This window comes from Bidens hawaiensis, unplaced genomic scaffold (genome assembly GCF_021521415.1).
Source record: "Bidens hawaiensis isolate Kalapana, Puna unplaced genomic scaffold, B.hawaiensis_p1.1 tig00011228_1, whole genome shotgun sequence".
Classification (NCBI taxonomy): domain Eukaryota; kingdom Viridiplantae; phylum Streptophyta; class Magnoliopsida; order Asterales; family Asteraceae; genus Bidens; species Bidens hawaiensis.
This window is the reverse complement of record NW_027491873.1, coordinates 307,192-379,280: the sequence shown is the minus strand read 5'-3', so window position 1 is coordinate 379,280 and position 72,089 is coordinate 307,192. Positions and strand designations below refer to the sequence as shown.

The 72,089-nt window shown below is 39.7% G+C and overlaps 2 protein-coding genes and 1 pseudogene across 3 annotated transcripts; 2 read left to right on the top strand and 1 right to left on the bottom strand.

The window, feature by feature from the left end:
- Positions 1-16,943: 16,943 nt before the first annotated feature.
- LOC143537556 (5'-3' exoribonuclease 4) lies at positions 16,944-23,869 on the top strand. Its single transcript, XM_077031304.1, has 22 exons — positions 16,944-17,371; positions 17,874-17,976; positions 18,054-18,130; positions 18,219-18,410; positions 18,486-18,605; positions 19,092-19,154; positions 19,244-19,375; positions 19,462-19,626; positions 19,721-19,798; positions 19,936-20,022; positions 20,202-20,264; positions 20,499-20,594; positions 20,674-20,744; positions 20,833-20,961; positions 21,051-21,127; positions 21,210-21,250; positions 21,334-21,408; positions 21,591-21,760; positions 21,848-21,952; positions 22,400-22,475; positions 22,620-22,720; positions 23,266-23,869. Exons 1-22 carry the CDS (start codon positions 17,186-17,188, stop codon positions 23,822-23,824), a joined length of 2,766 nt encoding a protein of 921 aa, XP_076887419.1. The 5' UTR covers positions 16,944-17,185; the 3' UTR covers positions 23,825-23,869.
- A 10,858-nt stretch (positions 23,870-34,727) lies between these two features.
- Positions 34,728-36,899, top strand: LOC143537555 (large ribosomal subunit protein uL4-like). The gene is made up of 2 exons (XM_077031303.1): positions 34,728-35,837; positions 36,635-36,899. The coding sequence occupies exons 1-2, from the start codon at positions 34,737-34,739 to the stop codon at positions 36,746-36,748; spliced, it is 1,215 nt and encodes a 404-aa protein (XP_076887418.1). The 5' UTR covers positions 34,728-34,736; the 3' UTR covers positions 36,749-36,899.
- A 7,017-nt stretch (positions 36,900-43,916) lies between these two features.
- On the bottom strand, positions 43,917-52,289 carry LOC143537554 (protein CELLULOSE SYNTHASE INTERACTIVE 1-like; annotated as a pseudogene). The gene is made up of 6 exons (XR_013136075.1): positions 51,397-52,289; positions 48,315-51,296; positions 45,686-48,230; positions 44,456-44,910; positions 44,190-44,306; positions 43,917-44,091 (listed from the first exon to the last, which is right to left on the bottom strand). The product of XR_013136075.1 is annotated as a protein CELLULOSE SYNTHASE INTERACTIVE 1-like (transcript).
- Between the last annotated feature and the right edge of the window lie 19,800 nt (positions 52,290-72,089).

Below are 72,089 nucleotides of genomic sequence, written 5' to 3'. Positions count from 1 at the left end.
CATCCAATCATGAATATTACAATTACATTACTTCGTATTTAAAACAAAATATTTTAAACTACCGACTCTTCCATCTTAAAAAAAAGAGTAAACATAGGTAAATATGATGGATACAAAAGCAAATATAATAATGAACTTGTAGTGTTCATGAATATTAGACATATACATGTTAAACGGAAATGTTATAATTTAAATCCTCACATTTTTTATTTACATATGTTAACCAAAGACAAAATGTTGGCCAATCAGTTAAACGACCAATTTGTATGGGTGGACATCTCACTCAATTCTGTATTATAACACCCTAACGTTTAAGTACGTTAGGTAACATAAAAAAATGTTACTACAATGAAATTTGTGTCAGATTTGATCATTGGGCGTTCTACCATCTTGAAGTTGAAACCTGAGGAACACTCTCGAAAGGTGATATGAACTACAACATGTAAATGAACCTTTAGAAGGTGACTTGAGGCCAAAGTCCAAGAACACCTCCGAACAATCATGTTAGTGATTAACAAGCAAGGCAAGTACGTAAATATGAATACATTGCATATACGTAGTTTCTTATATTTATGATTTGGAATAAATCTTGTATTGTTTCGATTACTTCGTGTTTGGATCCATTTTCATCAAACAACCTCCTATGCATTCCTCTTTTTTCAATTAGTATATTGTACTAAAGCTCAATTGATTTGAGGATTTGAGATTTAGTTTTTAGATAGCTAAACATTCCCGGCAGCTTCTCTATCTCTATATCTATAATTACACTAAAAAACACTATATTTTATCTCTCATATACAATTAAATAATAATTTTTTTACATATTTATCATTATCTTTTTTCTCTTCTTCACTCAGTCACTTACAAATATATTAAAAAATAAATAAATGATGAACAATGTTCCTCCATATTTAATCAAATTTACTAATCTTTTTAAAATTTCCACTCTCTTCTGCTCACAGTCACTTACAATTCTCTAACAGATTTTAAAAAATTTTCACACATTTTTAAAAGGAGCTGCTACAAATTCTCTAATTCATTAAATCTATGAGAAGATGATTTGCGAATTCAATTAGAATATTTCATGGGTTTCTTCTTAAATATGTTTAAAATATTGATATAATTTGATTTTTAACTTTTTTTAAAATTTTTGTATAATTGAAATTCGTTTAAAGATAATGCACGTTGATATGCGAATAAACCTGTGTACTCCATGTCCACGTGACTTTAAGTCGCATTGAATGGAACTAAATTTGACAACCCACTATATGCTGTGTACATAGTTCTTATGAATATAGATATGAATTTATTCTGGCTACATAAATATAATTCAATTAGTTTGATCTTCCCGTATTACGGGGGTTTATTCAAGTTTTTATTTTAATCGTTTGGCTATTTTACGATGATTAGTTTTATTTTTTAACATAGTTTAGTTTTAAATTAATACATATATATTAGTTTGTTATTATATTTTTTAGCGTTTGAGTTTTTTCAGTTGAGATGTGTAGGTTTTTTAGATTTTTAACGAACAAACATAAACGGACACGAGCATGTTGATTTTTTTAAATGAGAAAACACGAACACAAATATTTGTCTAATGAAAAAAAAGATGTTAATGTAGTTGATAATGGTGGGTAGTATCGGAAGTTAACCGACGATGAATATGATAAACCAACAACATAGAACATGTGAAGGAGATAAATTAAATTATGGTTTAATGATAGTGCTTACCAATAAATGAGATCTTATAACCCATATGAGGGCTATTAGGGTTTGGTAAGACCCATAACCCGTGTAAATTATTATTTGATGATTAAGGGGTTATTTCACAAATAAATGAGATGTTATAACTCGTTTAGGAGTTATCCGGGTTTGGTGAGACCCATGACCCGCAAAAATTATTGTTTGATATGAAAGAGATTCATAAATATATGAGATGCTAAACCCTTTTAAAGACTATCCGGGTTTGGTAAGACCCATACCCGTGAATTCGAGTCAAATGCATGAAAAGTCTCAATTTAGAAATTAAACAATCTGGTTGCTCTAGAGAATTAGGGAAACAACCTGAAAGCGACACATAAGATTTCATAGTAGGCAATTATATAAATAGTTAGATTAGATAATTCACACATAAAAATAATCACTTTTGTGATTTTTTAAATGACAAGACAAAACAAAATTATTGAATAAATTTACTCGTTTGCCATAAACTTTAAAGATAAAATTCCTCAAGTTGAAGATTTTCGAATAAAATGAATTTACTATCGTCCTCCTTCAAACATACATCGATAAATCATCGTTACTAAAATCCAACTAAACCCTTAAAAATATCAAAAAGCAAATTAAAAGTATCATGTTACAATGAATTTACCATTTTCTTTAAACATTCATTAATGATAATAATCATTCCTAAGGTCCAAATTAAATAGCTAAAAACCCTAAAAAATATCAAAAAGCAAATTAAAAATATATAATCACCTTATTCATAGGAGGAGTAAAACGGTGTAACATTTTATGAATAAAAGTAATAGATTACAATTACAACCTTATTTTAAAAAGCATCATCTAACTCAATGGATCCTAATTAAAGTAAAATACTTTGTGTGAAATTTAATCCATAACAGAATTTTGCTTAACAATCATTCATCAGAGTAGTGTTTAATTGAAATATTTATGTTTTTTTTTAAAAAGGAAAAAAAAAGTAAAACTCACACTTTCCAAACTTAAGGTGAAGAGGTAGGTCCCAGCAGAGCCCAGTTGGACCCGCAAGACTCACCTTGAAGAGGGACGTCTGCGCAAGGACCAACTGGTTCCGCAGGACCCACCATGCTCAGAGATGAAGACCTTACGCGCAGTACGCCAGCTGTTCCTGCAGGGAAAGCCTCCCAATGGTGAAGTACCCAGCCTGTCCCCGCAGCTGTGGATACAAGCCATCAGGGAAGGCTACCCGCACTAATAGCAAGGCTACACGCACAAGGCACTAACTCTCAATAATTCAGTGTCACCTGAAGGAATGAGCAAGGCGGGAATACTCCCGCCCAAATGAGCCAGTCCGTATGCTTCTGGAAGATCTTTTGTACTATACCTGCCAAGGTATGGACAAAATAGACAAAATCTGACCAAAGCAGCCCATGAACCAATCACAGGGTGACAGCTCACCGACAACAGTACGAGGAGCATGCTCTAGTACTGTTTGTCACTATTAGCCGCTGCCTACTCACCAACCCTTGTCGTGGCACGCACATAGCCTGCAGTTGGTGGAAAGGGAACAGTACACATCCGGCCTTGTCACTATCAGCCGCTGCCTACCCACCAACCAGCATGGCACGTGCGTAGCCCATAGTTGGTAGAACAGGAATATTATACAGCTGGCTGTACCTGCTTGGAAACCTACCTTCGGCTATAAATACTCCAACATCTTGGAACGGTAGGGGATCTGGTATTTTACCTTCACTAGCTATTTCTCTCAATATACACTTATATTCAGAGCAATCTAGTCTGATTCTCACGCCGGAGGGTGGTCACAAGGAGGAACCCCCCCCCCCCCCTTCTCAGTGACGAGCTCACGGTGTCTGTTTTGCAGGTCATCTGAAGAACATCCTTCTTTGCCGGACCTAACCCTCGTGGGAAACATTACTTAACCCCCAGATTATCCGTAATCTGCTAGGGGTCTCTTAGTGTTTCTTCATTGGCGCCATCCGTGCATAAAAGTTAGAACTAATTCAGTTCTTTCAAAACTTCTGAAAAAATGGTTAACGTTACTCCGGTCCCAAGGCCAGTAAGTGACCAAGAAACCCCGGTATCCACAACCCCAGCTACTGGGGGGAACACCGGCGGTTACACAAATTTTACGAACACTACCCCGGTTACCCAAGCCGGGGCAAGTGCAGTAAACAATATTTCACTGGGGTTCACTGATGCCCAGTTGGAGAAACAGACGAGGCTCCCTCGCCAAACACTCGATCAAGTTAAGGCGTGGGCCGAAGCACGTCAGAAGGAATTCCAAGCTGAGTTGGATGAACGCTTGCGTTCACTCCAACAGGCTGACGAATTCGGAAGCACTCAACAGTTCAACATGAACAGTGAGTGCGAGTACTCGGACGATGATCGGGAGGAATCCGACACTGACGCGAACCCTCGCCATAGGGCGAAAGGGAAGCGTAAAGAAACGGACTTCCAACCAAGAAGGAATTTCGGAGAAACCTTTAAACCAAGGAACGCGGGGGGAAACCCACGCGACTTCTCCAAAACCTTTAGACCAACTGCTGCAAATGCGGGAACATCCAAGTTTGCAAGGGACATTGCGGAAGCAATCGCCCCGAGAAGTGCCAAACAGATGTCCAACATCGGCACTTATGATGGTCTATCCGACCCAGACGATCACTTGAACAGATTCATAGTGGGGGCAACCGTCAGTAACTGGACGGAACCCACGTGGTGTTATATGTTCCAGATGACGCTGGTTGGAGCGGCCAGGGCATGGTTTGATCGTTTACCAGTCCACCACATCTATGATTGGGCGGACTTTCAACACAAGTTCAGCCAACACTTCAGTCAACAGAGGAAATATACTGAAGAGCAGTGGACGATCCTCAACTGCGTGAGAGAGGAAGATGAATCTTTACTAGACTTCATCACTCGCTTCAACTCCAAAAAGCTGAGTCTGGGCAACATAAGTGAAGATCTTGTTCGCGCCGCTTTCATCCAGGGCGCCGAATACCCAGAGCTTATCCGCACGTTGACGGGTAAGGACGGCATGCCATCCACATGGGATGCCATCATGACGGCGGCCAAGCGCTTTGCCGAGACGGAGAAGCAACTGGGTAGGGATCTTCCCCAGAGTACACACCTCTACACGCAGAGGACCAGAGAAAACAATGTTCGGATCGCCCGGCAGAACAAAAAGAGGAAGCTAGGTATTTGGCAGTCAAGGGTAAACTTTGACACCTCATCCAGCTCTCGCCCTCTTGTTGGCGGAAGGGATAACACGCACCCTTCAAGCCGAAAACACCGGTGGACGCCACTCACCAAAAGCGTCACGGAGATATTTGCCACCGAAAAACTCCCATGGCCAAAAGCTCCAATGATCCGACAACGACCTAATGCGGATCAGAGCAAATCCTGTGACTTCCACGGGACAAAGGGTCACAATACAGAGGAGTGTACATCCTTGAAGGATATTGTTGAAACATTCGTCAAGGATGGAAGACTTGCACACCTTGTGGCATCAATCAAGAATGGAGGAAGGAATGATAACCGGTATAAAGGCAACGGACGAAAGCCCGTTGACATCAGCATCCACATGGTTCATGGCAACATCAGAGGAAGAAAAAGACGAACGACAGAACCAAGCGAATGGAAGGAAGCTGAGGTGCGCTTCCCGCGAGTGCTAGGAGGACCCAGCAAGGAAGGCCCTATCGTCATCAAAAGCCAGCTGGGGCATTACATAACTTCCCGCACTCTTGCTGACAACGGCGCCTCGTCAACGGTTATGTACAGGCAGTTCTTCGACAAGCTAGACGACGAAGACAAAGAACGCCTGGAAACGGTTTACGCCTCAATGGAAGGGTTCGACGGCAGCACAAACACACCCCTGGGTATCCTATCCTTCCCCGTCATTCTCATGGACGGAAAATACTCCCGCACAGAAGACGTGGACTTCGTCGTAATGAGGAAGCCACATCACACATACGACATTTTCTTCGGGAGAGACGGGATGACAAGATTCAACGCCGTGGTATCTTCAGTCCACGGCATGATGGGATGGCCAACTGCTGAGGGTGTAGCGATGATCACCGGTATCCCCCAGGTATGCATCGCATCCGTCTCATCTAAACCCAAACCAAAGATGGCTAAACCAACCATCACCGAACCAGAAAAATAGGCCCTCAATGGAAAATACCCTGACCAGGCTGTTACAATTGGCCCAACAATCACTGATCCTACGCGCACCTTACTCAAACGCTTACTACAGAGAAACACTAACATCTTCGCGTGGACACCAGCTGACATGACTGGTGTACCTCGAAGTAAAGCAGAGCATAAGCTCAAGTGTGACCCGGCTTTTACGCCAGTCATACAAAAGCGCAGAGTAATGGGGGCGGAACAGGCTAACGCGTGTAGAACCCAAGTCAAGGAACTCCTTGACGCGGGCATCGTACGCGTTAGTAGATATCAAACATGGGTTGCAAATCCCGTTATGGTACCGAAGGCTAACAAACAATGGCGCGCGTGTATAGATTTCAAAGATTTAAACAAAGCATGCCCCAAAGATTGTTACCCGTTACCCGAAATTGACCTCAAAGTGGATTCATTAGCACCGTTTCGCCTTAAATGCTTCATTGACGCATATAAGGGGTACCATCAAATCCACATGGCTGTAGATGATCAGGACAAAACCGCATTTCGGACGCCCGATGGCACATTTTGTTATCAAATGATGCCATTCGGACTTAAGAATGCAGGGTCCACATACCAACGCCTGATGGACAAAGAGTTTCATGCCCAAATTGGGAGAAACTTGGAAGTCTACATGGATGATTTGGTCATCAAAAGCCCTGAGCCAGAAGCGATGTTGAAAGACATCGAAGAAACTTTCAACACGCTCAGAAAGATAAACATGAAGCTCAACCCGAGCAAGTGTTCCTTTGGGATGGAAGAAGGGAAGTTCTTGGGAGTCATTGTTACTAAAGATGGCTTCAGAGCGAACCCTGAAAAGGTTGAAGCCATTATCAAAATGGAATCACCTACTACCATCAAGCAAGCCCAGACACTGAATGGACGCCTAGTCGCACTTAACCGCTTTTTGTCAAACCATGCGGATAGGTCGTTCCCATTCGTGTCAACATTGAGAAACTGTTTAAAGAAAACGCACTTCCGCTGGACACCAGAAGCGGAAGCAGCTTTTCAGGAAATTCGGTCACGCTTGATCGAACTCCCAACGCTCACAGCACCAGAAGCGGGGGGAGGAATTAATCATATATCTTTCTGCCACAGATAGAGCAACCGGGGCAGTCCTGCTAGTAGAGCGAAAAGGTATCCAGATGCCTATTTACTATGTTAGCCGTGTCCTAACAGACTTAGAAACCCGGTACTCTACCCTGGAAAAACTAGTCTTAGTACTTGTACAGGCTTCACGCAGGCTAAGACGATATTTCCAAGGTCACCCAATCACCATTCTCACCAGCTTCAAACTTGCAAACGTTCTAGGCAAACCCGAGTTATCGGGACGTCTAGCCAAATGGGCAATTGAGTTGAGGGAATATGCGATAAAGTACAAGCCAAGACCAGCCATAAAAGGCCAGGTCCTGGCCGACTTTATAGCAGAAGTCCCCGCTTCGCGGGAGAAAGAGTGCCAGGAGGAGGCTCAACCCTCCCCAGCACAGGACACCAATGATGTCTGGCGACTCTACACCGATGGAGCAGCCAGCAACGAGGGTTCAGGCGCAGGGTTGAAACTAACCAACCCAGCAGGCCAAGAATACACTTACGCTATTCGACTGGATTTTCTAAGTACGAATAACTAAGCCGAGTATGAAGCATTCTTGGCCGGGCTGAGAATTGCGCGTAAAATGGGAGTGAAAAACTTGGAAGCCCACGTGGATTCCATGTTAGTAGCCAACCAAATAAACGGAACGTACACGGCCGTGAACGACACAATGGCCCTGTACCTCGCACAAGCAAAAACCCTTATGCGCGATTTTAATGATTGTAAAGTCATACACGTCAAGCGTAGCGAAAACAAATCTGTGGATGCGTTAAGCAAGCTTGCATCATTAGCCTTCACCCATTTGGGAAAGGACATCCGCATTGAACTCCTTGAAACACCATCAGTCCCGCACAAGGAAATTTGTGTCATCCAAACCGGCACAGAAACGTGGATGACACCGATAATAAATTACCTTGCAGCGGGTATACTACCAGAGTAAAAAACACAGGCAAGAAAAATACGTTGTAAAGCATTAAACTATCAACTCATCAATGACATCCTTTACAGACGTAACTTTCTTGGTCCACTCTTAAGATGCGTGGACAACCAAGATGCTGACTACCTCCTAAGGGAAGTACACGAAGGCATCTGTGGAGTACACGCAGGTCCACGCGCTGTTGTTGTAACACCCCGACCAAAGGCGGATTATACATCGGGGCGCCACATATTGTTTCATTACTCGTGACACTATTGGGTGTCAATATTTAATAAATATATTCATTCGCGCACGCGCAACGTAAACACAAGATAACATAAATCAACATTTATCAATATATTATAAGACAAAATATTCGAACAATAATAACTTGTCTTGATACATTTTAATCTAGGTCCAAAAGTAAAAACGTCCTACGTGTCCACAAGCTCCAAATGTAGCTACAGCAAACCTGAACATGTGTTAAAATAAAACGTCAAACACTTGCGTGTTGGTGAGAAATCAAGTTTAATAGATAATAAATAACAATAATCACTGCGCGCAACACGTGTATGTCTGGTGTTTAACAAGGGTGTAATCAGATTGTGATCAAGCCTAAATAGATCATAGTTCATAGTTCAATCCGTGCTCCCAAAAGAGCACAAAAACAAGAAAAACATCTGTGCAAGTGTAAACAAAGAAAACCGTAAACGATAGGTCTCCCGTGTTCATCTAATGGATCCATGAAAACTTCGGAATAGGCCGAACAAAGCGGTTAATGATACACACATACAAATAAACAGCCAAGTAAACGTCCTCAACACATGGGATACTGCGCGACTAAAGTTCATAAACAAGTTTAAGACTCGAGTTTGTACGAACACATGAACATCCCAAAACATTAAAAATAAAAAGGGATTAGATACGAGATTACTCACTTGATAAAGATGCGTTGAAAGATAATGCAAGAACCAACTTTAAACAAGCACAAGTTAACCTATAATTAAAGATTATTGTTTTAACGATTGGTTTTAAGTCTCGATTATAAGTTAGCATAATTAATAAGTAACTTAAACAAATTATTATATATTATAGATTACCGGAAAACAGGGCAGAACAGGAGAGAGGACGAAGGCAGAGGATCAACGGCAGAGAGCAAAGGAAGAGAAAGATAATAAGTATTTGTGTGTGTAGTGTTAAGAAAATAGCATTATTATTTATAGGGAAACCCTAGGGAACACAATCCCTAGAAAGGGGGAAAAGATCTCAACAAATCAAGCAAAAGATATCAAAAAGCATAAGAATCCAAAAGCAAAAGATATCAAAAGATATGGCAGCTGCAGGGGACAAGGAAAAGCTGACAGGTAACAGTAAACAGGCATGGGCGGGTCAGATAAAGGTACTGGTCAAGCATGGAAAAGCAGATCTCAAAAGATAATGTCAGTCACTTTTCCTGCCAACCAATGGGGTTGGTGCGCATGCTGCGCCGAAAGTAACTTTTCAGACATAAGATAGGTCAGGTCAAAAGCTCAGAAGATAAGACATCACAAAAGTAAACGGCTAGATTAAACAGAAGAAAAGACTCAAAGGGTTTAGCGTGAGAAGGCATCGAGCGCGTGAGCGCGAAGGCAGACAGAACAAACCTTAGCGCACTGCGGGAAGAACTACAATTCTAAGCGCGTCGCGGGAAGAACTATAATCCTTAGCGCGCTGCGGGGACAGTTCGCCTCGCGTATCGCAGCAACAGATGGTCTTCACGCAGGCTTCCTTGTAAGGAGTCTGGCGCGTGGAGCTGCGCAGACAACCTTAGGCGGGAAGAAACAAAGGACAAACAAAGAGAAGGGGGGGTTTCAAGGCTTAAGGGCGGAATGACGACAAGAGAGAGAAAGAGGCGGGACGGCAACAAGAGGGAAAAGAAGGCGGAGAGAAGAAGAGGGACGGGACGGCGGAAAGGAAGAGAGAGGAAGAGGCGGGAAGGAAAATATTATTAGTAATATATATATTTTAAATGTCAAGTTTTAAAAGAAAATAATTAAATTTTAAAATCATAAAAAGAATCGGATCAGAAAACGGGTACCTGGGTCGGGTCGGATGGGGCAGATGTCACAGTTGTAGCTAAGTTAAACAACGCGGGATACTTTTGGCCGGGGATGCATACGGATGCGCTGGCATACATCAGAAAGTGTAGGTCTTGCCAGCTCTACGCACCCAACACGCATCGCCCGAAGAATGAACTTGTTCCAGTCACCTCTTCATGGCCATTTCAGAAGTGGGCCATCGATGTGACATGCCCATTTCCTACAGCAGCAGGAAACGTTCAGTTCCTAGTGGTAGCCATCGACTACTTCACCAAGTGGATAGAAGCAAAACCCTTAGCCCAAACAACCGCAAAACATATTAAAAAATTTATTTGGGAATTTATTATTTGTCGTTTTGGACTTCCACAGACTTTGGTGAGTGATAACGGCACCAACTTTGCTGACAAGAAGCTACAAAAGTGGCTGGAAGAACTTCAAATCACCCACACCTTTACCTCAGTGGCACACCCGCAAGGTAACGGTGAGGTGGAAAGAGCAAATAAAAGCATCGTCGAAGGCATAAAGAAAAGACTCCTGGAACACAGATCCGGCTGGGTAGACGAAGTTCCACACGTCCTTTGGGCAAACAGAACGCTGAAAAAGGCCAGTACGGGAGAAACCCCGTTCAGCCTCACTTATGGCACTGAAGCCATGGTCCCAGTCGAAATTGGTTTGCCCTCACCAAGGGTCTTGATTCAGCCAGAAGACAATGATGCGGAAAGACGGTTAGACCTTATGCTAACCGAGGAACGCAGAGACTTAGCCGCAGCGCGTGAAGAAAACTACAAGCGACAAATGCAAAAGTACTACAACCCGCGGGTAAAACTCTGCAACTTCAATGTAGGAGACTACATATTGCGTAACAACGAGGCTTCAAACCAAGAGCGCCCAGGAAAACTGGCACCGGTCTGGGAAGGACCGTACATTATCAAAGAAGTTTTGGGAAAATGCGCATACCGGCTCGAAAGGCTCGATGGCACTCCTATCCCAAGAACATGGAACGGAGCTCAATTACGCAAATGTTACATGTAGATCAATTCCAAACTTGTAAAGAAAAGGCCTATAGCCACTTCTAATGGAAATGATTCTCCTTTATCACATTGTGTTGATAGCCTTACCTTTATACTTATGAACTTCCCACACTGATGCCGGTATTCACCGCATAAATATGGGAAGAAGTAAGTCGTTGCGTGTGGAAGGCGGCAAAACCCGCATAAACACATAAAACGGTAAAAATTTCTAAGGAAAACCTTCACGCAGGTCAGCTATAGGTGAAGTTTGGTCATCCCAATAAATGAAAGTGACGGTCTTACCCGCACAATCATGGTAGAGGAAACTGAACATTGACCTATTGGCAACCGCGCGTCGAAAGGTTAACTTATTCAAAACACTTAGAAAATTTCAAAGGAAAAGATGAGGAAAACTTCCACGCAGGTCAGATATTGGTAAAGTTTAGCCATCCTACTAAGTGAAAGTGACGGTCTTATCCGCACAATCACGAAAGAGGAAGCAAAACTTTAACTTATTATCTGCCACGTTGAAAAGTTAACTTATCTAAGCACTCAAGAAATTGCTAAGTTAAAACAAAATGTGCGTGAAATAAACAAGGCAATGCATTAACAAATAATCTTTATTCCATCAACATTCAAACATTAAAAGAATTGCTGGGTACATACCCGCATACAAGATTAGAAGTCTACAAACATAAAAATCTACTCTAATGGTGGAAAGGGATCTAAAGTATAAAGCTTCAGGACCACTCCCACTTGGACCCGCACCATCAGTAGAGTGTGGCGGTTCAAGGAAAGCTTTGAGGATAGTTAGCCCATCATCAGCAGCAACAATCTCGTTTACCTTCTCCACCACCGGATGCGGGAAGGCGGCATACTGATTCACTGCTTGGTCATACGCAGCTTCAGTATCCACATTGTAAAGAGGGAAGTTGGAAGGCGGAATGCCTTGTTCAACAAACCCTAGACCAAGCAAGAAGCCAGCCTTTTCCCCATCCTCATGAGAAGCGTTGAGGGCTGCGCTCATCGCATCGTCATATGATGTATTCGTGAACACCCGATGCACAACCTAAAAAACAGAAGTATATCAAAAACTCTTCTAAGTATAAGGAAAAGCGTAAAGAAATTGTGAAACTGCACATACCTGCGACAACGCTTCTCGAAGAAGCCATTCCTTGGTAACCAGAGCCTCCTGGAGGGCAGCTTGAGCTTCATTACGGGCGCGTTCGACTTCGTTCTTTGTAAGGTTGGCAAGCAACACATCTTTGGCTGCAGCCTCTTCGACGCCCTTTAGCTTACGCTCAGTTTGGTCAAGCACCCCCCTCTGGTCCAAGATCTCTTGGAGCTTCTTGGCATCTTCCATGGCCAAAGCATCATGAGCCTGCTGGAGCCTCTCTAATTTGGCTTTAAGTTCCTCATTCTCGATGCGTAGAGGCTCAGCAACAGCTTCAGCCTTGGTGGCCCTCTCGGTTGCATTCCGTGCAGTTTCCTTGGCCAACCGAAGCTGTTCGTTAACAGCTTGGGCAGCCTTGGAACGGGCCTCGAGCCGGGCCTGAACTTTAACCTCGAGGGCCTTGAAGGCCTTCTCCTTTTCCGCAGCAACGGCGGCAAGCTTCGCATTCTCCTCCCGGATAGCCCGCGCCTGAGCCACTTCAAGGCTACGCGCCGTCTTTAACTTGTCGTTTTCACGACAAAGTAGCTCGACGCGCGGCTGCATCCGGGCGAGGAGGATTCGGAGCTCGTTGGACAGCCTACCTTCCTGGTAGCTGGCCATGGCCTCCCCCAGCGCACCGCTTGGGGCGGCGTGACGCGCCCATTCGACGCACTCCTCAGCAGTCCGGAGGGTCGTTCCCCGGCGGATCTTCCACCGAGGAGCGTACACCTCGTTGGAATCACGAACTGCAATAAAACAAAAAACAGTTAAGAGAGAAATGATGAAAGGGATATAGACCAAAATAACCCTACGCACCTGTAGGGTCGACAACAGGCCGATAGCCACCAAACCCATCACCTGAACCTAAGGGATATCCATCCAAAAGGTCAAGGAGACGGGAAGGAGGCAAGGATTGGCTAGACGCCCCAACCCCAAACGTACCTGAAGGACTGGCCGTAGTCGCAGGCGCCGGAGGAGGCATGGTGGAGGCTGCCGCGGTGGAAACCAACGGAGGTGAACTCACCGGAGGTGAACTCACAACCGTGGTCGCGGCTGCGGAAGAACCCGCAAGAGAAATCACCGCCGGCTCAGTGATGGATTCTGTGAAAATGGCACTGACAGCCGGCGGGGATAATGTTACAGCTGGAACAGTTGGCTCAACGGGATTAGCAACTGAACCAGAACTGCAAGCAGGTGTAGCCGCCTGGGTCATCGCCTCGGGTAGGTTGACCAAACCTACCTTCATGGGTCCAGAGCTGCTCCCTCCCGCTCCACTCTGGAATGCCGTAGCATCCACGCCTGCACGAAGACAAGATATATAAGTATAATAGCGGAAAGATATGAAGTTAAAGTTATGTACACTTACGGGTCCTTTTGAGCTTGAAGGTGCGAACAGGCGGGGACGAACCCGATGGAGCCGGCCTCTTCGTACCGGTCACCGTCGTCGTCCTGGGTTGCTCGGAGGTGACAGCCGTTTCAACCTCCGGAGCAATGGTCTCAACACCACCTGGGTTCCCCGCCGCTTCTTCACTCTCGGTCTCCGACTCAGACCGGTTCCCCTGATCGGCAGTGGAGGCAACCTTCGCCTCGCCCTTCCCGCCGACAGCCTTCTTCTTCCGCGCAAGAAAAGGACCATCTGCGGATTCCTCATCAGAAGATGACAAGATTAGAGGAATTCCAGCAGAGGTTTCAGCATTCAGAGGGCGAGGGTTAAATAGTCTTTTACCTGGCCGCGTGGCGCTCAGTATTTCGTGGCCTGGCGGGTAGGCCTCCACAAACCGATCCGCAGTCTGCGCAAGGATGGGCAACTCGTTCTCGTCAAGAGCACGAGTACCCAACCGAGCGGGACCGTCAGCTTCCCGCGGATGCAGGAGGGACTGCAAGTCATTTCCCTCTGAAATAAAAAGAAAAACAGTTAGAAAAATCCTTAAATCAACAAAGAAGACGGAGCATACCGTAAGGGATAAAGTTCAAACCGTATTCAAGTACGATGGGAATCTGTGGCGCATCCGCCCCAGCATCCTTCCACACCCTGCTCATACCGAGCATCACCATCCCGGACTCCGGAAAGCGGTAAACCGGAGTCTGGATCCGGGAAATCTTGGAGAACCATTCCGCCTCCTAGTAGTTGGAGGCGTGAAGGCTGGGGAGAGCTCTCCCGTTCTTAAATGTCATCGCTATAGGGACGACACAGGCAGAGATGTAAAAGAACTCCCGCTTCCAAGACCGAAGACTTCGCTCGGTAGCGCAGATCTTCAGACCCTTGATCCGGGTGACCAGGGTATACCAGCCTTGGATACACCTCCAGGAGTAGAAGGTCATCAGGCGGTCGACGTGGGGATCCACGCCAAGAATGAGGCACACCCACTCAAAATGGCGGATCTTGGCGATCGCCATTGGGTGTACCTCGGTCAGGTGCACACCGTGTCTATCCAGAACACGGTATACAAACTTCGTCAACGGGAACCTAAGATTCCCATAGACGAAGAAAGCGGCATATACCCCTATTTTGCCCTTGGGGGCATCGTACACCGTCTGGTGTGGCTCCGGAAACTCAGGCTCGAACGGCTCGAGCATGAACTTCCGGACGATGTACCGGTAAAGCTCGATGGGAAGAGCACACTGGCATTCGCCAGCAGTGCTCTTATCGTCCTTATCGGACGTAGACGTCGGGTTCTCGACATACAAGTCAGACTCCTCGGCGGTAGCTTCTGGATCATGAGTACACAACATGTTTTGGAGGTAAAGAACGATTTCAGGAGAATGCTCGACAGAAAGTTAGAGTATTCGCCAGAAATCGCTTAGAAGAAGAAAGAAGTGAAAGTGTGGATTACCGTGAACCCTCTCCCCCTTTATATACTCATCGCAATGAATGCGATGAATTTAACGCGGAGGAGAGAGAAAAGAGCTGGTGCAATGAAACTATGACACGTGGAAAAAGCAAGCTGGCGACAGCTGTTGACGGGACGCGCGCCGTAAAATCCGCACCCACGCGCCCGAAAAATCGCGCCCACGCGCCTGAAAAAGCGTCTGGAATGACTATATACTGTCACGTCGCCATAACTTCCTGCACGTCCTGACACTGTCAGAAGAAACCGTCGGACGACGTTTCAACAGTTTGGACTGTTCTTATCCTTTCACCAACTCTTCGAATTTCAAAAAGATTCAAAAAGATTCAAAAGTAAGCGGGACTATACCCCTTACCTTGGCAACCAAGTAACTATAAGACATGTGCGAGTACAGTGTCAAGGCAAAACCCTTCACATACTTAGCACCCGCAGGGAATGGACGCCAAGAATACCTTGGAAGTAAGATAACTATAAGACGAGTGCGGGTACAGTGTCAAGGCGAAACCCTTCACATACTTAGCACTCGCAGGGAATTGAAACCAAGAAGGATCTTCTAGGCCATGCTTGCGGAAAGGGAAATAACATCCACGCATAGCGGGAACGTTGAGAACTAGATTGTTTGAAGCTCCAGGATGGAATTGGTTCTTTAACATAATTGATCACTATGTTTAAAACTACCGAAACCTCATGGAGAATCTACACACGTGAAACTCAACGCTCCTGACTTGTGAGGAGGTTACACACCTACCCGCATCATACCCAAAGATAAAGCAGAAAAGTCGGGAATTTCTGCACGTGACATTAGGGAAACCGCGGGAAGAATCCCCACGGACAACCTAAAAACTAAATCCTTTTCAAAACCCCTTGCTTAAGTCCAAAGTTCACCTCACTTATTAACAATTCATGAGAAGAACATTGGACTGGGGGGACTTGAAGAGGTAGGTCCCAGCAGAGCCCAGTTGGACCCGCAAGACTCACCTTGAAGAGGGACGTCTGCGCAAGGACCAACTGGTTCCGCAGGACCCACCATGCTCAGAGATGAAGACCTTACGCGCAGTACGCCAGCTGTTCCCGCAGGGAAAGCCTCCCAATGGTGAAGTACCCCGCCTGTCCCCGCAGCTGCGGATACAAGCCATCAGGGAAGGCTACCCGCACTAATAGCAAGGCTACACGCACAAGGCACTAACTCTCAATAATTCAGTGTCACCTGAAGAAATGAGCAAGGCGGGAATACTCCCGCCCAAATGAGCCAGTCCGTATGCTTCTGGAAGATCTTTTGTACTATACCTGCCAAGGTATGGACAAAATAGACAAAATCTGACCAAAGCAGCCCATGAACCAATCACAGGGTGACAGCTCACCGACAACAGTACGAGGAGCATGCTCTAGTACTGTTTGTCACTATTAGCCGCTGCCTACTCACCAACCCTTGTCGTGGCACGCACATAGCCTGCAGTTGGTGGAAAGGGAACAGTACACAGCCGGCCTTGTCACTATCAGCCGCTGCCTACCCACCAACCAGCATGGCACGTGCGTAGCCCATAGTTGGTAGAACAGGAATATTATACAGCTGGCTGTACCTGCTTGGAAACCTACATTCGGCTATAAATACTCCAACATCTTGGAACGGTAGGGGATCTGGTATTTTACCTTCACTAGCTATTTCTCTCAATATACACTTATATTCAGAGCAATCTAGTCTGATTCTCACGCCGGAGGTTGGTCACAAGGAGGAACCCCCCCCCCCCCTTCTCAGTGACGAGCTCACGGTGTCTGTTTTGCAGGTCATCTGAAGAACATCCTTCTTTGCCGGACCTAACCCTCGTGGGAAACATTACTTAACCCCCAGATTATCCGTAATCTGCCCGGGGTTTCTTAGTGTTTCTTCATAAGGATTTACAAGAGACAAAACAACCTTGAAGGGGTTAATACTTTAATACATAACATATTTGCACCTCATAGCGTAATTTGCCGTCGAGTGTTACATTAATCCTCCATCACGAAAACCCACAAATCAAACAACCCTCTTTTATTCACATAATAATAATATTATTATTATTATTAGGTCAATCAATTCAATTCAAATCAACTTCTCTATACGTTCACTCAACTCTTCGTCAATTACCCATCTGTTTCTTCCTGCATACAATTCCAGCTGCAACAACTAATTAATAAGCAAGATCAATAATCAATGGGTGTTCCGGCGTTTTACCGGTGGCTAGCTGACCGATACCCTCGATCGATATCAGACGTCGTGGAGGAAGAACTAATTAATGGGTCTCAGTTGTTGAAATCCAACCCTAATAACATCGAATTTGATAATCTCTACTTGGATATGAATGGAATTATTCACCCCTGCTTTCACCCTGAAGGAAAGGTATTTAGTTATTGATTTCGTGTAGAAAATTAGGGTTTTTTAAGCTTAAAGTTTTGAATTTTGTGTTTCAAAGTATTTTAGGTTTTCGGGTTTGTTTGAGCTGTATGGGATAAGATTTGATGTGGGTTAGTGTTATTTAGTTATATAATTCAAATTTTATTGTGTAAAATAAAAATAAAAATTAATGTGATATTTTTTTATAAAGTTTGATGCTTTTGGTGCAAGGATATTAATGGAATAGTGATTTTTAATGCTAACTAATTTGCAGAAACTTGGGTTGTAGGAAAAGTTAAAAATAGAATGCATTAATTGGTAGGATGGTTCTTTGAACTTTGCATCTTCTGTTTTATGCATTTTGCATATCGACGCAAAATCTTTATATTCATAATTGTGTTCTACGCCGTTAAAGTTTTAAATATTAGGCTCTTTTTAAATTATGGTGTTTTATTCGACTTAATTTAACTTTGAATTATTGATGAAATTGCACTCCTTTGTAATGCAGCCGCCTCCTGCTACATATGATGAAGTATTTAAGTTAATATTTGACTACATTGACCATCTTTTTTCACTGGTCCGCCCAAGAAAAATTCTTTATATGGCAATAGGTAAAGCCGTCAAGTTTCCCTTTTTAAATCAGTTTCTAAAGTCGAACCAATAATCAGCTGTATGCACATCTATGCAGACGGTGTGGCTCCTAGAGCCAAAATGAATCAACAACGCTCTCGACGGTTCAGGGCTGCTAAAGACGCTGCAGAAGCCGTGAGTTTCTTTTTCTTTCTTTTCATTATTTTTTGTGAAGGCTAAGATATTAATTAAAAGGTTAACTTGATTAATTTTTCTCATTTAGGAAGCGGAAGAAGAGAGATTGAGAATTGAATTTGAAGCTCAGGGAGCCGCGCTCGCGCCAAAAGAGAAACTTGAAACATGTGATTCGAATGTTATCACACCTGGCACTGAGTTTATGTCTGTGTTATCTGTAGCTCTTCAGTATTATATACAATGTAGATTGAATCACAATCCCGGTTGGCAGTATACCAAGGTTTATTGAGAATCCTACATCTTATTGTTCTTAGAATTATAATTTTTTCTTTTTTAATTTTTATTTTATTTGAAGGTGATTCTTTCTGACTCGAATGTTCCTGGCGAGGGAGAGCACAAAGTCATGTCGTTCATTCGGTTACAACGTAACCTTCCCGGTTTTGATCCAAACACTCGGCACTGCCTCTACGGATTGGTGAGTGTTAAGACAAATATAGTAGTATAATAATATCGGGCTTTCATATGTAATAGTATTGCTAATATTTGGTTCCTTGGTCATTTATTACTATAGTTAAATCGATAAGGTGACATGCCATAATGGGTTCAGATAAAAACAGAATAACACAGGCCATAATAGTACCACACACATTTCTTTATACAGTTTTTTGTTTTTATGTTTTAACTGACGTGTAACATATAATTTCACAAACTGTATTATATTACAGTAATAATCTAGCTTTATTAAATATCTCGACATAAAAAGTTTGTATGCGTCTTTTTGCTGTTCAAACACAAGAAATAAAGGAGGTTGTATACATTTAATACACTTCAAATGAGTTTACGACAATTCAACCCATTTGACATGCTCGACAAAAAGTGTAACTCATATCCACCTAGCTGTAGTTAAACGTGTCAAAATGTCCATCTGCCAGCTCATCACTAACATGGCTTATTTTGATAGGATGCAGATCTTATTATGTTGGCTCTAGCAACCCATGAGGTTCACTTCTCAATATTGAGGGAGGTTAGTAAACAATGTATTATTGTGTGCTATCACTTAGATAACCGTCTTTCAGACCAATGGAAGTGAATTTAACCTTTCTTGTTTCACAGGTGATCACACTGCCAGGTCAGCAGGAGAAGTGTTTCCAATGCGGTCAAGTAGGTCACCTGGCTGCTGAGTGTCGCGGTCTCGTAAATGGAAAGCCAGCAAATGATATCCCAATTCACAAAAAGAAATATCAGGTTAAGTAACTGTCACCTTAATTTAATTTCATTTTGGAATTATTGGATTTATTGCCTCATTATATATTCCAATTTTTTGTTAGCAGTTTCTCAACATCTGGGTTTTACGAGAATATTTGCAATATGATTTAGAGATTCCAAATCCGCCTTTTGAGGTCAATTTGGAAAGACTGGTGGATGATTTTGTATTTCTTTGCTTTTTTGTGGGCAATGATTTTCTTCCTCATATGCCGACATTAGAGATTCGGGAGGTATGGATGTGTATATAATATATTAAATAAAAGTTATATAAATAGTATGCTTGTTTATTGTTGAGTTTTTTTCCCCCTGTTTTTGCTAATGTAGGGTGCTATAAATTTGCTGATGCAAGTTTATAGAAGAGAGTTTTCTGCAATGGGTGGTTATCTTACTGACTCAGGGGAGGTAATTATGCTTTGTTTTGGTGGTTAAACTTATGTTCCTGTTGAGTTATTTTTATATTTACTTTCTGGAGTTTTTAGTGTATGATGTTTATGATTTTGTACCTTAGTTTTTGATTTCTTTTGCGTTTTCAATTTCAGGTCTTGCTGGACAGAGTTGAACAATTTATTCAAGCGGTTGCAATTCATGAAGACCAAATATTTCAAAAGCGGGCCCACATACAAAAGGTGAATCAGTATAGCAAATTTGTTATGTTTTTCTATCGTCTCAATTGGTTTAATGCATATATTTGTATTTAAGTCACATATGGCACTAAAAATATTATTCAGTCTAATTTAATTAATTTTATTGATTTTTGTTTGCTGATTGTAATAATGGTTGGATATCATGCTGTTATTTAATTCAGGCATACGAGAACAGGACAAGACAAGAGGCTGATGAGGCGCCCGCAGCTCCAGTGGTCGACAAGGTACAATAAATTTTCTGCAATTAATGTTATGTTATGTTTTAGAGGGAATTTCATATACACCTCTCTTAAAATTGGAAATGTCATATATACCCCTCTCAAAGCATGTTTTGGATGCATACCATATTTTCAAATTTAAGAGGCGTACCTTTTTGGTTTGTTGGTGCTAATTAGTCTAGTTCATTGTCTCTTTATTCACTGATGCAATATTCTAAATTTTGTCTTTTAAAAATTCAGATTAAACTGGGAGAACCTGGGTACAAAGAAAGGTATTATAGTGAGAAGTTAAATTTGACCAATCCGAAGGAAATCGAAGAGGTTAAAAGGCAAATGGTGAGTTTCATTTTTTTCTAATATATTACAAACTGTAATTGTAGCCTGTATCCTTTTTAACCATAATTTACTTATGCAGGTATTGAATTATGTGGAAGGGTTATGTTGGGTTTGCCGGTATTATTATCAGGGCGTTTGTTCTTGGCAATGGTACATCTAAAATATTCAAGCAAAGAAAAATAAAGCCACTAATTAACATCATTTGTATTATTATATATAACTGTGTGACCTTGTGCAGGTATTATCCATATCATTATGCTCCATTTGCCTCTGATCTTAAAGATTTGGCTGATTTGGAAATTACGTTTTTCTTGGGAGAGCCATTTAAACCATTTGATCAGCTTATGGGAACCCTACCTGCTGCAAGGTATTTATTTTGTCTATAATTATCTTTTCTAATTAGTTTTTGTTATTAATTATCGGTTTATCTTATTTATACATTATTTGGTGTTACAGTGCAAATGCTCTGCCTGAAAATTACAGAAAATTGATGACTGATCCATCATCACCTATTATTGACTTCTATCCTGTTGGTAAAATTTTATTAACCTTTCAACTCTTTTGTCAATGTAAATGATACAAGAAAGTTGATTAAAAAATGAATGATACATGTAGATTTTGCAATTGACATGAATGGAAAGCGTTTTTCATGGCAGGTAATATCGCGTTTCTCAAACACTCTTTGTTACCGTGATATCTATTTATTTGTTTATTTATTTTAACAATGTTATGAAAACAGGGTATAGCCAAATTGCCATTTATTGATGAAAATAAGTTACTCACTGAAACAAGAAAGCTTGAAGCCACTTTAACAGTTCGGTATTTTGCTGCATTTCAAAATTTTATATATTTCTGAATATAATAGAGCAACACAGAGTTCTTTATATACACATATTAAGATAAGATATGCCTTATTATACACTTAGCTTCCTATTGTTTTCGTTGAACTTTTAATATGTATTATTGGTTAATACTCACTATGGATTTTTCTTCCAGGCTGAAGAGCAAGCTCGGAATAGTGTTTTTTGTGATTTATTATACGTATCTCCACTTAACAGCCTGTCCCCGCAAATTAGTGCATACTACCACTATTTCTATCATATGCAAATGCAAATGCATATGCACCCGAGTCAGATACCTATGTGGCCAATTGACGTGAATGCTAGGTTGGTTATTTCTGTTTTATACTTTACACTTATTTTTTTCAAAATATAACCTATTTAAGTTTCAATATCTTTATTAAACTTATTCAGTGGCGGTATGAACGGCTACTTGTGGCTGTCCGGTAGAAATGGTTGGCAAATGATTCTGACTTCCCCTATTTCTGGTCTGGAGGATGTTATGGACAACCAAGTTCTGTAAGTTCCTTTTTATTGGCTTATGATTATTAAACTTTAGAATTAATTGCATGAATAGTCCCTGGTTTGACCATGTCGCAACTTTAGTCCTCAAGTTTCAAAATTTACAACTTTAGACCATCTTGCACGAGTGTAACATAAATATTCCCTGCAATGGCCGGACGTTAAGTCTGTGAAATGACCCAAAACCCCTTAACATACAACAATAAATTAAAATAAAAAATAAAATATGGCCCCACCCCACTGCGTTAGGTTTCTTTTAATATAAGAGCATTTTTGTCATATTAGAAAAACGGAACAAGTTTACTTCCATCCATTTCAGGGAACAATGTTAGTGCAACCAGTTGGTCTAAAGTTATAATTTTTGAAATATAGGGACTAACGTTTTTTAGACATGGACCTGCTTATTTAATTTAAACTCTTTTTTAACCAATATTTGTTTTGCAGAAACATTGCTTATATAAACCCAGCCCCACATAAGCACATTCCAGAACCTCCTAGAGTAGTAAACATGCCAAAGAAGGTTTGTGTGTTTTTTCCTGCTAATTGGATATAAAAGCTATGATTTTAATCTTACTAGTGATGGACATAGTTTGATTAAATTTGGATAAAGTGTTGTATGTTGACTTCTAATCCGTATGTTTTTTTTTTTGCATCAATGCTGCAGATTTTAAAACCTGTTGATATTAAACCTTTGCCTATTCTATGGCATGAAGACAATAGTGGTCGTCGCCCGCAAGGCGGTTATAATAACAGTTATAATAACAGGTACACATGCGCCTCTGTTTCTCTCACTCCTCACGCATACACTGAAACCCTAGATAAACCTATGTGACAATGTACTTGAACCGGTCTTTTAACTTTTGTTGACTTTTGGGCAGAAACTGGTTTTGACTTTTGTTGACCCAAATCGGCACTGATTGGTACACCTATAAATATACTTATGAATGTACCAGATACTCAGATAGGGTTATGATTTATCTCATATGGGCCAAATTCCCAAAGAAAATGTTGGTAAATGTATTTAAAAACTTATTCTTAATGCACACAACCTTCTAAATCAATATATAAAAAACCTATTTTTATAACAATATGATTTTCTAGCCATTACGCACAAATTGTTTATAATTTTTCTTTTTAAAATAAAAAACAAAAGTTCTAGTAGTAGCCCAACTAAGTAGACATTCGTGTTCAGACGAGAAATACAATCATTCTAAATCCAACATAACTGTAATCTTTATAAGAAGAGTTTATATTCTTTTATTCCAAACAATCACACACAAACCCTCGTTTTTCATTTTTTTAATATTCAGGCCACAGGTGCCGGGAGCAATACATGGAAACATGTTAGGAGAAGCCGCTCATCGTCTTTTGAACAACTCATTAAACATCAAACCCAACTCGCCCGGGTTCTATGACCAATCACAGTACCGAAATTACCCACCCAACAATCTTCAACATAGGCCCAGGTCCTCTGGGCCATCGGGCTACGGAAGAAATTACAACGATGATCCAAATTATTACAACGGATACCCGAATCCTCGAGGCCCAATGCCCAAGCCCAGATTCGGGCCCACCCCTCCTAATCAGTTTCAACCCAATAGGCCCAGTTTTAAACAGCAAGAAAGTTACACATATCAGAACCAGTACCAAGACATAACAAATGGCATGGCTGGTTTATCCATGGAAGGTGGGCCCCGGAGTAGACAATACCCTGCTAGGATGGCGCAACCGAACCCACGTAACCAGACCGTTGGTAACTTACCGACTCCACCGCCTACATGGATTGGTAGACCGACAGTGGATGAAAATCAACAAGTAAAGAATGCTTATCAAATCAAGACTCGTGTTTCACAAAATTCTGATTCTTGAATACAAAATAAAGATTCTTGGTACCGGGAGTGTGTATCAAATCAAGACTCGGAGTGTGTATCAAATCAAGACTCGTGTTCACAGAATTATTATTCATGATTAGAGGTTTGTTTTCTTTTGTCAATATGACAGGATTTAGTTATGGTTACAAAAGGATAGAGAAAGTTAGTTACTTGGTTTGGCGTACCTCTGCTAATGTTCACGAGGTTGCTGAAAACTGTTGTACGTTTTATTTATTTCTTGAATTGTACTTTGTTCATTTCATTGTTTTTCGTATATCGGATTCAGTTTGTATTAGAGTTTACAATAAACTATGACTCCTTATCATTATCTAATAATATATTAATCGTTCCAGTTTGCATATATATCAAACTTGTATTTCAATTAGGAGATAAGATTGATATTCTTTATGTATTTATATCTCATTGAATGAATGAAGAAGTAGATGAACGATTATCATAATTTCACATGGTATCAGAGCGGGTAATCCTGCTCTTCAAATCATAGAAACCACCTCGCCGTCGAGATAGCCGAACACAAAGATGATGAGCAGCAACGAACCATCGCTGCTATGAAGAAACCACAATTCGATCCCACTGCTTTCCAACCCACCACACAGGCACGTCATGACGGGTCACCTGTGGAACAGAAGTATCGAGGTGGTCAAAGGGATGTAAAGCGAAACGTTAACGGTGAGGTCGAACGTTGTTCCCACTGTGGAAAAATTGGGCATGGACAAGAAGGTTGTTTTAAAAAAAATAGGCTACCCAAATTGGTGGCCAGGAAAGACGAGACGGGGAAAGGACAAGCAGAAGGTTGCTTGCATAATTAACACCGAACCAAAATCGGTCGCTGGTCTATCAGAAGAACAATATCAATCATTGCTCAAATACTTCACCGAAGCCAAGGATACGTCTCAAGGTGATAAAATTCCTAGGGCCAACAACATGGCAGGTATGTTAAGTCAAAGCGGTGATTGGATTATAGACTCCGGGTCAACAGAACACATAGTCCATGATGTACGTTTTCTTGATGGCTATACTGAGGTTGTGAATGGAACGCCCGTTGTCATTCCCAACGGAGATAGCATTTCGGTTAAAGCCAAAGGAAATTGTACTATAATGAATGGCCCCAAAATTAAAGAAGTGTTGTACATACCAGATTTTAACTGCAACTTGCTTTCCGTTAGTCGATTGGCTAAAGACTTGCAGTGTTCTGTTTGTTTTCTCCCGGATTTTTGTTTCATGCAAGACTTACGCTCGAGGAACCTGATTGGTGTGGGTAAATGTGTGGATGGACTTTATCGAATGGGCATGGTGGTAAGAGAGAAAAGAGCCATGATGTCAAAGACTAATGCAGAGGTATTGCATAAAAGACTCGGTCATGCCTCATTTGATAAGTTACGTCGAGTAAGTTTTCTTGATAGTATTCCTTTCAATTTCAAAGATGGTGCATGTGATTCTTGTAATAAGGCTAAGCACAAACGTTCACCGTTTCCTAAAAGCTTTATAAAAACAAGTGCGTGTTTTGATTTAATTCATTGTGATATATGGGGAAAATATCGGAGACCCTCCACTACACTTACAAATTTCTTTTTTACAATAGTTGATGACTTTAGTAGAGCCGTTTGGGTTTTTCTCATTAAACACAAAAGTGATGCAAGCGATTGTTTGATAAATTTTCAAAAAATGGTGAAAACCCAATTTGGAGTCTTGATCAAAGGGATACGTTGTGACAATGGAGGGGAATTTACTTCTAACCGAATGATGAGTTTCTATGCTCAAGAGGGCATTTTATTAGAAACTACATGTCCACACACCCCACAACAAAATGGGGTGGTGGAGCGAAAACATCGTCACCTACTCGAGACGCCCCGTGCACTCATGTTTCAAGCTAGCTTACCGAAAAGGTTTTGGGGAGAATGTGTGCAAGCTGCCACCTACATAATTAATCGGTTGCCCTCAAAAGCTATCGGCAACAAAACTCCATATGAGGTAATTTTCAACAAAAATGCAAATTACACCCAAATGAAAGTTATAATAGGGTGTTTGGTATATTACCGAAACACAGAGACAGGGGGAGACAAGTTCGAACCAAGGGGGAGACCGGGTGTTTTTTTGGGTTACCCTCAAGGAACAAAAGGATACAAAAAAATTTATGACGTAGAAAATGGAAAATTGGTAATATCTCGTGATGTTAGGTTCTTCGAGAATGAATTTCCCTTTGCAAAAATCAAGGCAGAAGTGGCAGACCCTTCCATATGAAAATGAGGACATGGGTTGTTATGACCCACCAATCCAGCATGTCACTAATCAAAGTCAAGAACCAGATGAGTCTCATTCAACACAAACAGAACGATATGAGTCTCATTTTGAACATGAAAATGGCGAACCCCATGTGACACCATCTGGGGGTCAAACTGCCCCGGAACAAGCCTCATTAAACACTGAACCTGGTCCTGAAGCCCAATCCGAAAATGAAACCGTCTCAATTAATCAAGATTTTGATCAGCCACGAGAGAAACGAACGCGTATGCCACCGAAAAAGTTCGAAGACTTTGAAGTCTGTCTACCACCATCCATCGATCACACACGCCCCGCACAAGATCAGCGTTCGTCAACAGTACATCCCCTTGCTCACTACATTTCATATGATAAAGTTTTCTAATTCACATAAAGCTTTTTTGGCGGCCATCACCTCAAACGATGAGCCGAAAACTTTTCATAAAGCCATGCAGGATCAACGCTGGGTAGAAGCAATGAAAAAAGAAATTCAAGCTCTTGAAGAAAATGAGACGTGGACGCTTGAATATTTACCAGATGGAAAGCGAGCCATCGATTCAAAATGGATCTATAGGATAAAATATAATCCGAATGGTGAAATTGAACGCTATAAAGCACGTCTCGTAGCGAAAGGTTTCACTCAAATGGAGGGAGTCGACTTTCATGACACGTTTGCTCCGGTAGCTAAACTAGTTACTGTTAGATGCCTACTTACATTTGCCACCAAGAAAAACTGGATAATCCACCAGCTTGACGTAAATAATGCTTTCCTTCATGGGGATTTAGAGGAAGAAGTTTATATGAAGATTCCACAAGGGTTTTCAAGGAAAGAAGATACTCGAGTTTGCCGCCTTCGAAAATCACTTTACGGGCTTAAACAAGCTTCACGAAACTGGTATCACAAATTTACAAATGCTCTTCTTAAAATTGGTTTTTGTCAATCTAAAGCTGATCACTCGTTGTTCACATTCAAGTCAAATGAGTTGTTTGTGGCCATTCTCATTTACGTAGATGATGTCATCATCACCGGAAACCATTTTGATAAAGTACAACAAACAAAGGTATACCTTGACAACCGATTCACCATCAAGGGATCTCGGTCCTTTAAAGTATTTTTTGGGGATTGAGGTGGCAAGGACGCGCGATGGCTTAGTTTTGAGCCAACAGAAATATACTCTAGACATTCTCGAAGACAGTGGAATGACTGGATGTCGACCTAGTCCTTTTCCTATGGAACAAACCCTCAAATTGGATCATTGTGTTGAAAGTGAAAAGGTGGATGCTCACCAATTTAGACGTCTTGTTGGAAGACTTTTGTATCTCCAGGTGACTCGACCAGATATAGCGTATTCTGTAAATATTTTAAGTCAGTTCATATCTGACCCTCGACATGAACACATGGAGGCCGCTTACCGAATCCTTCGGTATCTAAAAACAACACCTGGTCAGGGAATTTTTCTGCTGAAAGAGGGTGATTTGAAGTTAGTTGCTTATTGTGATGCTGACTGGTTATGTTGCACATTTACTAGACGGTCACGAACCGGTTATTTACTCCAACTAGAAGGAGCTCCCGTGTCTTGGGAAACCAAGAAACAGTCTGTCGTCTCACGTTCTTCCGCTGAAGCAGAGTATCGAGCTATGGGAACTACTGTCAGTGAAGTATTATGGGTCAGATGGTTACTCAAAGATTTGTTTGTAACACTCACCGATCCCACTCCTTTGTTTTGTGACAACTTGGCAGCTCAACACATAGCTAACAACCCGGTTTTCCATGAGCGAACTAAGCATGTTGAGATGGATTGTTGTTTCGTTCGTGAAAGAGTTGAGTCCAAAGATATTGTTCCTCTTCATATTGATTCCAAACAACAAATAGCAGATCTATTTACTAAACCGTTGGGTGCTCAACAACTACGGTTCTTACTTGACAAGCTGGGCATTCGAGACCTTCATGCTCCAACTTGAGGGGGAGTATTAGAGTTTACAATAAACTATGACTCCTTATCATTATCTAATAATATATTAATCGTTCCAGTTTGCATATATATCAAACTTGTATTTCAATTAGGAGATAAGATTGATATTCTTTATGTATTTATATCTCATTGAATGAATGAAGAAGTAGATGAACGATTATCATAATTTTCACCGTTTGTGTAACTTATTTACATTGTTTATGCAAAACACTTGTTGAAAATGGATGTCTGCCTTATGTGTCGGGAGCGTCTCAACGTTTTATCATGTCACAATCTTTATACTTGTCGTTATGCTTCTGCATAACTAGTTCTTTTATCGTGTTTGTATTCATTTTTAGTTATTAATCCATCAATCATTTGTTATTAATAATCAGTAAAATAAAATATTTACAAGTCGTATTGTACTTGCATAGTATCTGACGGTTTAAAATTAAGACTAGTAGCCAATAACTATATACACATCATAATGTACACAATATGTCTTTCATATTGTACGTGTCGTGTGATGTTATAAAGCTCGTAAACTTTTGTAGACCACAATCTGTCATGTTATATATCTATATACTTTATATAAAGTAGGAGTCATGGGTAAAAGTAAGATTGAGATTTAAGAGTTTTACAACTAATAAAGCACATGTTACAAGCTTTTAGATGGGTAAAATAGTCATTGTAAATATCACTTGTGTTAAATAAGTTACAACTTTTACCCTTAAATTATAGTTATCTTTTGTAAATTTTAAATATACTTACATATTGCCCCTTCATCTTTAAACCTTAAATTGACAACTTAATTTAAAATTCTTATTCTTTTTATATCTTTTAATATATTATGCTATAAAAAAAACCGAACTTATCGTTGCGACGTGCATATTTTTGTCAACGTTTCGATGTAGATTTTATTCATTACCGACTTATTGATCACAATGTACAACTCTACAATGCAGTAATGTACAACTCAATTAAGCATTATTATAAAATGGTTGATAATTACAAACTTTTAAATTACACCCCTGTAGAAAACCTCCACGAACAAATTTTCCTTCCAAGACTAAAAAATTGAAAATTGTTTATTAAAATATCTCTACCTCCACGTACCGATTTTCCTTTCAAGACTAAAAAACTGAAAATTTGTATATTGAAATATAAATTTAATTCTTGTTATTAGAACTTATGTGAAATGAGATACAACATATTTTCATATACTTGGACTATGAGGTGTGGGTATCGAAATGCCGCTCAAGTGATGACATGGCTATCGGCGCCGGCGGCGAACACCGCCCCGGTGTTGTCGGGGCTGCTCAGCGGCAGTTTTGTTGTGGAATATTCCCCGATTGAAACACCGCTCAACTATCTTCATTTATCAATAAAAATCCATTTTTAATATATTCCACAATCTGTTTCTTTGTCAAACTCCATCCACATAAAAATCCAAGCTTGAATTTGGGAAAATTGGAAAAGTAGAAGAAGATGAAGATGAAGATGAAGATGAAGATGAAGATGAAGATGAAGATAGGGTTGAGAGACGAGGAAGTTGCAGAGAAGATGTGGACCATGTGGTGGAGGTTGTAGAAAGTGGAGTTTTTTTTTTTTTAATTTAGTATTTCATTTGTAATGTTTTATTTTTTTTAACTTTCCACAATTATTTACGTAGGTTAGAAAGTTTTTAGTCAATAACTTGTTTTTTTTTTGAAAAACCTAAATACACATGTTTGTTTATTTTATTTTTTGTATTAATATCTCGGTATAAATTTTCACAAAAACGTATTTGTTTTATAAAAGAAATTAATTTTTTGAACTTGTAAACGACTTTGACACATGTTGTTTACCGTTAAACTTGACAAATATATTTATGTTTTTTTACTACACAACAATTGTGTGTAAAAGTTTAATATTTTTTTAATTTGACATGTACACTTTTTGTAATTATTAACTAATGTTTTTAAATAATTTATGTCGATAATTTTGTATAGCATTAAATTATTAATGAATGTAATTGTATTTTTATTTAATTTTTAGTTTTAGTTATATTTATTTAGGTTTACTTAGGGGGTGTTTGTTTTTTCTTCAAACATCTTCAAGGGAGCTAATGTCTGCACGCGCGCAGACATTACCCTTGAAGACTGTTTGTTTTTTTTTTCTTAAAACAGATCTTAAGTTATCTTCTTTCATCTTAAAAGAAAAGCAAAGAAATCTTGCTTAAAACATCTTCGCAAAAAAATCATACTCTTATCCCTTTGAAGCCACCCTCTCATCCACTCCTCCCACCACCGTCCGCCACCACCACCCACCGTACGCCACCACCACCATCCCCCACTGCCACCGTCCACCACCATCCACCGCCACTACCCACCGTCCGCCGCCACTACCAGCATCCACCACCACTACCCATCGTCCGCCACCACCACCACCACCATCCATCACAGCCACCACCAATCACCACCGTCCACCACCCACCACAACCGTTCATCACCACCACCACCAACTGTCGGACGCCATCACCGTCAACTACCACCGTCCACCACCCACCACAACCGTTCATCACCACCACCACCAACTGTCGGACGCCATCACCGTCAACTACCACCGTCCACCACCCACCAAAACCGTCCATTACCACCACCCACTGTCCACCACCACCATCCATCGCCACTACCCACCGTCCGCCGCCACAATTTTATTATTATATTTTCTATGTAACTTGAATAAATGACTTCTATCTTGTGAGATAAGTTTGACAGTTATGCAGACAGTATCAGCTTATAAAAACAAACAGTCTTATATTTTCAGCTTGCAGATCTTCAGACCACATCTTCAGTTGCAGACATGAAAACAGATGAAATCAGATTGCAGACAGTTTATGTCTGCAAAAACAAACAGCACCTTAAATAGATATGATTATTTTATATTAAATTAGAGGGAAATAGTGAAATGGTGACCATTTCCATGATATTATATAACATAGTGGTGTGGAATGGAGTATGATGTGACGCTGATTTGGCATAATAAATTAGAAAGTAAATTGACATCTACACCTAATAGTCTTATTTTCACATCACATCTATTATTTGTTATAATCACATGTGAAATATCATTCCACTTCATCTCTACTATATATAAAGCATGAGTTAAGGACCTCTTAAATTTTAAGATGTATCAAACTCATTGCCTTAGATACAACTCTTAAAGCATAAATTTTAGAATCTTAAGGGGTAAAGATGTCTTTTAATCACCATCATGTTACGGACTATTTGATTCGTAAGTATATAATTACATCTTTTCCCCTCCATCTTTATTCGTTTTTTGTAAAATCAAGCAATAGTTACTCTTTAACCCATCATGTTTGTCCATGTATTCTTCAAACTTATTTAATTTTAGTATTTCTCTTATATCGTTTAGTGTATCATGCCAGGAAAAAAAAGAGTTTACCGTTACGACGAGCTCATTTTTGTCGACGTTTCGATATAAAAAAAATCTTAAAACAAATGTGTAAATTACAATATACAAGTTAGTGAATAATTAAAATATAAGTCAAATATGTAAGTTTAAAACTACAATATAAAATGTTTAAATAGAACAAGATACCCATGTTCTCTTTTAGTTTTCCTCTAATATTAAATTACAAAATCAGTCCTATTTATATCACAACTCAAATTACAAAACAAAAAAAATAAAATTAAATCCAACTAATATCAAACACCACATTATAAATAAAATAAACTTATAAAAACCTCGATCATTAACGGAATTGTTTTCCTCATGGCATTAATGATTCTAGCATATTATCCACTTATCAATACATTAAAAAATTATTAATATTAATATCAAATTAACACCATTCCTATAATTAGGTAATCACAAATTTATTATCAATACCATAAGACCTTATGCAACATCAACATCCTTGGTCTGTCTTTATGCATCACTTAAGTAAGTTGCACAAATAATCACTCTTCAGTCATTTTTATATACTAATGATATATAGATAATTACATTTATCATTTGTAATCCTATTTTAGCGTTATAAAACAAATTCTTATTGAAAAACTTAGTGGATAACAAATAAACATTATTGAAGTATGTTATTTGAATTTTTAGTTTCATCAATAGATGCTCTTAATTTACATCGATTAAAAGGAAGTGGAATAATGCTGTTTTTTAAAAATTAACTCTATATATAAAGATATTAAGGACCAAGTGTTCAAATTAGATTTAATTTCCTATTTCACTTAGCCTCATGGATCATCCGACTTAAATTATCAAACAAGATAATTATAATGTGTAGAAGCAGGGCCGGTTCAACCATTTTGGTATCCTAAAACGATGTTTAAAAACGAGACATTGTTGTATAAAATATTTTGCTTTCATTCTAAATAAATCAAGATGTTGTATTATTTTTTGCAAAGACATAAGTAATGCAATTCAACACACCTTTCCAGACCTAAGTTAGTTTAAGCGCTGCTCAATCACGCACATTAATCCAAATCCCAAATTACAAATGTATAATTATTAATTTATTTTGTTGTCTCTACAGACAGCCTGACTAGAAGCATGACTAAAGTTATATTCTTGTTTTAGTTTATTGCATTGCCATGGTGGTTTATTAAAGTACACAATAGTTTATAATGTTAATTTATTCTTTATTTCATATGTGTAACTCTTATGAATAAATATACCATATTTATGCTACTAGCATGAAACTGTAATAATAATATAAACAATTATATAATAAAGTTTTGTAAAATATTATACGAATAACATAACTAACTAAAATACTATTATTATACAATATATCACAAGTTGCTTTATAAACTAGCATAAACGAGTATGACGTTGCAAATTGTTGTCGCCGCAGCATCGCGCGGGCACTCTACTAGTGTAGTAATAAACAACTTCTCACATCATATGGGCTGTAACTTTTGACTTTAAACATCACTGTCATATCGGTCAGTTCTAATAAAGTTATACATGCCCTTACATCTCATACAGCCCCCAAACCACCGATATACATTTTCACCCTAACATACATGCGATGCATAGTCATATGATCCCTACGATATGGTAAAAATGATATACTACTCGTATAACTTGTTGGCGGTTTGATAGAACGTGTTTTTCGGAATAAAAATTCAATAATGTTAAGTAACCGTTCATTTTGAGAGGAAAGTGATGTATTAAAAAATGAAACACTAGGGGTAGGGAGGGTCTCATGGTGGATGAATGTGTGGATTTACTCATTTACAAATAACATAGGTGTGTGAGTTAGCTGCTAAAAAAAATCTAACTAGTAGTTTATTAACTACCAAAACATGTACCACTCAGCCACACAAGGCCATGACCCATGCAATATGGTTACATCAAACATTTTCATGAGATGAAATGGCAATAGAATCACGAGAATGAAACAATTAGTAGGTATGGTGAGAATGGTTCCGACCACACTCATGCTTCACAATTAGTGCGTGAGGTCTCACTCATTTATTGGTTTAATCCTTTTTTTTAATATTAAAAACTAATTAAAAGAACGGAGATTGGAGAATGCTGGGTATAACACAACTCGAGTGAGGTGAGGTGAATGATGGAGGGGATGGCGAGGTGACTCTAAGGTGGCTATACATGAAGAATGGAGAATCATAGATATAAGAGAGAGTCTAATGGAATGTACTCATGTCTTGTGGGAGACCATACAACAATGTTAGTGAGTTCATGTCATGAAAGAAAGGAAATGAACTTCTTTCCTTTCTCTTCCATTCCATTCATTTTCTTCCCTTTATTTCATTTCCTTTCCTTTCCTTTTAATTCCATTCAAATCAAAAGGAAAGCATTTACTCTTTTAAACATCTCAATTTCCCTCATTTCATTTTCCTTTCTTCTTGATAACACAACATTTTTATATTTCCTTCCATTTATTTCCCAAAATGAAACTTAGGAACACCCATTCCTTTCTCTCCCTCCCTTTCTTAACTTAAGCAGACTTCGGAAATACGACATACATATAAAGGAATTGGTCTATCACTTTACATTCAATATCATCCATACACCAAATCAACACATACACCTTCAAAAGCAAACCTTATTTTTTGTTTTAGTTTTTTACATTTTAAAAAATCCTTTAATATTCAAGATTTAACATATGCTGAACTCCACATTATATTTTACCAGGAATGCTTTTAAAACCCATAAATAATAACCAACAAAATTTTACTATTATTAGGATTATAGGCGCACAAATCGGGTTTTTTTAACCCGAAACTGGGTAGGAACCGGTTACAGGTATAGTCGGGTATTTGACCTGGTTTTCCGGTAGAGTCAGGTTGGGTTTTGACCAGTTATTTTTGGCCCAGTTCTGGAGAGAAATCTAATACCAGATCATACACACGGTTCAGGTATGTATAGAAACCAATTCCGAGTCTGGTACACCAGGTCAGCTCCGTAACCGAGTATTTTATGCACCTCTAATGAGATACTCCATAACTATATCAATTATCAAGTCGCACGTAAAGTTGAGCCCAAAAATCCAATAAAAACATAAAACCAAGCCCACTTAGACTTACAAAAGCAGGCCTCAGCCCATCCAACGACAAAAACCCCTAATTCCCATCCAATATATACAAACCTCACCACTCCACCACTTCCACAACCAAACCCTCCACCCCAGAAATGGCCTCCGCCGCCGCACGCCCTTTAGTCTCCGTCCAAGCACTGGACTCCGACATGGCCACAGACACCACCCTCCCACTACCCCACGTCATGAAAGCCTCCATCCGACCCGACATCGTCAACTTCGTACACTCCAACATCTCCAAAAACTCCCGCCAACCCTACGCCGTCTCCCGCAAAGCCGGCCACCAGACCTCCGCTGAGTCCTGGGGAACCGGCCGCGCCGTGTCCCGTATCCCACGTGTCCCCGGCGGCGGGACCCACCGCGCCGGCCAAGGTGCGTTTGGAAACATGTGCCGTGGCGGACGCATGTTCGCACCCACCAGGATCTGGCGCAGGTGGCACAGGAAGATCAACGTTAACCAGAAACGATACGCCGTCGTTTCGGCTATTGCCGCTTCCGCCATACCGTCGCTTGTGATGGCGCGTGGACACCGGATTGAGAGCGTGCCTGAGCTTCCGTTGGTTGTTAGTGACTCAGCTGAAGGTATTGAGAAGACCCAGAATGCGATTAAAGCTTTGAAGCAAATCGGAGCTTACCCGGATGCTGAAAAGGCTAAGGATTCGGTTGGGATCCGACCCGGAAAGGGTAAAATGAGAAACCGGAGGTATATATCTCGTAAAGGTCCTCTAATTGTGTACGGAACCGAAGGTGCTAAGTTGGTTAAGGCTTTTAGGAATATACCGGGTGTTGAGATTGTTAATGTGGAGAGGTTGAATTTGTTGAAGCTTGCACCGGGTGGGCATTTGGGTCGGTTTATAATTTGGACGAAGTCGGCGTTCGAGAAGTTGGATGAGATTTACGGGTCGTTTGAGAAGGCGAGTTCGAAGAAGAGGGGATACGTGTTGCCGAGGGCGAAGATGGTGAATGCGGACTTGGCGCGGATTGTGAATTCGGATGAGGTGCAGTCGGTGGTCAGGCCGAAGAAGGATGAGGTGAAGCGGGCTCCGATGAAGAAGAACCCGTTGAAGAATTTGAATACCATGTTGAGGTTGAACCCGTATGCGAAGACGGCGAAGCGGATGGCGTTGCTTGCGGAGGAACAGAGGAAGAAGGCGAAGAAGGAGAAGCTGGATAAGAAGAGGCAGCCGATCACCAAGGTACATTCGGTTTACCTTTGTTTTTTACCATTTGTTAATAGTTTTTACTTATTATATATATGATGTTGCATTTGATTATATGTGTTTTAAGTGTAGGTGTTTATGGTTTTAGTTTTGTGGTTACATAGTTGATCATTTTGTTTATTTATAATGTTGCTTATTGTTTTATTGTTTTTCACTAGTTTGATTACCTTTTATTAGTTATAAGCTATTAAGCTATTGCTTGCAACACTTTAGGCATTGGTATGATAAGTAGCTTTTATTAGTTGTGTGTTTACTTAATTCGGTGTATAGTTTTGTTGGTCCTACGTTTATGTGTTTTCTTATAACTGAATTTCGTTACTAGGCTAAAATTTTTGTTATAAATATTGTTTTCATCTCATATTTTATTTACCATGATCACCTTTCTTTTGTTGACACAAGCCAATGTTACTGTAATATATATACTATTCATTTGAAAAAAAACACTATTCTTATTTGAATATCTGTTTTAAGTACTTTCCCTCCCTGTTTTTATATATTTTATGGTTTGATGCTGCCTAGTTTTAGCATTTTATTTTTTTGTTGTGGTTTGAAAAAAATATCCTTTTTACTTTTCTTTTAGTGTTTTTGTTTATTTAACCAAATTTAATGTTCTTTTATATGATGGTGTGTGATGATCTGCACTTATGTGTTATGCTGCTTTCAACCTTGAAATAGAATTGTAGCCATTATTTTGTTCTGTGTAAAACTTATTACTTTTTGTTAATGGCTGTACTAATCGTTTATTGGTTGTTAACTTTGTTTTATTGAAACAGGAGGAAGCTGCAAAGATCAAGACTGCTAGCAAGGCATGGTACAAGACAATGATTTCAGACAGTGACTATGCTGAATTTGATGTGTTCACCAAGTGGCTCGGAGTTTCACAGTGATTTCTCTACTTTTTAATGTGTTGCGTTGGTCTGTTAGGTTTTTTTAAAACAATAGTAGTTGATACAATGTGTTTTCGTTTGATCTTTGTTCTAGACATAAATTTTCATCCGTGTTTTATCGCTGGTCTTGTCTGGCACTGAGTTTTGTTAAGATTGAGCTTTCTGTAAAGACAATTGCATATCTTTGTGTTATTCTGTTGTTTTTTGTTTGCATTTTATGTACGAATAGGCTTCAGCTTGAAGATGTGAAACCAACTTTAGTTTTGTTTTAGTGATCTGTTAATTAAACTATTAAAATGACTTATCTTTATGAAAATCCTAAGTAGAATTGTCAACTTGTAAACTGTGAAAAATAGAGTAGATAAAACGTTGAAATATGAAAAATGTGCTCCTGATGGTGGTTGCTAAATATAGCTTTTGAGTAGATTGACTTGATCGTTGAAGCGTAGTTTAGGGCGTGTACTTATTGGAAAGTAGTAAGGTGTTGGGATTGCTTATATTGTGAGAGGAAAAGTTCAGTAAGTTACACTTTTGTAACTTATTAACTTAAAACTTATTAACTTAATAAAAAGTTATAAGGAGACAAAATAAGGAATCTCAAACACCCCCTTAGTTCTTAAAAGTCAACAAAACAGTTGCCTAGAAGGCAACTTTTGAGTCTGCAGCTGGAGAAGCGTTTAGTGATTTAACCCCAACTGATGCATAATTTAGTATTACTTGAAGTTATTAGTTAATAAACTTTTACCAGCCGGTGATTAGTAATTTACTTGAAGTTATTAGTTAATAAACTTTTACCAGCCGGTACATTCACTGCATGTTTGGGTTGTATGTGTTAGTGTTGAGCTGCTTGAGCACCTCATTAGCCAAAGGACTGATGGTTTTGTTGTGGAAGCATGTCGTGATCACTATTCACTCGTGATTATCTTCGAAGTATAGAAATATAATATCAACATCAGTAATATTTTTAATATATGTTAGTGTTATGTGTAACAGATTGTTTCCATGAGTGTCAAAATAGAAAGATATACAAAACTAAATATCTCACAATATATTTGAAATTATAAAGCATGGAACAGATAATGTAGAGACGTGCACTCTTCTATTGTAGATACAACTTGTTGATGTCTAATCCTAAAACCGAAGTCTAGTTAAGAAGTCGATATCCACTGCGCCGAATAGTACTATTTAGACACTGATATAAACCAAGAGAGATGTTTTGGCTGTGAAGCTTTGGATACAAGTGCATTAATATTTGTTTGATTATTCATGATCGGTGACGGAGTCCTTTCGCTCATGTGGCTAGTATTGTACATATATATTCCAGGATTTCCACTTGTTGACACCAATTTACTTCTTGATTCCCCGTGGATTGATAGAAAGGCATGTTTCAAACCCGAAGCACTTGATCCTTGATCCATCTTTTTAAATAGTTTCGGTTCAACTTATTGATCGTATGTAGCAGAAACCATCATCAGCATTCCTATGTGATCACAAGTAGAACAATGTCTTTTGGAATGAAACTGATTTGGTAGGAATTACAAAAGACAAAAGGGTAAATTGGTAATATGATTGTGGAAAGAGGAAAAGGGTTGGATAATTATGTAATAAGGCCTTTTGTGATAGCAGCTCACCGATAACGGCTAGAAATCGGATATATCTAATGTTTGTTTGTGATACATAAATCACCACACAAACGAACATTAGGGCAACGACACCCAACCGGGAATACATACACACCACTACGAATACCAAATATTTGGAATCACACTAACGTCTTAATCTTAGAGAAGCCGGTGCCATTTTGGTTTCAAGAGGATACAAAGTAGACCTATGTATGTTTTTCTTATCATTTTGACCTATTTTATGGATTCATGTAATAAGGATATTTGTGGGTGTTATATTTTGACTTGAAATCCCTAATTTTGACGGGAATAATCGGTATTTGTATCATTTTGTACAATCGTGAAGAAATATTACAAATCTCAATAAATTATCTGTGTACTTTGTTTATGTGGTTGCCTTTTAAATTTGGGGATTATAGCTTGAAGCAAGATAATCTTTAATCTTTAATCCTTAATCTCTGCACGTGTTGTTGTTTTCATATTGATTTTATTGTTTATAGGGGCATTTTTAAAGTTTGACTTTTAAAGGTCAAACAACATATTAGACTACTCTTATTGGGGAGTGAGAGTAGTCAATAACTTAACTAAATTATATTGCCTCATCTGAACTTTTTATTGGTTTGGTAGTATATATAACAAACCAAGTATAAGCAAGGTTTTATACTCGCATGTTGTGGCGTGTGGACTTTTTTTGTATGTAAACAGATATATAACTGATTCTAAGTATTCAAATTTTCAGTAAGTACTACCAAGTGTCAATATGGCGAATGATTGCGTTAGGTGAATCCGAAACCCATTGTTAAAACCGAATATGCTAATATAAACATTTAATGGCAACTTTAATCGATCAAAGGGCAAAAAAAGATCATCCTGTTGAAGCATTTCTTGAAAGGCAATGTACTTGACCTGTTGTTGCTTTGTCTTTGTTTAGCATATGCTGGTGTTTGCAACGAATTATGGATATTGAAGCACCAAGAAGAATGGGTGCTGCATTGTAGCTTTGACATTCCACCGCAGTATAATAATGTAGAGGTTTTGGGTTATTGGAACAAAGACAGGGACATATTGTTGACCTGCGGTGGAGGGACACAGTAGACGTGCACAAAAAAACCGGTTCCGGAACCTAACTGGTGGAACCGAACCGGAACCGGTTCCAGTTCCTACCCGGTTGGCCCAATACCCGGTTTGGGTATTTTTGTACCCGAAAATCGTACCCGGTTCTCCTATTTGTATGTCCCCATCGGTTCCAACCCGGTTCCTAATTGTAACCGGTTCGGTTCCTACCCGAAAAAACACAGGTCAAACTAGCCGTTGGAACCGGTTCCAACGGTAATATAGCCGGTGGAACCGGTTTTTGAGACACAAAATAGCCGTTGTAACCGGTTCCAACGGTAATATAGCCGTTGGAACCGGTTTTTGAGACAAATAATAGCCGTTGGAACCGGTTCCAACGGTAATATAGCCGTTGGAACAGGTTCTTGTAGCCCAAAAACTATATATAAGTTGTTTTCCATTACTTGTTTCACCACCAAACTCAAAAACAAACTAAAATACTACTCCTTTAGCAAACTCGTTCTGTTACCCGACCATCCAACTAAATATTATTATGGCACCCATCAAAAAAACTAACAAGAAGGCTAAGAAGAGTGTTTTTGTTGCCCCCGTTCCTGCTACGGAGGACCCAAGGGTTGTTACGATAGTCAACCATAACCGCAACGAGGACATATGGAAGAATTGGGATTTGATTGTGGATGACGAAGGTTATCAAAAGGCTCGTTGCAAACTATGTGGTTCACTATTAAAGCACTATTCCAACTCTACTTTGAGAAAGCACATCGAGAAGCCATATTGCAAGGCGTTGAAAGGGATTGGCGCGACCGATCAAATTGACTTGGGTAAAGATGGTACACTATTTCGTTACAACACGACTCAAGTTCAAGATAGAATGGCAAAGTTCGTTATTCAACGAGGTTTGCCGTTTAACCACTTTGATGACCAGGATTTGACGTCGTTGATTCGAGAAACTCTACAACCGCGATACACACATGTAAGTCGTACTACCTTAAGACGTCATTGTATCAGGTTGTGGGAGTGTGCTAAAAAAAGAGTTAATCGAGTCTTTTCATTCTTTAGAAGCCATGGTTAGTTTAACTACCGATGTTTGGTCGGCACCACACGGGTTGCCCGAATCATACATATGTGTCACCGCTCATTGGGTTGATCCGGTGACATGGCAATTGATGAAACGCACCATCGCTTTTGAAAAATTCCCGTTCCCACATACCGCCGAAAAATTGTTTGAATTACTTGATGAAGTTATAACGACTTACAACTTGAGAAATAAAATATTTTCGATTTCGTTTGACAACGCTTCAAACAATACTAAGGCGGCTGAAAAATTTATCATTAAATATTCACCACCTTGTTTCGGGGATTTTTTTCATGTCCGATGTGTTGCACATATCATCAACTTGGTTATTCAAATAGGTCTTGACAATGAAAACATTTGTGATGATTTAAAATACTTTAGACTTATGTTACAAGATGTCTTCAAAAGTGGTAAAAGAAGACATCTTGAATATAAGAACTATTGCAAGTCGGTTGAAAGAAAGTATTTGGGGCCGAATTGGGACGTTCCAACCCGTTGGAACTCAACTTGTCATATGTTAAAGTGTGCTTTTGCCCAACGCCAAACTTTACAAGCTTTTCATAAAAATCTTGTTGAAGAACGCGAGGCCGATATGTTTCCGGAAAGTGTTTGGGTCCAAGTCGGTTATTTGTTGGAGTATCTTGACGTGTTCAAAAAGTCAACAACAAAATTATCGGGAGTCTATTACCCTACTAGTTGTTGGGTTTTGCAAGAATTGTACTATATGTCTTGTGTTTTTAAAAGCTTTGCGGAAAAGAACAAACTCTTCGAAAATATTGTTGCGGTGATGAAAGAAAAGTTCATAAAATATTTTGAAAACATACCGCCGGTCTTTACTTGTGCCGCCGCATTAAACCCCTATTGGAATGTTAATGGGGTTGAAACAACGATTGAGGAAATATTCGACAACTTAGGTATGCACGAGATTGACCCGAAGTTGTCGACGGAAGCGAAGGACAAGTTCAACAAAAACCTTCAAGACCTTTATGACCATTATTTTCAAATGTATGGTCCAAGCACGAGATCGTCTTTTGTGAAAAAAACAACAACTAGTAGGCCGTGCAATGACCCACTTATAAACTTGATGAATGGGATTCGTGAATCGGCATCTAAGAGGCAAAGAGGAAACACACCAACTAGCGAACTTGGTCGATATAGTGGAGCAAACTATGTTGAGGGCGCAACGGTCGACGAAATTCGCAATATTGATTTGTTGGCTTGGTGGAAAGGTAAACAAAACGAATTTCCCATTCTATCCACCATGGCTCGTGATTTGCTTGCCGTACAAGCCTCAACGGTTGCTTCCGAATCGGTTTTTCTCTTAGTGGGAGGGTGTTATCTATGCGAAGAACAAAATTAACTCCCGAGTCTCTAGAGGTTTGCATTTGCCTAAAGGACCATTTGGATGCGGTGGATCGTGTACAACACAAGACGAACTTTGAAGACGAAATACCAATAGAGCGTCATATTCATGATGAGGAGGCGGAGGACGGGGTTTCTTCCGATAACGAAGACGAGGGTGAAGACGAGAATGAAGACGAAGAAGAGTTGTAATTTGTGTTTTTTATTTATTTTAGTAAAATTATTTGTAACTTGTTCAACTAATATTTTGTTTTGATTTGTTTAATTATAATTACTTTTGTTACTCATGATTAATTTTTTGTTACTTTTTTAATAACGACGAACATTTTATTTATTTAAACAATAACTATTACAAACATTATTAAAACATAAACGATACTAAACATAACAACTAAAACTTAAAAAACAAAGTCCGTCGTTTTAATTCGGGAATAATTATTTTTGGGTTGTAGAGCCGGACGATTCTCCCACTTCCGTTTTTTTAGCATCCAAACTTCTTTTCTCTCGACAATACTTATTCGTATGTTTTCGTAATGTCGAGTTGGACCCTGCTTTAAAAAACTTCGAGCAATATTTGCAACGTGCCATCTCATGTGAGTCGGTCATTAGACACAAATCGTAATGAACCCAAACATCGGGGCATCTTGTTGTTTCGATCACCATAACAACGTCGTCATTAGTTGCCATTTGTTGTCGGTTTAAGCTTAATTGTGTTTTGGAGTGTGTTTTATAGTTTTGGAAGTGGTTTAACAAGTACACACTCATATATTGATATTTATAGAATGAAAATTAGCTAAATATAGTAATAAAACCGGTTCCAACGGTCAAAAACAGCTATATAGCCGTTGGAACCGGTTTCTAACGGCTATAATGTTTGAATTTAAAAAAAAACCGGTGGAACCGGTTTTTACGTAATAACCGGTCCCGGTTCCAACCCTACCCGGTTCCTAAAAGTTTGCATTTCTGGGCATCGGTTCGGGTCGGAAACCGAACTGGTTCCTGACCGGAACCGGTGTCATTTTCTACCCGGTGTGAAAAAAACCGGTTCCGAACCGGTTCGGGTTTTCAAGGTGAACCCGATTTGTGCACGTCTAGGACACAGTTGTTTGTTTACACCCTCAAAACTGGTGATTTGCAAAGAGTTGATTGGGCCGATCCATGTGAAGCAGAAATCCGAATCTAGTCGAGCAGCTTCTTTCAAATCCCACACTAGTACTTATTGGGGATATTCTTGTTCTCATTATCAGTATGTTACCTTGTTTCTTTTGTTGGTAATCAAAGAGCAATTCGCAAAGACATGTTTTCATAAGTTTAAAGTGTGTTTTTTTCTTTTCCTTTTTGGTTGTGTATAAGTTCAACTTGTTATGATATATCATTTACGACACAGGTCGTAGGACAGGTAAATAGGGCGTTTTTGACGTTTAGAGAGAAGAGACACAAATCAATCGTCATTACGGATGAATAATATATAACAATACCTCAAAGCTACAAGTATCATACAACAGCCAAACAATACAAAAGCAAGTTGCGTATACATCTCATGGCTATACTTTGAATTTTACAAAAGAATAAACCAGCAAACAAAACACTATATACTATTAATTGTTTTAATTCCATTTCAGAAAATGTAATGGGGATGCCCTGCTGGCGGTGCACGCATATAATGTATATATGTGTGAACTCTCGGGTGGGCAAAAGTAAAATTGCACTAATTTTGACGTTATTTTACTAATCTCGTGAAAATAACGTTAAAAGTGGGGGAAGGTTAATCAGGCATCATGTGGTGGCCGTTGATAGCCGAAAGACAAGGGCACATGCACCGATCAGCCGGTGTCCCGATGATTGAGTGCTATGTGCCTTATGTCCAAGGCTTGATGCAAAACTACTATCGAGCCGGGGGTCTCATCGGAAGCAGCCTCTCTATCCCTATGGGGTAGAGGTAAGGTTGTTTACATCTTACCCTCCTCAGACCCTACCATAGCATTGCTATTGGTGGAATATACTGAGTACGATGATGATGATGATGATGATGATGATGTAATGGGGTTATATACTTGACCCGGAGAACATCACTTGTTGGACCACAGAAATTCTATTTCAAGATTCCTCTGGGCCCCACTTTTGCTTTGTGGCAGCAATGCATATTCGCCCGCCACCGCACCCATCATCACAACACGGTCAATCTGGATCATCACTTTCCCAAACGATTTCTGCCCAAACAACAAGGGTATGACGGTCATATTATAAACTGTAACTAATGAAACAGTTAAATATGAAAGTTAAAAGTTTTTTAATATATTAGACTTACCTTCCCCGTCTTGCTTTTATTCTTGCATGAGATACGTAGCTTCTGGCCTTTTGGAGGACTTTCAAAGGACCATGTGAAGCTCTCATCCCACTCGGGATTTGGCCCCGTTGATACAATCTGCAAAACATTGAATGTCACAAAACTTGATCACCGATGTTGATGTAACAGAAACAAAATGTAAAATGTAACTGTAAGTGCAGTTGATAATTAAGTAAATGCATAGGCCTGGTTCACTTTCAGGCCCAAAAAAGTATTAAGAAATGTACCTTGGTTTGCCTTGAAGGAGTATTGCCCAATGTAACTATGCAGTATACACTCGGGTTTCCAACCGACTGTTTCAGATCATAGCCACGTTTAATCACAACTGTTAATGTCCAGGGCAAACACTGCAACAAGAACTCAGCTTTTTCATGAAACCTTGGAGGGCCCGATTGGATCAGAAACTGTAACAATGGTATTGCATCAGCAGCAGCAGTTGATTGGGCATTTGAGACTTCAGGTGGACAAGCTGACCAAGCTTGCCTCAGAAGAAACAGTGCATCTAATGCAGCTTCTTGAGTTGGTTCTGAGCCAGATTTAAGGGCGGTCACTAGGTGTGGGATGCTTAAGGTTGCAGGCTCGGTTGCTCTCAGACGTGGGAAATTACCAAAAAGTGCATTTAGAGCTTTCAAATATCCTTCGTTCACTGTTCCATTTGCCCACAAATCCTTTTCAATTGCAGCTGCAGGTTTCAGAAGTATTAACAGTAGTTATTAAAAAATAGTGTGTGATGAGCATTGAGCAATGCATCTGAATACTGATTAGTTATCAAAAACACTCTTTATTTGGCAAATAATTGAATATGCACCCTTATTGTTACAGTCAGAATATGACTCAACAAGTACATTATTAATCAAAAACTGATATAATGTGAAGAAATTTCGATATGTATATGGCAATTTGTATGTTGGCTCGGCAACAGAGGTGGCAAAATGTGTACAAAGTAATAGGTCAAAATGGGTAATATTTGAATGGGTCAAAACAGTGGGTCAAAACGGGGTGGTCGGTGGGTTGACCAAACACTTCTTATAACATTTTTAAAATTTTTAAGATGGTGTATATCATAATATATTACTTCAAAAGTAACCTGGATTTTTTGGTAATGATTTAGGAGGTTTTATGCATTAAAAGTACATGAGTTGGTATTCCTACTAGGGGTGTAAACAAGCTGTTCAGGCTCATGAGCTCCTCGCGAGCATATTATTTATATAACTTTTTTAATGTACTAATATATATATATATATATATATATATAATTATGGTAAAATGACTAAATAATATATATTATGTTTCATATAAAAATGTAATTAGACCAAGCCGAGCTCGATCTTGAAAAAGCGACTCACGGGCCGAGCTCGGGCTCGGCTTGTTTGCACCCCTAATTGCCGCTTCTATGTAAGTATTGATAAGTAAATTTTCAAACGTTCATTTACAGACCAAATAACACAAAAACTTACCAGTTATAGATCTGACAGTTTCAATTGAAGCATACTCTTGGATAGCATTGTTAGAGAAAAGATGCTTAATGAACATTGCAGCCTGAACCGAAGTATCACAATCACTTGAAGCAATCAGATCAAGCACCACCTGAACACCGCCAGCTTCCGCCACCGCGCGTTTATTAGACCGACTATTCATCACAAGATTCTGCAAAGCACACATAGCCACCACTCTCATTTCTTCTGAAGGTTGATCTTCAAGCAAATTCACCAAAGCCCTACAAGCTACAGCAGCATCAGTAGATTGAGCCAAAGCTTCATTCTGAAACAAGTCCCCAAGAGCAAGAGTCGCCAACAATCTCGCCTGTTGAGCTTGAGTTTGTGGGTCCATTAAATATTGAGACAATGGTACAATAGCCGATTTGGTAGCTTTAGTTTCTCTGATTTTCACATTATGTAATAAAATTTCTAGAAGTCTTGCAGCGGTCCCCTCACATAGATGGCATCTGAGAAGTTGTAAAAGAGCCTCGATTGCACCACTTTCCGCCATCGCTACTGCACTGCCAGAATCATCACTTTCGAGAACTAAAAGTGCATTTAATGCACCGATCACGGTTCCTTCTGAGCCTGAATGTAACAATCTGACTAACACTGCAATAGGTACTTCCAAATAGAACTCAGAACTATACTGTAATATACTAGATAAAACAGTAGCAGCTGATTCCCATAAAGGATTAGGAAGAACAGGATCCACTGATAATATGACTCTTGACAGTTCACTTACACCGCCCTCTTTTGCAATTTCATTAGGCCAAGTTAAAGCAATGCTAACAAGAGCCTTTAGAGCCCGTTGCTACAAAATTGGAATGCCAGAACCGAAAACCCGCATTAATGGACCGATTACTTGTTGCATTATAGAATCTTTCTGGAAGTTTTCATCTAGAAGCAAGTAAGATAAAAGCTCAGCTGATGACTGTTGAACAACTGTAACAGGGGAATCTAGTAACCGAATAAGCGGTTCAATGGCTCGGTGTGGAGTCAAAGTATGGTCAACACGACACTGCTCATGCTCCAAGATGTTTATTAGAACCCGTAAAGCACTATGCTGACCATCTGGTCCAAGTTCAGGCCTTGTTAACAGCAAGAAAAGAGGTTTGACCACCTTTGCTGCAGATTGACCCTTTGCTATTGCAGCATTATTTGTCAGTATTCTGAGAACTTCAGCAAAAGCAGCACATAGAAAATCAGGTGCTTCCGGAAGGATATCAAGTGCACTCTCAATGACTCCAGCTTTCACCATTTCAGTCTTTACTGAAGGCCTATCTTTTCCCAGTTTAACAAGAGCTCCGCAACTTGCTTCATGAAGCATGTAATTTCGGCTCTCAAAAAGACCTACAAGAGGAACTATTGCACCATGTGCAGACACCAATTCAGCCAAATTCTCCTCATCTAGAAGTCGGTCCAGTGCACGCACAACTGAATGCTGTGCTGGACTGAACTCGGTAACAAGAAGTGATATTAACGGCTCGATACAGCGACTGGCGGTGACTGTACATCTAATTCTTGAGTTTTCAAATAATACAGAGCATAACTCAGCAGCATCGCCTTTCAAGTCTAGTGAACAATCTGATGAAATGATTCTACAAAGAACATCGACTGCATTCAACTCAACATCTGAAGCAGTAAGACCTCTTGATGGATTTCCACTGAGTAGTCTAACTAGCGCACCAATAGCAGCATGTTGTTCTTTCTCCAAACCAGTGTTCAAAATTTCCACCAATGGTTGAACAGCTTGTCTAGAAGATTCTGCATTTTTTATGTGATCGGCGGAAAACAGATTCTCCAGGGCTTTTGTAGCACTATAACGTGCACGCCTTCCACCCATACGCAAGACGGCTACAAGCTGACTCACCGCACCAAATGCTGAGTCGTGTTTTCTTATTTCAGCAGTGCTGAATAGGATGCCAAGTAGGACAGTAGCAGCTTCCTCAGTGACATCTTGCGGGCCAAGTGAAAGATATTTAGTCAAAGCTTCTAAAGCACCAGACTCAACCATGGCAATCTTATTTGAAGGGCTATCTCCGGTAAGCTGAATTAGAAGTCCAAGTGCAAGAAACGGTGCACCGAGCCGGTCCGGGATTGGTTTCAGCAAGTCAACTAGAGCTGGGATTGACTTTCTAGAAGTGGCACCAACTCTGATGTCATCAACCCTGAATAATCTCTCGAGAGCAACTTGATCTGGGTAATGAACCAAAGAAAACTCTTCTGACAGCTGTAGCAGATCAAGTGTGTCCACGTCAGCACACCCGAGCATGGAAATAAGCCCGGCTGCAGCCCCTGAGTTGGCAACAGATAGAATAGTTCCTCTACTTCCATTGCTTACTAGACTAGCTATAGCTTGTGCAGCAAAATATCTGTTGGCGGGACCCTCTGACCTCAAGAAACTAGCAAGGGCTGGGATAGCTTTTGTTGTTGCACTATTTCGTACAATATCCCTGTCTTGAAATAGGATTGCTAATAGTAACGTGCATATCCAGATGCTAGTATCCTCATCAGCATCCAACTGCACAAGTTAAAGTGATGTGGATTAAATTAATGTTTGACAAACTATTTAATCTAACAAATTCATTTAAAGTTTTAAGCATACCTGACTGTATGAAAATAGACGTGAGATTCTTCCTGAAAGAATTTCAACAGCTCCTGCCTCCACAATCTCAATTTTGTATTTTCCATCATGACGAGCAAAAGCAGAAAGTAGCCATAAAGAAATACCTGCACCATTTATAACTGATGTACCAGTAAATTTTTCATCTACAGAACATCTGCAGATACTTATGTCTTCCAAATTAGATAAATTTGGAGAGCTCAATATTGAAACAAGAGATCGAACAATATGGGAATGCAAATGTGCTTCATGAAGGTCCTCCATAACTCTTTCAATATTTGCCTTTGTGGCACAAACAAGAAGTGCAGTTCCACCAATTTTCACAGTCGGATTTGAAGAATCAATTACTCTTTTCACAATTGATGAAGTGCAACCGTTGGATCTTGTAATCGCATTTCCAAGAACTATGCATTGATCATGGCAAAGCCTTGACAAGATTTCTATTGCTTTATCTTGTAAGAGAGCTGTTGCACCATTCATGAATGAAACAATCGGGATCGCTCGGTCAGGATTCTCAACAAGAACTTGCCATGCAGGTTTAATGTGCCCGGGTGAACCTTTTAATCTTGACAAAACAGTGAGTGCATCAATTGCATCTGATGTGGCAATAGATACACAATTACTGGATTCTATGAAAGAAACCAATGCAAGAACAGTTCCTGTTTGATTCACATATTCAGTTAAACTAGGATCTGTTTTCCTGGAATCAAGAAGTCGAGCAATTGCTGCTGCTGCATGGCTCCTTTTGGTTGTTTTGCCTTCACTAAGAACCCTAGTTGCAGCCATAATAATCTCTTCAGGAGATATCTTTTCTGGAACTTCTTTATCCAACGAAAGGGTCGCTAAAGCACTTAATGCCTGTTCTGCAACTTGCAGAGCTGGAGATTTTGCAAGTGTAAGTAATGCAGGTAACAAGTCCCTGCCAATAACCGCCACATCATCATTCTCCCTGATTGATATAAAAATTGCAGCAAGGCATCCACAACACTCTGCCAAAATGCTCTCAGATTCAGAATTTAGAAGCTTTTTCAAAGAGGATAGAGTCTTTACAGCAATACTGCTTTCACGCAAGTCTTTTCTCATATTAAAGATTCCAGCAAGCGCCATTGATGAATTAGCTCGAGTCTCTTCATTTGTAGAGGTTAAGCACTACCTTCACGTAGTAAATCAGAAAGCGGGGCGATTGAAAGCAAACTTTTTAATGCATCCAAAACATGAACCTTAGACTCGGGAAGATCACTGGTCAACAATGCAGTAAGTTGACTTATAGTTGCTGTATCTGACCTTTGAATCAAATGGTTCAATGTCTTGGCAGCAACTTCCTTCCCATTTGAACTTCCATTCTTCAAAAGCCATAATAGAGCAGGAACTGCATTGGCACTCTCCACACAGTTCCTTATATCTTCACTGTGATTACATAAATTACAAAGAATCGTTGCAGAATCTTCACGTGCTTTAGCAGACCCTGTTTCAAGAATTTGAACAAGTGGTGGTATGCCACCAGCAGCAGTGATGGCCCACTTACTGTCATCATTCTCATTGGACAAAAGACAAAGCAACGCAACAGCACATTCCTGCTGCTGCTCTGATGAAAGCCCAAGAAGAGAAATTAACATCTGAACACCCTCACGACCATGAAGAGCAGTCCATAAATTCCCCTCCTTGTTGCATAAAACAAGTAGCGATTTTATCAACTCATCTTGAACTTCATTGATTGCTATTGCGATCAAACCAACCAGTAAATGTTTTGCATCAGAATTCGCAAGTTTGCTTGCAAAAATGGAATTTCCATACAAACTAGAAAGAGCTTCTATAGTTCGTTCTTGGACTAAAAATGGTAAACGAGGCTTAAACTGTTTAATTAACGTCTGCTCAATATCAAACGGGTCTGATGCCCGGGTACTTTCTGCTTTGCTGTCGTATATCATAAGAGCAGAAGCCAAAGCTCCTAACGTATCAGCCACTTGTGCAGGTGAAGTGCACGAGTCAAGACTTTGACCAAGACTTGTGATTACATGTGACAACCCACCAGAAATGTTTGCAAGAGCACACATGGCATTCTCCTGTAAAGATTGAGCATCTTCACCTTGCATAAATTCTTTTGAAGGAGCTATTGTAGCATTAATCAAAGAAGGAATGCCATTACAACTTGCTATATCTCTTCTCGCTTGTTTGCTTTGAGCTGAAAGAGACTTTAAAGCACCTGCTGCTTGTGCTCTAACAGGAGGTTCATAATCGGGTCCCAAAAACTTAAGAAGTTGTTTAGTAGTCTCAGAAGTTGATAGATTTGAGCATACAGTTGCATCCTCCATCATCATACATGCCAGGAGAAAGCAAACATTTGGTTGAGTGTTCGGTTGGTCAGACATGAGAAGTTTGACGAGAATATCATCACCACCAGCTTTAATTGTTGCTGACCAAAAACCTTCGGTGTTGCTACAAAGATTTCTTAAAGCACCAGTCAGCAAACCATTAACAACGTGCCCAGATTTAAGGCCCTTTTCAAGCTGCTCCCACAACACGGGCACAACCCCTTCAGTGGCAAAAATTTTGGACCCCACATGATCTTTAGCATCACCTTCAGAAACAGCATAAATGGTGGTTGCAGCTGTGAGTTGACCTTCTGGTGAATTTGACTTTAGAAGACCAAGAAGCGGAGGAACAGAACCCCCCAGTAAAACTTTGACCCGTAGCTCATTTTCTGTACACATGGAACCCAATACCGTAGCCGCCAGCATCTTGACCCCAAGTGACCCGGAACGTAAGAGAGAGACTAGAACTGGGACTGCCTGGGAATGTGAGCCGACAGCGCTGAATGCACTTTCGCGTGTGTTGATCAGGTCTAGCAACTGCTTTAAGTTAAACTCTTTTTCTTGTGGGGATGATGACTTTTGTCTTAATTGCTCAATGCATTGAGCAACACTTGCTAATGTCCCATCTGGATCCTCCATGCTACTCCTCTCTCTAGAGACAAACATATTTAAAAAAATCATCACGCAAACAGTTTTAGATAAAAATAGAACTTCAAAAGCATTAAATTGTCTGTCTGCGTAACCAAACTGACCTAGAGCCCATTTTTAATAGGGACTGTGGGGTCTGAGGTTCTCTTTCAGGTACACCACTCCCATTTCTTTCCTGCAATGACATTGTGTAACTGTCAATAACTGAAATACAAATAAAAAATCATGGGCAACCCAAATGCAATGGATTATTAGGGCAACCAGCCTTTAGTTTTAAATAAGTTGGGGTAGACTATAACTGAAACTGGTTATAATAAAATGGTGGCAACCCTAGGCAAAGCCGAAGTAACACCATGACAATCATGTAAATAATATTATAACGTTTCTTTCATTAAGATATAGATGGTCTTAATTTACCACTCCAACTACCCAGCATCATCTATTACACTTGAAATGGCATATAATGTAAGACTAATTCAACTTATTTAGAAACTGCATCAAGTAGCATTGACTAGTCATAGTCTTTTGTTATGCATGGTAAGACCCTTGAAGATTTTGAACAATTTTTTGTTTTTAAAATCCAAAACTAAAAAATTTCAACTTGAGCAAGTTGACACTAAATGTAGCACAGCATAAAAAAAAAGAATTATTACATAGAGCATGACACATTCAGGGAACATTAGAACAAGCTTAAATATCTATGAAGAGGTAGACCCTGTTGTTCTTTTCCTGTGTTGATTAGAGGATCATCTTTTAAGAGCAATTTTCACATACTGTCAATACAAACAACAATTACACGAACAATTCAAAAAAGTGGTCATGCTTCAATGCATGAATGAAGGAATAGTATTTGTTCAAGTAATTCATGAATAAACAAATGCCAACTTTCCAGCATTGCTTGTGTAACAAAAGTTCTAATTGGACTATAGAATCTGAACTCTTTTTAATATAATAGACAATTCTTATTAATTTATGCGTATATATTACTTTAATGGAAGAACATTCACAGTTTGTTCACAGTTCCGGGCAGCTATATCAACCTGATCTATACCGCATGCACATCAGGAACCACATCCAGTCACTAAACAGGGTGCGTTTTATATTGCTTTCATACAAATCTTAACATATCACAATAAGCATAAAATCGCACACGTCAAATCATCTACTATTATATTAACAGAAACAAATCCAACTACCACTTAACTTCCTACAACAGACATAGTTGAAATAGTTGAAGAGAATGTGGAGCATGACATTCCAGGTGTGGAGAAAGCAGATATGGGTAATGAGACGGTAATCGATGAGACTGAATGGGAAGAGCAGCCTAGGTGGAAGGAAGGCTATGCTCAGTGGTTCGTCAAAACGAAGAAACCAGCGGTCCCTACAATGTTTAAGAAGAGTTACAATATTAAAGGCTATGCCGAAGCGAGAAAGGGATTATTTGCTGGATCTATGATGAGCAGTTGAAGCTCTTTGTGATTAAACGGTATGACGGCGTTCAGTATTTTAAAAGAATGTTAAGGTCGTTGAATACACTGCCGGAATGTGAAGTGAAAGACTTAGCCAGATTGGGGTTAATCAATCGAAATGATGATAATATGGCTAGAGTCATTGAGAAAATTGTGTGGAGGGAGAGTATAAAAGAAAAGAAGTTTGAGCTGTTGAAACCACAGAAGGGAAAACTTGTTGAAGACAAGGATAGAGGTATGAGAGCTGATGGAAAACCTTGGATGGTCATGAAGTATAAACCGATCCGGTGCCTTAAAGAAGTACCGATGAAGCTAATGCCCAAGGATGTGCTTAAAGACCTAAAGTGGTGGTATGTGGATTGTGAGACAGCAGAGGCGGTGATGGAAGACGAGGATGAACAGGAGCTCCTAAGAGTTTACGATCCGATGCATTTGGTAAACTTATCGCAAGCTGATCTGAAGGTGCTTAATGAGAAGAAAATCTTTTATATTCCTGCTTGGAAGGACGAAGCGAGGAAGTATCAAAGAGTTGTGTCAGTTTGTGTTAGAGAAGGAGTGCATGCGTGAAGAGACAAGATTGAAGATTACGATACAAGTGCTTAAAGATCAAGATATGAAGCTACTGCCAAGGGGGAGTCTGTTGGTGCATAGTGTCAGTAGTTCATAATCTAGTGTCTGTAATCGAGTCTGTAATGTTTAATTATGTTTTGTATGTTTAAGCGAAGTTACTGACAAGTTCGCTTAATAGGCGAACTTGTTAGTCAAGCGAAGTTATGGACAACTTCGCCTGAACATGCCAGGCGAAGTTGTCGTGTATTTATATACCAGCTTACGGCTTGGTTTAAGTTAGTGGTTTAAGTTCGTTTCAGTAGTTTGAGTTCGTTGTAACGTGAGGACGAGAGTCTGTAACAGTGATATTACGTCACGTGTTTGAGTTATAATATATAACGTGTGTTCGGTTATTCGTGTGTTTGTTTGGTTTGTGTTCTATACTCGTAACGATCTACGCAGGGATTCCGCACCTGAGTAGACCGATATATCTCGTGCGATCCGTCCAGGGAACCTACAATTGGTATCAGAGCTTTTGCTCGATTGTGTGGTTCGGGATATTCACGCGGGTATAGAAATCGTCCCGTTTCGACTATTCGCGGGACGTGTTTTCTGTGTTTTTGAGTCAATCTTACCACCTACTATCGTGTTCAAGCCTTTGCACCGTCAAAACCTCGTAAAATCCAGATTTCAGATCTGCAAAAACGTCTGTGTTCATCAGGCGAAGTTGCCGTCAGGATACGTAGGGTTTCGGCGAAGATATAAGGTTAAGCGAAGTTATTCACAACTTCGCCTACCTTCTCAAGTTCGCCTAACTCAGCGAAGTTCTCTACAACTCCGCCTACCTCCTAAGTTCGCTTACCTTAAGCGAAGTTAATCATCTGCGAAGTTAATCAGCGGCGAAGTTAAGGCTTAAGCGAAGTTATCCGTAACTTCGCCTACAGTACTTTTCAGAAAAAATTTTGATCTTTTTCGGGTTTCTTACTTTTCAGGAAAGATGTCGTCGATTAACATCTCTGAGTTAGTGAAGATGGAAGTTGAAGCAGGGTCAGCTACTAAGGCCCCAAGGTTGCTGAAGGGAACCGATTTCGTTGCATGGAAGGATCGGTTCATACAATACGTCAAATACCAGGATGCGAAGATGTGGGTATGCATCCAGGATGGTTATATTCCACCAGTTATGGAGTATGAAGGTCGTGATCAAATCAAAAAGTATAGCAAAATGGAAGAAGAAGAGAAATGATAGAGACGATGATCCCAATGCATCGAAAGGTGCAGGTGGTGAGTTGCCAAGAACTACTCAAGCTCTTGGGACTTCCACAGCTCAGGGGGAGTCTGCAGGTGCAGTTGGTGGTGATGAGGTGGTGATGGTTGATGATGAAGATGATGTGATTGATGCTTTGAAAGAATTAGATGATGATGTGATGTTTGATGATGATGTGCTGCCTACTGAGGAGATTGAGAAGATTGGAGCTCAGATTGTGATTGAAGAAGATGTTGAAGAAGGTGAAATAGTTGAAGAGAATGTGGAGCATGACATTCCAGGTGTGGAGAAAGCAGATATGGGTAATGAGACGGTAATCGATGAGACTGAATGGGAAGAGCAGCCTAGGTGGAAGGAAGGCTATGCTCAGTGGTTCGTCAAAACGAAGAAACCAGCGGTCCCTACAATGTTTAAGAAGAGTTACAATATTAAAGGCTATGCCGAAGCGAAGAAAGGGATTATTTGCTGGATCTATGATGAGCAGTTGAAGCTCTTTGTGATTAAACGGTATGACGGCGTTCAGTATTTTAAAAGAATGTTAAGGTCGTTGAATACACTGCCGGAATGTGAAGTGAAAGACTTAGCCAGAATGGGGTTAATCAATCGAAATGATGATAATATGGCTAGAGTCATTGAGAAAATTGTGTGGAGGGAGAGTATAAAAGAAAAGAAGTTTGAGCTGTTGAAACCACAGAAGGGAAAACTTGTTGAAGACAAGGATAGAGGTATGAGAGCTGATGGAAAACCTTGGATGGTCATGAAGTATAAACCGATCCGGTGCCTTAAAGAGATATATCGGTCTACTCAGGTGCGGAATCCCTGCGTAGATCGTTACGAGTATAGAACACAAACCAAACAAACACACGAATAACCGAACACACGTTATATATTATAACTCAAACACGTGACGTAATATCACTGTTACAGACTCTCGTCCTCACGTTACAATGAACTTGAATTTTGTGGAAAAAAAAAACATGTAGGTCCCCCCCGGGGGCGTCGCCGATCGATACGAGATCCGCACGAGGTCTAGGAGTGCGGAATCCTCCTAGACTCGTTTATTGGTGTAAAGATGAAGAACACAAACACGTACACGAACAAATACACGAACAAATACAAGAACGGGATAAACAAATCTGCAGATTCTTTATAATAATAATTAAACAAACACGTTACATACCGTAACATAAACAGAAACACGTCCGACCCGAGGTGAGCTCTACCTTGGGTCGTCTCACACGACTCTCCTTGTCTCTTACTCTCTCTAAACAAACAAACTGCTCAAAACACACACTAATTTCTGGATACTTAACCTAAACAAGACACACGTATATATATATATAAACTTCAGTAGGCGTCAGTAGGCGAAGTTGTTCATAACTTCGCCTATGGCGAAGTTGTGATAACTTCGCCTAATAAGGTGAAGTTGTCCTAACTTCGCCGTTGGCGAAGTTGTTCTAACTTCGCCTAAGGCGAAGTTGTTCTAACTTCACCTATGGCGTCTCCGCTGGTCTGAATTGCATGGCGACGGTCACAAAACATGCACCAACAGACTCCCCTTTGACCGTTGCTCTCAATTCTAACAAACACAAAAGATCATCTGTTACAAAACATGCACCAACAATATATATATATATATATATATATATATATATATATATATATATATATCAAGAACACGAAGTCCTCCATGAAGCCTTGCCTTACGAGGTCGAAACTTAACCGATCGGAGCCGGAGAAGCAACTACCAAAGGAAACAAGGGGTATGTATTATATATATGTTGTACCACCATAAACAAGTGTTAATAAGACTACATATGCTAAATAGAATGAAAGATTAAACTTGGTTTGACTCTTAGAAGTCAAACCTTCAAGAACTCATATATAAAACAACCTTGAATCTATGGAGTTTTGAGAGAGAATTTGGAGATGTAGCGAGAGTAAAATGAAGAAGATGGGTGTGTATATATAGGGAAGGAGTGAAGCGTTGGGTATAAAGATTCTTTTATGGTTTGCATAAAAATGAGTATGTTTAAATAGTCAAACAATGCATAATAAAAAAATCCAATATTTTATATATTTTAAATGACAAGATCCAATATTTTATATATTTGAAATATTCGGGTTACAAACGGGTCGGGTTTACATAACAAAAGTGACCCGAAATTTACGTATGTCACAGTATCCCCTACTTTAGGAAATTTCGTCCCGAAATTAAGTTGATGACGATGATGCAAACAAATGTGGATGCTTCTCTTTCATTGCGTCTTCTCGTTCCCAAGTAAATTCTGCGCCACGCCGTGATTCCCTTCGAACTTGAACTAACCGAATACGACTACGCTTGGTTTTCTTCTCGTTGCGATCCATGATTTCAACGGGTCGTTCAACCTTGATCATCGACTCATTGACATGTACTTCGTCGAGAGGTATATGGAGATTACCCTCGGCTAGGCACTTTTTGAGATTCGAAACATGAAATGTCGGATGAACACCGGCAAGTTCTTGCGGTAATTCGAATCGATAAGCTACTTTCCTAACACGCTCAAGGATTTTGAAAGGACCAACGAAACGAGGAGCTAGCTTACCATTCTTTCCGAAACGGACTACCCCCTTCCAAGGATATAGTTTTAGAAGGTCAAGGTCGTCAACATTAAATTCGATCGGTTTTCACCGTTTGTCGGCGTAACTCTTTTGACGACTTCTAGCGGCTAAGAGGTTTTTACGGATTTAATCAATGACATCGGTGGCTTCTTGGACCATTTCGGGTTAGAGACTAACCTCGTACAAAAGGCTTCCTCTTGCTTCGAACCCCATTCGAATGGTTTCCCTTTATGGGTGAGAGAGGTAAGAGGCAAAGAGATCTTGGAAAAATTCTGAATGAAACGCCGATAATATCCGGCCAAACCGAGGAAGGATCGAATTTCCGTGGGAGTCGTTGGAGTTTTCCGATCCTTAACGGTCTCAATTTTAGCGGGATCAATATGAATACCTTTGTCGTTTACGATATGTCCCAAAAATTGAACTTCATCGAGCCAAAATTCGCATTTGGAGAATTTGGCATAGAGTTGTTCGTTTCTAAGGAGCTCGAGAATGGAACGCAAATGATGTTCATGTTCGGCTTTGGATTTGGAAAAGATGAGAATGTCATCAATAAAGACAATAACGAATTTATCAAGGAATGGTTTACAAACGCGGTTCATGAGGTTCATAAATACCGCGGGTGCATTTGTCAACCCGCAGGGCATAACCAAAAATTCGAAATGTCCATATCGAGTACGAAAAGCGGTTTTATGAATGTCTTCTTCGCGAACACGCAATTGATGATAACTCGATCGAAGATCAATTTTGGAGAAACAAGTTGCGCCTTGAAGTTGGTCGAATAAGTCATCGATACGTGGCAAGGGATAACGATTTTTGATTGTGAGTTTGTTGAGCTCTCGATAATCGATGCACATACGAAACGAACCATCCTTCTTTTTAACGAAGAGAACGGGAGCGCCCCAAGGAGAAGAGCTTGGACGAATGAAACCTTTATCGGAAAGTTCTTCGAGTTGGTTTGATAATTCTTGCATTTCCGACGGGGCTAAATGGTAAGGAGCCTTGGCCACGGGCATCGCGTCGGGCACAAGATCGATTTGAAATTCAATCGGACGAACGGGAGGAAGACCAGTGACATCATCAGGAAAGACATCGAGGAAATCACGAACAATGGAAATATCTTGGATTTTCCTTTCCTTTTTGTCTTTTGTCACCAAGAGAAACTTGATGTGCTAAAAGTAGTCTAATATTTATTAACTAAAAATAAGCTAATCTAGACACTAAGTAATAAATCTAGACTCTTATCTTAACTAAAACTCTTATCTTAACTAAAACTACTAACAAAGGTAATTTGACGAACTTAATTGACTCGCTAGACAATATTAATTAATCAAACCTAGACGAACTCCTTACGAAGAACTAAATCTAGCAATCTCAATCAACAAAGATCTAGCAATAACCTATCACCTTACAGCTTTCTAGGTTAGCGGCACACTTTTATTCGTTTGACTAATAATATTATTCCTATGATCTTATTCGAATTCAATCATAAACTAGTTAAAAACACACAGTAGATGACCTAACAAAAATCCTATCATATGAAACAATCACCAAGAATTTTGTGGAACAATAAAACTAGAACAACCAAAACCAAGTACGCATACGCATCAATCAAATAAACCAAACAATTTACTGAATCATAAAACCATAACGAAAAGCAAATTCCAAATAAAATAAAATTTCAAACAGTGGTTCATCACAAGCCTGGGCGTTCTAAAGGTTTAGCCAACAACCATACTCAAGAACAAAAGAAAGTAAATAAATTCATAACGAAAACAATAAATTCAAACCAATAATAATGATATTTGGTTGAGTAGGTGTCGAACCCAAACGTTCTCTGCTCGAACCAAGACGCTTCGCTCTCTTTCTTTCTTTACTTTTTGGCTGTCCTCCTTGATGCCAACCCTTCTGTTCCATCCGTAGGGTATTCCTCCTTGATTTCAGCCTACCCCCTTCAATATATACCTTTTAAACCCTTTCTTATAATATTTTTCCTTCTGGTCCAGCCCAACAAAATATAATACTCGCACCTCGGGCTTCTTCTTTTTGATCCAATAGAATTATGTTATATCATGTTTTAATATTATTTTCCCTTGATCACGTGCTGACCTGTTTACACATTATTCACACAAAAATCACAATTGATATTAATTCTTGAATCAATAAATTTGATTTTACGTCCATTATTTTGTTTAGCTTATTTCTCTCTTTTTTTTTATTCTTATGTTATAATTATATTATAAAGTAACACACAACAAAATTTAAACATGTATGTTTACAAATATTAATTAGCTTTATTTTTCGTTGAGTTGATTTAATAGATTTTTAGCTCGTTTCTTAAAACATTTAGATTTTCAATATGCACTAGAAACGAAAATAATTTAGTAAAAACAACTCTAGATCAACTCAAAAGTGTAGAGAATATTTATATAATATTTGTATAATTTAGAGCATATCAAATATCCCCACACTTAAACCTTTTTTGTCCTGAAAAATATATTTTGCAATGGAATCATAATCGGAAAACATGGTCTTAAAAACATTTAAGTTAATTTAAAATTTAGAGGAACGCAAAAACCGAGATCACCGATATTGTTGTCCACTTAAACCCATGCCTTATTCTTTACCGGGACAAATAGGATCCGAAAATAATATTACTCAGTGGTTTACACAATTAAGACCCGCTTATCTTCAGCTTTTACCGGACCAGACCACCCGAACTTGACTTAAACCTCAAAATTAGCAGATTTAAACTTTTGTTGCTCTATTTTTTTATGAATAGTTAAGACGATCAAGGGTATTGTTTATCCACCTAAGCTTAAGCATCAAAGTCTACCAAGCAGCCATTAGATATGATTTAGGTACAGTTAATTAATAGCTAGTGTTCCCCACAACATGACATACCCCCGTTATCAAGCAATACACCGAACCATCACCGTAGGTGAGTATGAAAAATTTCATCTGTAGGGCTTACATATGGCGTGTCCCTTGTGGTCCGTTTCTTAATGGTAATGAGACGCGAGCAAGGGGACCCCACATGGCTAACAGCGTGGATGATCAAGTCTGTAATGTATTTGTACTTTTGTACTTTTTGTGATCATGTTTAAAGACTTATGTGACAGAAATCTGCGGGTTTGCTCTTTTTTAGCTTTATTTTAAATATTCACAACCCCATTTGGAATTGTGAATACCCAGATGAATAGTCGACATACAGACCCATGGTCTCCGGACCCGGGGCATTCCATCAATACAAGATTTAAGGTTATAAAACCATACGCCAATGATGTGTAAAACACTAAAGCTAGCAATTTAATATTTATATCACAGGCTACACGGCATACTGTAACGTTAAACCTACCCAAGCATCATATGATAACGTATTTAGATTTTTAAGCTTTTCAAACTTTATAATATTTCCATTTTTTTTTACCAAAAATTGAGGCTTGAGTATGGCTGACCTTTCATTGCTTATTTTCTACGGAAAAAACGCTTTACCCACAAGAGATTTCCGACCCATTCTATCAAATTTGCCCTTTCGTTTTCAAGGCTGAGCCTACCGACACATCCCAAGTTAAGTGCGCTTTCTTTTATTTATCTCATATTATTAGTAGTTTGAAAAACCAATTTCCGATTCTACTATCATCTTCCATTTTTTTTGCAAAAATTAAATTTAAAATTTTGGGACATTTTTCAATTTTTTCTTTTTTGAACTTTTATTTTTATAACTTTTTATTTTTATTTTTGCCAAAAACATCAATTTCCCATTCCCACACTTAAATTTCACATTGTCCTCAATGTGAGAAAAAGGAAATTACAAATAAAATAAAGCAAAAGATAAAAATAGACTAATGAATTGGAACAGATTCCCCTGGTAAATTGACGATATGCCTCGTGAGTCGTGTTACGTGCCCTCAGAATCAAACGCGATTAGCAAGCTATCTTCAAATAACGTCATCTTTCACGAACAAAAGCAGCAGTCCTGAAGCAAGTGGCATCCCCACACTTGTTTAAACCCACAACTCATCAACTATCTCATAAGCAACCTTGGAACAACCTGCAAGTAAGAGAAAAATCACCCGGCAGAGCAAAGAAGTAAAAACAAAATAGAAATAAAAATAGAAGAAAAAGATAGTACCGGGTTGCCTCCCGGGAAGCGCTAAGTTTACTAAAAGTCTTCAGCCAGACTTAGTCCCGAAACCTCAATCAGGAGGCTTCTCCTTGATCCTCTTCCCATCGGTGCTCCTTAACACTCTCCTCTTAAAATCAGTTGGGAAGAAACTAATTTCCAATTTCATGTAGGCCCAAAAATACGCATTCGCCTCGATCCACCCATTATTAAAATTATGAAAATACGACCAATTCGGCACACTTTGATTCCCGAGCCCGAATATCTTCCTTCTTGGGGCTCTTGATTTACGTGGCGATCCACGAACAACTATTTCTAAAAACATATCCGCTTTACCGTGCAGACGTGGACGTTCTTTCACAACGAGATGCAAGTCTTTACTCTTCAATTCTTCAAATATCTCTTGTGATTCCTCTTTGACATTTAGTTTCTTAACCGGCTCCCCGAATAACAAAACTTCAAGCTCCTCAAGATCACTTTCGGGGTTAAAATCACTCTCATCCACATCGGCTGAACCCACCAAATCTTCACCAAATTCATCCCTAAACTCGTCTTCCCAAGTGGGAATACGCTCCTCTGTCTTATCCTGCAACCCAACATCCTCACACTCGATCGACGACTTATAAAATTGTATTTGATACTTTAAGCCTCGCCAGAAATCATCCATTATATCTGAAAGTGGTGCTTTTGGATTAATGCTATGGGTGACACGTAAAACATCGTATAAAATCTCTTCTGGATGTGGTATGTGATCCATCATTGCGCCAGATGAGTCTTTACAACTGATAATATTCCCCATCTTATCATACACCACACAGAATTTAGGCTGATAGCTGTTTTTATCTAGGTGAACCATAATTGCCTGTATTTCTGACTCCCATATGCTTAAACCTCTTTAATCTTTATGAGGATTTTCTTCAACTCTGGTCCCGTAGTAACAATCCATGAATCTCACTGCAAAGATATACTTAAACAGAAAAGGATCACGAGGACCAAATAGTAGTAAAATAATAAAAAAATATATTAAACTAAACTATATTAATCTAACTCCTACGACTCAAAACAAACTATATAAAAAAAATAAAAATAAAAAGAAAAACTACTTAGACTCCTACGACTCAAACGAAAATAAAACAAATAGCACGTATGTAGCAAATAAGTCCAAGCAAAGCTAATAACGCAATCGCCAAGAGTCCCCGGCAACGGCGCCAAAAACTTGATGTGCTAAAAGTAGTCTAATATTTATTAACTAAAAATAAGCTAATCTAGACACTAAGTAATAAATCTAGACTCTTATCTTAACTAAAACTACTAACCGGCAAGTGAACCGGTCGACTCTAGTACAGCTAAGTAAGTCCGGATATCGAACCCACGAGACTCTTTAAATTATGTAACTAGCTAAATTAGACTCTACTAACTGACGCGGCTATTTATTTTATATATTAAGGGGGGGGGGGTTATTAATAATACTATTACTTAAACTAATATTAAAATCTAATTAATAAAAAACAAGTAAAAACGAAAAGAATATTTTTATGAGTTTAAATCAGATGACGATGAAAAACCACCTAGGCTAGAATCCCTAAAGTTTCAGTTATCAAATAGTTGGAAAATAATAGTTATGGAGCTGGGATCGTAAAATAGACACTTAAAAGAAAACCCGAACAGGACCCTTGACACTTCAAGAAGACGCCTATGGATTTCTAACAAGTTTTAAGACTCACCAGTTTTATGAATTAAACTTCCTTACGGTTATTTAAATATTTATGATAGAGTACCTTTATATTGAAAACCTACCTTACAACGTGGAAATCAAAGGTAATTTGACGAACTTAATTGACTCGCTAGATAATATTAATTAATCAAACCTAGACGGACTCCTTACGAAGAACTAAATCTAGCAATCTCAATCAACAAAGATCTAGCAAATGATATGCCCCTTTCCCTGCTTCCGACTCGATCAGATAAGGACCTTCCCACTTGGGTGCTAGTTTCCCATCAGCCTGATTGGTTGTGTTTTGGAAGGCTTTCCTCAAGACTAGATCTCCTTCTTGAAATCTTCTTATCCTTATATTTTTGTTGTATGCCCAGCTACCCTTTGTTGATATGCTGCCATTCTGATTTTGGCTAGGTCTCTAAGTTCTTCAATAGTATCCAAGTATTCAAGGAGAATATCTTCATTGAGTTCAGGATCACGGATGCTCGTTCTGGCTGTAGGAACCACCATCTCTGTAGGGATTACTGCTTCTGATCCAAACACCAATGAGAAGGGTGTTTGGCCTGTTACATTTTTAGGTGTAGTTCTGTCTGCCCAGAGAACATAAGGAAGTTCTTCAGCCCATTTTCCCTTCTTGGATCCTAGTTTCTTCTTTAAATTGTTGATGTTGATTTTGTTGCTAGACTCTGCTTGACCATTGGCTTGAGGATGAACTGGTGTAGAAGTGATCATCTTGATGCCCCAACTGTCACAAAAGTTAGTGGTTCTTTTCCCGATAAACTGAGAACCATTGTCACAAACGATTTCAGAAGGGATACCAAATCTAGTTATAATATTTCGTTTAATAAAGGATATAACTTCCCTTTCTCAGACTTGCATGAATGCTTCTGCTTCAATCCATTTTGAGAAGTAGTCTGTCATAGCAAGCATAAAGACTTTTCCGCTTGGTGCCTTTGGTAGCTTGCCTACAATATCCATTCCCCATTTCATGAAAGGCCATGAAGAGGATATAGGATACATAGGTTCTGCTGGCTGGTGAAGAATGTTTCCATGCCTTTGGAAAGCATCACACTTCTTTGAGTATTCCATAGCATCCTTCTTCATTGTTGGCCAGAAGTATCCAGTCCTAAGTATCCTAGAGAATAATGCTCTTCCCCCTGTGTGGTTGCCGCAATCGCCTTCGTGGAAGTCTTGAAGTACCTCTTGTATTTCAGGATCCTCAATGCATCTCATATAGGGACCTGCAAGAGATTTTCTATACACAATATCTTGTAAAATAATGAATTGTGATACCTTTAATCTGAAAGCTTTAGGATTTTCCCTTGCAGGGATCTCTCCATCTTGAAGGAATTTTTTGATTGGAAGGATCCAAGATCCTACTTTTGAAGAGGATGGAGGATCCGTATGTTCTCCTGTGAAATCCACTGTTATCTTCACGAATTCTTGTTTCCCAATTGCCGGAGACAATATATGAATGATGGGTATCTTTACATCATCCGGGATCTTCAACGATGATGCTAAGTTTGCTAAGGCATCTGCCCCAGCATTCTCTTCCCTTGGTACCTGTATTATACTAAACAATTCGAAGGATTTCGCCAATTCCTTCACAATTTCTAAATATTTGACCATATTCTCACCTTTCACAGTATAATAACCGTTAAAGTGGTTAGTTATAAGTAAAGAGTCTATATAAACTTGAAGATACCTGATCCTCATCTGTTTAGCTAAGAGTAAACCTGTGATAAGTGCTTCATATTCTGCCTCATTGTTGGTGGCTTGGAATGCACATGCAATGGACTGGGGTATTATGTCCCCCTGTGGCGATTTTAGTAGTATGCCCAAACCTGTTCCTCTTACATTGGATTCTCCATCTGTGAAGAGGATCCAAGGATCCTTGGTTTCTTCAAGTTGTTGGACTTCTAGATCAGCTTCATTTTGCATGTCACTACTGAAATCAGCCACAAAGTCTGCAAGCGCTTGTGATTTAATGGTTGTTCTAGGCACATACTGAATATCATATGCACTCAGCTTCACAGCCCACTTGGCCATTCTACCTAACATTTCTGGTTTTCTAAGCACATTCTTAACATGATAATTAGTTCTCAAAATAATAGTATGAGTCTCAAAGTAATGTCTCAACTTGGTTGAGGCCATAATCAAAGCAAGAATTAATTTTTCAAGGTGAGAATACCTGACCTCTGCGTCTAAGAGGCTTTTACTTACATAATAAACGGGATGTTGTTCACCATCGTGATCCTTTACAAGGACGGCACTTATAGCATTACCTGACACAGCTAGGTAGAGGTATAAGGATTCTCCATCCACAGGCTTCATCAGAGCCGGTGCTGAGGATAAGTAATCCTTCAAGGCTGTAAGTGCAGCCTCATGCTTTTCCATCTACTCAAACTTCTTATTCTTCCTAAGGATGTCATAGAAGTCCTTGCACTTATCGGAGGATCTTGAGATAAACCTATTGAGAGCGGCTATTCTTCCTGTGAGCCTTTGGACATCCTTTGCATTTGCAGGAGATTTCAAATTAAGGATGGCTTCAATCTGTTCGGGGCTTGCTTCAATTCCTCTTTTAGTCACCATATATCCCAGAAACTTTCCAGCCTTAACACCAAAGTGGCATTTTGACGGATTCAATTTCATGTTATATTGGTCAAGGATATTGAATGCTTCTTCAAGGTCTCTAAGGTGATCCTCAGCTTTCTTCGACTTTACCACCATATCGTCTATGTATACTTCCATAGTCTTGCCCAACTGATCCTTGAACATCATGTTAACTAGTCTTTGGTATGTTGCCCATGCATTTCTTAGTCCAAACGGCATAGCAGTATAACAGTATATGCCGGTAGGAGTCATGAATGCTGTATCCTCTTGATCAGATGGTTCCATCTGAATTTGTTGAAATCCAGAGGAAGCATCCATAAAGGTAAGCATTTCATGTCCTGCCGTTGCATCCACCATGGAATCTATATGTGGTAATGGGAAAGGATCCTTGGGGCATGCCTTGTTTAAGTCAGTAAAATCGACACACACCATCCACTTTCCATTCTTTTTAGAAACAACAACCACATTAGCTAACCATCGAGGATACTTAACCTCTCTGATCATACCGGCCTTAAGAAGTTTTTCAACTTCTTCTTGTATGATCTTGTTCCTTTCAGGAGCGAATTTTCTTCGCTTCTGATGGACGGGTTTAACAGATAAATCAAGACCGAGTTTATGAGTGATTACCTCTTTTGAAATACCTGTCATGTCTGAATGTTTGAAGGCAAAGGTAGATTTTCTTCGCCCTAAGATGGATATGAGATCCTCCTTGATCTTGCTAGGGATACTGGATCCTAGGAACACCTTTATCTCTGGATCCTCGTGGTCCAAAGATACTTCTTTAAGGTCTTTCTCCCGAGCTTCCAGCACGTCCTTAGGATATTGCTGTAATTGCTACGCTATAGTTTGCTTGGTCGTTGGCTTCATCGATGAAGAATAATAGTTCTTGGCCTCTGCCTGATCACCAACTATCTTCACAACTCCCCACGGAGTAGGTAATTTGATGCATTGGTGGTAAGTTGAGGCCACCGCCTTCATTCCATGCAGCCAAGGCCTGCCTAAAATAACATTGCAACAAGAAAGGTTATCAATAACACAAAATTTTTGATATGAATTTAACCCTTCAATATAGATTGGGAGGTTGATGTCCCCCAATGTCTTCTTGGTTTCTCCACTGAAACCGACTAGCACTGATGTTCTAGGAATGATCTCCAAATCTAGAATATTCATCTTCTTGAGGACATCATGCTGGATAATGTTGACCGAGCTCCCACCATCAACTAGGATCCTGCGTACATAATGGTTAGCGATAAATAAAGTAATAATCAAACCGTCATAGTGAGGATCCTGGATGTTTAGTTTATCTTCCTCATCAAAGAAGATCCTTTTATCGGTTGTAAAAGTGGTAGATACTATCGGTCGATCTCCGTTATCCATCTTGATTTCTTTGGCAAGTCTTTTTGCTGCAGAGAAAGAAGTTCCACATATGTCCGATCCTCCAGAGATGAAATTGACCGTTTGCATATCCAGCTTATCCTGATGAGGATCCTGGATCCTTGAATTGAAAAAGATTCTCTGATCAGTCACTCGAGTAGTGGGGATGAGCGGTCTTCTTTCATCGTCCAACTTAAATTCTTCTGCAAGCTCTACTTTTGCAGGACAAGAGGTTCAAAACATGTCGTAATCTCTGGCGACGAAGTTGATTACATGAGCATCTGGTGGTGGTGGCGTTGCTTTTTGTGGAAGGTCTTCAGGATCCTGGATCTTGGATTTCTTCCTTCCCAAGAGTTCTTTGAAATGGCCTTTGCTTAGGAGGTATCTAATTTCCCTCCTTAAACCAATACAATCATCGGTCTGATGGCCAAAGTCTTCATGGAATGCACACCACTTGGACTTGTCTTTGAAGGTGGTCGTCTTCTCATTCTTTCGGGGCCACCTTGCCTTTTCCCCCAGATCCTTCATGGCATAGATTAAGCCATGAGTATCCACAGAGAAACAATAGTCGGAGATGCATGGATAGTCTTCATCATCATCTCCCTCTTCGACTGCTCGTACGTTCTGGTTGTTGAACTTGTTATACGGCTTGGTGTTGTTTTTCTTGAACGAGAATCCTTGCTTCTTGTCAGAGGATTTTGTTTTGTTTGATTCCCCAGACGATCCTGGATCCTCTTGTCATCTTCTAACCGTATAAATCTGAGCGCCCTATTTCTTACTTCATCTAAGGACCTGCAAGGAGTCATCCCAAGATCATCATAAATGGGGGAGCCCCTCTGAAGTCCCATCTTGAAGGCCTCAACAGCCGTAGCCATATCAAGATTAGGGATTTCCAAGGCTTCCCTTCTAAACCTCGTAACAAAATCCCTAAGGGATTCATCACTTGGTTGGATAACTCGGTATAAGTCACTAGTTAACTTTTCAAATTTCCTGCTACAGGAAAATTGGCTGTTGAACAAGTTAACTAAGTGAGAAAAAGAAGTAATTGAAAAGGGAGGAAGAATTGGCAGCCATTTTAATGCTGATCCTGTCAGTGTAGATCCAAAGCCTTTGCATAGGCAAGCTTCTTTGAGTCTCTCCGGAATAGGATTGATCTCCATCCTTTCTCTATATTGTGCCACATGTTCTCCAGGATCAGTGGTCTCGTCGTAAGTCTTCATATTCGGAGTCTGGAACCGCTTCGGGATTTCAGCATCACAGATAGGTGGAGCAAATCTGGATAACTTGTGGCTCCCTTCTGGTATTTCAAGAATTGGACGGACCACTCCTGGCACGCTGGATATCATATCCTTAAGCTTCTGAAGTTCCCTAGCCATAGCCTGATTGATACCTGTATCCAGTATAGAGCCAAGGTTAGTGTCTGAGGATATGTGATTATAGGCGTTACCTCTTGGTTGGTTGAACATTGGCATCCCAGAAGTGTAGTTAAGATAAGAGGCATCTGCTACAGTAGCAGGTCCACCAGAGGCAATGGTCTGCATGGGGATGATGTCCCCTTCATGGACCTCTGAAGACCTTTGATGGTGAATTCCTGAGGATCCTTGATTCTGCCAGAAGGATCCTTGAGGATACAACCCAGAGGATCCTGGTTGAAGGATGGATGACCCTTGTTGAAGGAACGAGGATCCTTGAGTTTGCTGACCCATGGACCCTTGTTGAAGGATAGATGATCCTGGCTGAATGAATGAGGATCCTTGAGTTTGTTGACCCATGGACCCCTGTTGAAGGATAGATGATCCTGGCTGAAAGAACGAGGATCCTTGAGTTTGTTGACCCACGGACCCTGGTTGAAGGATGGATGATCCTTGCTGAAGGATCGAGGATCCTTGAGTATGTTGAGCCACAGATCCTGGAGTAGTAAAATCCAGTACCCTAGGCATCAAGGGAGTCTGATCCTCCGCTGGCCTCTTTCTTTTCTTGAGATCTTCAATTTCACGTAGGATCATCTTGTTGGTTTTGTTCTGCTGCTCCATGTATGCCTTAACCTGTGAAAACATTGCAGAAACATCATTGTTAGATTTGACCACCGAAGTGGCAGCAGTGGTTTTTGAGCTCTGGAAGACTGGAATTTGTGTCTTGTTTCCAGCCGCGGTGGTCCTTGGTGCTCCCGTAATTAGAGGAGGCATCGGCGGCAAAGATCTTGATGAGAGAGAAACCGAAGACGGCATTGTTGATGAAGCAGAGGTTGATTGAGAGGCCATTGATTGTGATATGGGTATGAAAAGTTGAAAATTGATAGGAAATAATATGGATTATAGCACCAATTGCCCCACGGTGGGCACCAAATTGTTTTGGATAAAAATCTGCTAAGGATCCAGTATCCAAATTCGTAAATGTGAGGTATAGTGCTACTTCGATATTATTGGATGCGTAATCGTAATTTGTGTGAACACATTGATTTGATCACGAGGGAAAAAGCCCTTAACCAAGATAGTCTTACTTCGGTCAAAACTTATCAAGGTAATCTCTAGTCGAAATTCCTCGGTCAAGGATTAACTAAGTAATCGTTGGTCGATTCTTTTCGGTCAAAGATCAACAAGGTAACCTTTGGTCGATGAGTATGTGTTTATCGTGGTCTCCGGCACAAAAAACCCTCGGACGGTGAAAACTATCACCGTCAAGTATATTGATAATAAAAAGGTGGTTACAAGTGTAGAGATTATGATCAGTGGTACAATAATTCTAAGTGTGTGAGTTGTGATAGAGAGAATACTCAGGTGTGTGTGTATACAATGTGTCCTATATCTGATCATAATCTCAATTATATATAATAGATAATAACTCAGTGGAGTTATTAATAATAAATGCTATTAACTAATTTTCCTAAAAATCCGCCTTTATCTTCAATGTAAACGTAACAGCCACTTTGACCACGTGCTCCATCACTCAGGCTGCGAAATAGGGGGTAGACCAGGTCTTGGAGCCGTTACACTTGATAAATATCAGCCTTCATATAAGAAATAACCGTTAATAGCACCAAATACCGAGGATCCATGATCCTGACATAGCTCTGGAACTCTTCAGAAGGATAATTGATCCAGATACGTAAATATCTTCTTGACTACAAGTTAGTAGATAGACTGAGTCTTCTAATCATTATACCTGCTAAATATTAGATTACACATGAGAACAACCGTTAGTAAATAATAAGTACTGTGGATCCTTGATCCTGACGGGATCTGGAACACACGCAAAGGATAACTAATCCAAAACATATGCCAGGATAACATATCCACAGTGTCAAGTTTCTGTACACTAACAGTTTAGTTTAGTTTAAAGTAGCTTAACTTAACTTGTAGCTTAATATTAGACTAACCTTTTAGACTCACTATATCTAACTTTCACTTTAGTTTACTTTTAATTTAGTCCCATGTATGTCCTCTACTTTTGAGCCTGAGCTTGTTTCTCCAATTTCTGAACCGGAACGACTCTTTCGTCGACGAACTCGTAAACGGACCACAGAAACCGCCGAAACAATCAAAGACGAATCAGTAGACGCCACCACATCAGGAGAAAATCAAACCGAAGAAATGATGGCGGCCCAGAACAATGATCCAAACATGAGCCAGTATGCCAAGCCAACTCTCGAAGGCTACGGCAATGGAGTGGCTCCACCCGAAATCACCGAAAATTTCGAAATCAAATCAAGCACCATTCATATGGTGGAAAATTCAGTTCAATTTCATGGTCTCCTCGACGAAGACCCTCTTTCTCACATATCCCGATTCTTACGAATCTGAGGAACCTTTAAAATCCAAAACTGTTCAGAAGATCAAATCAAACTCAAACTCTTTCCTTTCTCTCTGAGGGGCCAAGCCCTAGAATGGATAGAATCTCTTTCTTCTGGTTCCATCACCACTTGGGACCAGATGGTTGAACAGTTTCTTCTCAAATATTTTCCGCCCGATAAAACTGCCAAATACCGAGCCAGCATTACCGGATTCCGGACCGATGATGATGAATCGTTACACGCAGCATGGGAAAGATACAAAAGTCTTCTAAGAAGATGCCCACATCATGGAATGAGCGTATGGTTACAAGTTCAAACTTTCTTTGACGCACAATCCAGTCAAAACAAACAGGCCATCGACCAGATCGCTGGTGGAGACCTGGGATCCAAATCACCTAACGAGGCATTTGAAGTCATGGAGAAGGCCGCAAAGAAAAGTTTCGCTTACAACCCACCAAGACCTACACCTACCCATAAAGGAATACACCACGTTGATTCCAACACTCTTGTCACAGCACACCTTGAAGCCCTTTCTAAAAAATTCAAACAACTTCAAGCCGAACTATCAAAAACCAGACTCACCTGTGACACTTGTGGAGGAAATCATAAGATGAGTGACTGTAAACAAGTCATCATGGCCATGGAAGAAGTCGATTTTAACACTCGACAAAACAACGCTTTCAGCAACAACTACAATCTAGGATGGAGAAACCACCCGAATTTCAGCTGGAAAGACGGAGACAACACTCAACCCTTACCCGAATTCGAAAAAAGACCAATGAATCAATCCTTCCAGCCTAAATCTCAATTCCAAGATCAAAGTTCCAGTAACCATCAAAACTCGAGCTACTCAAAGATCGAAGAGATGTTAATCCAACTCATAACCAAAACAAATGAAGTAGAGAAGAAGGCCGACTCAAGAGCTGTTGATATCAGCGGAGTATTGTTAAAACATGAAGCCGACCTCAAAAGTTGTTGGTGCATGATGTCAGTAGTTCAGTATATTGTGTTTATCTGTGTCTGTAATCATTTAGTTTGTTTGTTTCGTGTTGAATACTGTTGATTTTGTATGTTTGCTAGTATGTTTAAGCGAACTTGATAGGCTAGCGAAGTTAAGACAACTTCGCCTAGGGTGTTAGGCAAAGTTGTCGAGGTTTATAAAACCCCTAACTTCGGCCATTTTGTTTATGTTTAGGGAACGACGTGGTTTGGTGATCTTTAGAATCACGTGTTGGCTATTGCAATAAATCAAGTTTTACAGTATAACCTCGTGTGTTTACATACATATTCAACGTAT

Excerpts from the sequence above, each read along its gene's own strand:
- LOC143537556 (XM_077031304.1), top strand. The coding sequence starts at position 17,186 with ATGGGTGTTCCGGCGTTTTACCGGTGGCTAGCTGACCGATACCCTCGA. Across the intron at positions 19,799-19,935 it reads ATCTTACTGACTCAGGGGAG|GTCTTGCTGGACAGAGTTGA; the intron begins GTAATTATGCTT and ends TTTCAATTTCAG. Across the intron at positions 21,128-21,209 it reads TATTGACTTCTATCCTGTTG|ATTTTGCAATTGACATGAAT; the intron begins GTAAAATTTTAT and ends TGATACATGTAG.
- LOC143537555 (XM_077031303.1), top strand. The coding sequence starts at position 34,737 with ATGGCCTCCGCCGCCGCACGCCCTTTAGTCTCCGTCCAAGCACTGGAC. Across the intron at positions 35,838-36,634 it reads AGAGGCAGCCGATCACCAAG|GAGGAAGCTGCAAAGATCAA; the intron begins GTACATTCGGTT and ends TTATTGAAACAG.